Source organism: Myotis daubentonii, chromosome 6, assembly GCF_963259705.1.
Source record: "Myotis daubentonii chromosome 6, mMyoDau2.1, whole genome shotgun sequence".
Taxonomy (NCBI): Eukaryota; Metazoa; Chordata; class Mammalia; order Chiroptera; family Vespertilionidae; genus Myotis; species Myotis daubentonii.
The window spans coordinates 30,115,639-30,187,727 of NC_081845.1; the positions used below are offsets into that span (position 1 = coordinate 30,115,639).

Consider the following 72,089-nt stretch of genomic DNA (forward strand, 5'->3'; position numbering starts at 1 on the left):
ATCTCTAAGAATCAATGGAAAAATATCCTCGGGTGCAGATCAACAACAAAAAAGCAGATAACCTGCTTCCAAACGTTACTTTATTTTTATTTTACTTATTTATTTTAATGTAAATTCCTTTTTGTTTAAAATATTACATAAGTCTCCTTTTTCCCCCATTGACCTCTCCCCGGCCACCCCCACCCCCCAGCACATGCCCTCACCCCCGGTCTGTGTCCATTGGTTATGCTCATATGCATGCATACAAGTCCTTTGATTGATCTCTTACCCCCTCACCCCCACCTTCCCTCATAGGTTGGACAGTCTGTTCCATGCTTTTATGACTCTGGTTCTATTTTTGTTCATCAATTTATGTTGTTCATTACATTCCACAAATGGGTGTGATTATGTGATATTTATCTTTCTCTGACTGGCTTATTTCATTTAGCACAGTGGTTCTCAACCTTCTGGCCCTTTAAATACAGTTCCTCATGTTGTGACCCAACCATAAGATTATTTTCGTTACTACTTCATAACTGTAATGTTGCTACTGTTATGAATTGTAATGTAAATATCTGATATGCAGGATGGTCTTAGGCGACCCCTGTGAAAGGGTCGTTGGACCGCCAAAGGGGTCGCAACCCACAAGTTGAGAACCGCTGATTTAGCATAATGCTCTCCAGTTGCATCCATGTTGTTGCAAATGGTTAGAATTCCTTCTATTTTACAGCAGCATAGTATTCCATTGTGTAGATGTACTACAGTTTTCTAATCCACTCATCTGCTGATGGGCATTTAAGCTGTTTCCAAATCTTAGCTACTGTAAATTGTGCTGCAATGAACATAGGGGTGCATATACCCTTTCTGATTGGTGTTTCTGTTTTCTTGGGATATAGTCCTAGAAGTGGAATCACTGGGCCTAATGGTCAACCACTAAGCAACCCCAGCAAGGCACACTTTTCTACTTTTAGAACACACATTTTTTGTTTCACTTCATCAAAACAACATTAAATCAATGTTTATTTTAATATTATTAATTTTATACTTTTAATGTGTAGATTGGCTTGGATTTTATAGGCTGTAGCCATAGGTATTTATACCATATTTATGTAAGTAATATTGTATTTATATTATTTATATTCAGGTAACGTTAGAGTCGAAATAATTTGTCAACACTGGGTGTCATATGTTCCTTTTCCTTGAAGAGGGGTCTACTCATTATTTAAGTTGGAGAGATGAGGTACCAGGACCATGAAAGAAGTAAGGTGTGAATAGTATATGTCCCCCACTTACATTTGCGTTGTAATCAATTCCAATTTGCACGGGGGCATTTGTTTTGTAACTGTTTTTTTGCGACTAAGGGATGTAGAGTTGTGGCAAAAGTTCCTGTTTCATAAATCACTTTTGTCCATCAGCAACCTGTAGAAAATGGGGTTTAAAGAAATTAGCTGGAGTGGCCTGCTTTCAACACCCTGAGCTAGTGATGCAAGGTCATATCAGCTCCTACCAAAGATTCCTCCTCACACTCGGGTTGCACAGCAAGGTAAGGAGCTGTGGACTGAGAGGAACACCTGTCCGCTCCTCCAAGGTCTCCCCAAGATCATCACCCAGGGCAGGGATTCTCCAGGAAAGACTTCACCCCTTGAATTCTTTGAGTTAATTGTGAATTCGCTGCTCAGATTTCAATCTGTTCTCACTATTACTTTTGGTAAATTCATCTTAAAAAAATATTCATTTTTTGAAACATGTTTGTTTTTTGTGGTGCCAATATTGTACTTTTAAATTTTCTTTAGGGTCACGAAGGGATGCTGGCTACGGTCCATGCACTCACAGAAATTATAAACCATACTGAAGGAAGAAAGCAGTCCATCTGAAGAGTGTGTTAAAGGAAAAGGAAGACAGATAAAGATATGGAGCTGCAGCAAGAGGATGACATGGATGAAGAGGAGGAAAAAGAGAAGAAAACCACGGCTCACCCCCAAAGTAAGGCTTTTTGTGTAGAAATACACCGTTTCTAAACAGATAGCACAAATTCATGTCAATGAACAAAATATGAATGTAAAAATGTTTAGCCTATTTGTGAATTACATGTGTTGAAAATTAATTGAATGATTCAAATTCTAAAGCAACATTTAAAGGATCATGACTGAACAGTTATCTGTAAAAAGCATGGCTTATTTGTTGTTTTGTTATACTTTTGTTTCACTTTTATTAGTTCCGCAGGACAGGGCCATGGCGCAAAAGGGGTGTTTTACCAGAAATGACTATTGAGTAACAGTCTCACTTTAAAATACTTTTGCAACTTATTATGCAAAATCATAATTGCAGAAAAATTGGTTTCCTTTATGAGTTATTGAGCCAATCAGTTCTATCTCTAGACCAGAATTTTTAAGCGCATTCTCTTTCACAGAAAATATTCTATTTGTATGCATACAGCAGGCAGCCATACATGTAAATTTCAGGCCTTTTATAAATATGCCAGTATTTCAGAGGAAAGTTTTCACTAACTTGCAATTTGGGTTAAAATGAGAATACAACAGCCCTAGCTAATGTGGCTCAGTTGTTTGAGCATCGTCCCAAACCAAAAAGTCACTGGTCTGACTCCTGGTCAGGGCACATACCCAGGTTGCGGGTTTGATCCCCAGTCAGAGTATGTATAGAGATGTTTCTCTTTTCCTCTCTCTAAAAATCAATAAAGACATATATTTTTTAAAATATATTTTATTAATTTTTTACAGAGAGGAAGGGAGAGAGATAGAGAGTTAGAAACATTGATGAGAGAGAAACATCAATCAGCTGCCTCCTGCACACCTCCTACTGGGGATGTGCCCGCAACCAAGGTACATGCCCTTGACCGGAATCGAACCTGGGACCTTTCAGTCCGCAGGCCGACGCTCTATTCACTGAGCCAAACCGGTTACGGCAAGACATATTTTTTTTTAAAAAAGTATACAACAGTGTCATTTAACAAATGATAGGCAGGGAAAACATTTAATTAAAATCAAAATAATGCAATTTCCACCACTTGATTTCTACCCCTCCTTGTATACCAAGCACAGAAAAATAAGCTTACAGAACAACAAGAAATTTGCTTTTCTATGAGAGGAATCTATTGCATTGCCTTTTAAGTAATTCTTCTAAGCTTACTTTGCTATTTTAATGGATTCATAGATGTATTGAATTTTCAGGGAAATCCAGAATGAAAATGAAATGCTAGAGGAAGAATATCGGTGTTTAGATGAGTGGCAGTGGGCCTGCTTTGAAGGCCTCCCGCCCTTAGAGGTTCTCACATAGCCCATAACTTGGACCTGGATTTGAGTTTAGTAAAGGGATCGTGAGTAGGAACCTGCAGGTGACCTGGTGACTTAGTGGTGACGTACATACCAGTACCTACCCTTCTTCTTCTCAGAATTCTTTTCTCGTCTTTCGCCAATTTAAGAACCTCTGCACCTAGAGGCCAGATTCCCTCCATTTCTCCTCTGCAAATCTTAGCCATCTGACAAAACTTCATGATGTCTTTCCAACGGACTTTATTTTAACTCCTGTCATAAAGACAACATTGGGTCAGAAAATTTCAACTCAGGCAGTTCAGTCAGTTAATGCAGGTGCACCATTAATAACCAACACTAGTCCAACAACAGCAATCACTGCAAAGGTGGTTATTCAGACAGTCCCTACTATCGGATGCCAGCCTCTATCCTGTTTCCACAGCCCACCAGTAAGGAAACTATCAGTGCGTACTCACCAGGCATCTGGCCAGACTCCTCCCCGAGTTACCAGTGTGGTTATAAAAGGGCTAGAGGTTAAACCAGGGGCAGTGACAAAAAAGCAGAACAAGATGTGAAAACTTTGCAGCTGATACAAGAAGAAAAACAAGCAGATGGAAAGAAGACAGTGACCCAGGAGTAACCATTAGTTATGGTGCCTATTATGCATTTGAAATGTCACCAGTGAGACTGAAGAACTGCATTTAAAATTTTGTTTAATTAATCTGAATTTAAATATAACCGTATGTGGCTACATTAATGGACAGTGCAGATGTAGAACGGGGGGCAGGGAGGGGGGGCTTGTTGAGTACAAGTTGACTGATTTAACCTCAATTCCCTTTTAATGGGGTTAAAAACCAGCTATTCATTTACTCATACAAGAACAGCACGTGCCCAGAAAGGTGTCAAATAGAGAGTAAATTAAAGATAGATTATATGGAAATAACAAGTGTTGGCAAGGATGTGGAGAAATCGGAACCCTTGTGTGTTGCTGGTATGAATATAAAATGGTGCAGCCTCTGCAGAAAACAGTTTGATGATATCACAGAGAATTACACAAAGAATTGCAGTATAACCCAGCAATTCCACTGCTGGGTATATACCCCAGAAAAATAGAAGCAGATATGAAAGAGCAATATTATTTGGCCTTAAAAGGGAAGGAGATTCTGACACATGCTGTGTATAACGTGGGTAAACCTTGAAGCCATTATGCTGAGTGAAATAAGTCAGCTACAAAAAGACAAATATTGTATGATTCCACTTACATAAGGTATCTAGAGTAGTCAGATTCATAGAGAGAGAAAGTAGAACAGTGGTTGCCAGGAGCTGGGAGAAGGGGAAGTGGGAATTAGTGTTTAATGGGTACAGAGTTGTCATTTGGGGAGGATGAAAAAGTTCTGGAAATGGGTGGTGATGGTTGCAATATGAATGTACTTAACAAAAATGAACTTTATGCTATAAAGTGGTTACAGTGGTAAATTTTATGTTACAATAAACAATGATAAGTTAAACACATATCCTTAAGGAGTTTGCTAACTAGCATGGAAAAGAGAAATAGTGGTTGGTGATTACTACCTTGCGTGGGGGATATACAATGACTATTTAACTGAGAACTATGGATGAATTGCACGTGGGTGGGGCAGCTGGGCTAGATGACCTTCCAACCCTAAGATTCAATAGATTTATGAGCCCTTCAGCTTAGGGATGGCAGTGGTATATAAGATGATGTCTACAAGGGGACAGGCCTTTATGTGGCAGCTACGCTCATCTCCAAATGCTTGCCCTACTTTACCCGAGTTTTACCTTAAAGTCCTCTTTAGTCTTCATGGCTCAAAATATCCAGACTGGAAGTGAGAGCCAACTTCTCCAGAAAATGTATAAAACACAGAAGACCTACTTGGGATTCGAGCCGAAGGTGGGCCGATCAATTGCAGAGAACCAAGGTCAGGCCCAGCTGGTGTGGCTCAGTGAACCCATGAACCAAGAAGTCATTGGTTTGATTCCTGGTCAGGGCATATGGTGCGGTTTCAGGCTCGCTTGCTCGATGTTTCTCTCTATCCCTCTCCCTTCCTTTCTCTAAAATCAACTTTAAAAAAAAACAACCCAAAAATATTTTCAAAAAAGAGAGAGAACCGAGGTCAGTCTAGACCAGCCGTGGGCAAACTACGGCCCAAGGGCCGGATCCGGCCCGTTTGAAATGAATAAAACTATTGAAAAAAAAGACTGTACCCTTTTATGTAATGATGTTTACTTTGAATTTATATTAGTTCACACAAACACTCCATCCATGCTTTTGTTCTGGCCCTCTGGTCCAGTTTAAGAACCCATTGTGGCCCTCGAGTCAAAAAGTTTGCCCACCCCTGGTCTAGACCTTGTCATCATCAGTATCTGCATCCTTTTATAATCCAAATCTCAAAATCCCGTTCTCTGATAACCAACTTGTATTTTTTCAACGGAATCTCTCTACCCCTTAAATGCAACAATTTCTTGGTGTCCTGGAACCTCCAACCCATTTACCTAACACCTTGTACTTGGGCTCAACACCATTCATGTCCTCTTTTCTCTCCTTACTTGATTTAGATGCTATGCTCCTTTTTAAAAATAACTATTCCCTTGCATGGACGCTCAGTGCTCTTGTCCCTCTCCCTTCCAGCATATTCACCTGGCAACTCCAAAGTCTGGTTATCTCTGGACCTCTGCCTAGTTTTATTTGCATCCACACAGGCAAAGGCGACTGGTGAGAACCACAACTGTACTGACTGGCCTCCCTTTATATGCATGATCCTTGACTTCAAATAAACCCTTAGTACTAACCAACAATTTGAATATATTTTCAGTCCATTTAATCTCTCACTATCCCTAGATGCTATTTCATACTTTCCCCTCTCTTCTCAAACGTCCTCTCTACTCCTCACAGCTGATGGCCTTGCTTCTTTTTTTTTTTTTTGAAAATGTAATTTTATTTTATTTTTTTTCATTTTTTTTTATTGCTTAAAGTATTACAAAGGGTATTACATATGTATCCATTTTATCCCCCCGCCCTAGACAGTCCCCTAGCCTCCCCTATCACCCAGTGTCTTATGTCCATTGGTTATGCTTATATGCATGCATACAAGTCCTTTAGTTGATCTCTTACCCCCCTACCTCCTGCCCCCCAACCCTCCCCGGCCTTCCCGCTGCAGTTTGACAATCTGTTTGAGGCAGCTCTGATGGCCTTGCTTCTTCATTGATATATCAGGTTCATGGCTCCACATTCACCAGCCTCCGTGTTCATACATTCTGCCTCCCCTCCAGTTGTTACGAGGGAAGAAATCTATGTTCTACTTAACGCCAACTTTCCATTTGTGCATTGGATCCCATTACTGCTTATCTACTCAAGAACATTACTCCAGCCAGGATCCCTTTTCTCTCCTGCATCATCACTTCTTCCTTCCCTTTCTGTTCATTTCATAGCATAAAAATATGTATATTTTCTAATTTAAAAAATATCTCCCCTGACTACACATTTCCTTCTAGCTATAGTCACATTTCTCTGAACCTATTTACTCTCTTTTTGTTCTATTTGGGCCCACTCCTAAGAGGCTGTGTCCACCACATGCCACCAAAACTCTCCTTATCAAGTTCTCCATTAACCTCCATATGCCCAAGACCATCGCTCAATTTTTAGTCCTAATTTTACCCACTGTAGCAGCACTTGATAGTTGATCATTATTGAAACATGTTTCATTTGGCTTCTGGAACACCATTCTTTGTTAGTTCATGCATCTCACTGATTATTCCTTCTCATTTTCCTTTCTTGATGTTTCATCTTCCTCATCTCTGAACTTTGAAGTAACCCCAGAACTCAGACTTCAGATATCTAAATTCTATCGGCAAACGTTCTATGTGCTAAAGACTGTCAAATTGATATCTTCATCCCAGGCTCATCTATCCCACAGCTTGACAACTCCAAACTTAAAGGGTCCAAAAGGGAACTCTTAATCTCAAGCAATCCTCCCCTTCCCTCCCCTACTTTCTCTCCCTCCCCTACTTTCCCTCCATCCTCCCCAATTTGTTTCCCCATCTCAGCATAAGGAACCTCTTTTCTTGTAGTTGCTCTGAGTGAAAACCTTGACCTATCCTTGACTCCTCTTTCTCTCTACACCCTACATCCAATGAATCAGCCAGTCCTATCAGCTCCTCCTTGTGAACACAGAACCTGCCTACTTCCCACCAGCTCCACTACTATGTCTTTGTATCAGTCAGGCATCTCCTGAGAAACAGAGCCAATAGGAGATATTTCTATTGATCAGTCAGTAGATAAATATGAGGGGAGAGAGAAAGAGAGAGATTATAAGAGATTGGCTCACTCAACTGTCAAGGCTGAGAAGTCCCAAGATCTGCAGTTGGCAAGCTGGAGACCCAGGAAAGTTGGTGATCTAATTCCAGTCTGAGTCTGGAGGCCTGAGAAGCAGCGAGCAAATGGTCTAAGTTCCAGTTTGAAGGCAAGTTGAAGGCAGGAGAAAACTGATGTCCCAGTTTAAAGACAGTTGTCAAGAGGGAAAGAATTCTCCCCTACCTTGCCTTTTGTTCTATTCAGGCTTTCAATAGCTAGACAGGCCCACCCACATTGGGGAGGGCAATGTTTTACTCTCTACCCATTCAAATGTAATCTCATCCAGAAACACCTTTACAGACACACCCAGAATAATGTTGAATAAACGACCTGGGAACCCCAAGGCCCAGTCAAGTTGACACATGACATTAACCATCACAGTTTTCTAACTGGCTGGCTTGCTCCATCCCTCTTCTCTAATCTGTCCTCAACACAACAGTTGACCGAAAAAAAAAAAAAAGACACATCATATGACTCCTCAGCTAAAAACTCTTCAATATCTTTCCTTCTCAAGCCAAGTAAAATTAAAAACTATCATGACCACAAGGCCCTACATGATTTGGTGCCTACTCCTGTCACTCACTCTTCTCTGACTCATTGTCCCACCCACACTGATATTACCTCAAGAAGCCAGGCTTGCTCCTGACTCAGGGCCTTTACCTTCACATATTCTCCAGCTTAAATGGTCCTAACCTGAATAGCCACATTATTTCCTCCATCAAGTATTTTGCTTTATTTTTAAAATAAACTTTATTTTGAAATTTATATAAATATTACAAAGATACTACAGGGAGTTTCCATAAACCACATTCCCATTTCCCCCTATTATTACCATCTTACATTAGTATGACATATCATCACAGCTAAGAAACCAGTCTTGATACTTAGGTATTAACAAAAGTCCCTATTTTATTCAACTTTCCTTAGTTTTTACCTAATGTCCTTTTTCTGCCCCAAGACCCCGCCCTAGATACCACATTACATGTAATTGTCATGTCTCCTTAGGCTTCTCTAGGTCAGACTTCCCTTGTTTTTCATGATGCTGACAGCTTTGAGGAATATTGGTCTGATGTTTGTAGAATGTCTCACTATTAGAATTTGTCTGAAGGTTTTCTTTCTTTTAAAAAAAATATTTTTATTGATTTCAGAGAGGAAGGAAGAGGGAGAGATAGAAACATCATGATGAGAGACAATCATTGATCAGCTACCTTCTGCACACCCTTCACTGGGGATCAAATCCGCAACTCGGGCATGTGCCCTTGACTGGAATTGAATCTGAAATCCTTCAGTCTGCAGGCTGATGCTCTATCCACTGAGCCAAACCAGCCAGGGCTGTCTGAGGTTTTTTCATGATAAGACTAGGTTTATGGTTTTGGGGGAGGAAGACCACAGAGGAAAAGTGCCATTTTCATCACATCATATCAAGAGTACACACTATCAATATGATAATTCCTGACTGTTCATGTTGACCTTGATCACCCGACTGAGGTAGAGTTTTTCAGCGGTTTCCTTTGTAAAGTTACTGTTTTCCCCCCCTTTCATACTTTTGGGAAGAAAGGCACCGTGAGCAAACTATATATTTAAGGAGAGGGATCTTCTACTTCTCCTTGAGGGTAGAGTATCTGCATAAATTACTAGGAATTCTTCAGGGGAGATTTCTCGCTTCATCACTTATTTATTTATTCAATCACCTATTTATGTCATTATCGACTTATAGATTTCTTTATTTACTGTGGGATGTAATCCATTACTACTTTATTTATTTTGTAGCTCCAATTGTTTCAGCTTTGGCCATTGGGAGCTCCTGCATTTCCTTGTAGGGCTTTTTCTTTGAGCACTTATACTTTTAAGCATCAGCCTTATTTTTCAAGATACTGACCACATAACATACCTCACATATAATACCTCACATAATATACACTTTATCTGTTTCTCTTTCCCCACTGGAATGCCAGGTCCTTGGGGGCAGAATCTTGCGGTATTTTTTACCACATTCCACGGTTGTAGCCTCAGTGCTTGAGTGGTCGCTCAACTGGGGTGAGGCCCACTTGAGAGGGGGTGGGGCCAGGTGGGTTCTGGGAAGATGGTGCTCAGCCTTCTGGCTGCTACCAGCAGCCTCCCTGTCTGCTGAAGCGTCTGCCAGGTCCTTGCCTGTGTGCTCAGTGGTTGGAGTGTCAGCCCGGACAACTGGAGGCTCACGGGTTCGGTTCCCCGTCAAGGGCATATACCTGGGTTGCAGAATTCTGGCCCTGGTCAGAAGCAGCGGGGAGGGGGCAGGGGGGGCGGGGGGGGGGCGCGGGGGGGCGGGGGGACAAGCGGGTAGAGGTAGGGTGGGCAATGATGGATTTTTCTCTTTCAATCGATGTTTCTTCTTCTCCTTCTTCTTCTTCTTCTTCTTCTTCTTCTTCTTCTTCTTCTTCTTCTTCTTCTTCTTCTTCTTCTTCTTCTTCTTCTTCTTCTCTCTCTCTCTCTCTCTCTCTCTCCCCACCCCCCCTCTCTCTCTCCCTCCCTCCCTGCCTCCCTCCCTCCCTCCCTCCCTCCATCAATGGAGGGGGAAAAATCAATGGAGGGAAAAAGAGTTGAGGCAGGTGCAGGGCACTCACACCCACACGGAGACCCAGGGCAGGGATCCGCGCGGGAAGCCCACCCGCAGGCCAACGTCACCAGCGCAGCGGGGATTCCCACGGAAAGTCCGGCGCCTCCAGGCACCTTTCCGCGGGGCGGCGTGGAAAAGGGCGGTGGGGAGGGGGTACCCGGAGCGTCGGGCGGGCGGGCAGGGGTGGGGAGGCGGAAGGAGGGGGCCCGCCCAGCTCCCTTCGGATGGAGCTACCGACTCGGGGCGGGGCGGGGACGCGCGGGGACCGGCGCTGTCCTCCTGGGCGGGGCCTGGGCCCCGGTGGTGGGTGCTTCCGAGCCGAGGGGCTGGGCCGGCGGCGCCCAGAGGCGGCGGCGGAGGAGCCGCGGGCGGCGCGGGGAGTCGCGCAGCCGGTTTCCTGACTCCCACTGCGCCCGGCGCGGCACGGGCGTCCGCGCAGGACAGGGCGTCTCGGTTCCCACGCTCCGCCTGTTCCTGGTTCGTTTTTTTCTTCTTCTCTCCTTAACCTCCCGGGGCAGGGGGGTGGGGTGGGGGTCCTGGCTGGCTCCGGGACGCGAGGGATGCTCCCGGAGTCATTTGGGGTCAGACCCCAGTGCTCACGCCACCTCCCGGCCCCTCGGGGAGCGCGGCACTGGGTTTCCCCGATAGAACAGAGTAATTCCTAATCCTAGAAACTATTTCAGAGGTACCTGTTAGCAGGCTTCCCTTAAGTATTCGCCCAAGAGTACTTTTGCTTTAAGTCCATAGGCTGGAGTTTTTTGGTTTGTTTTTGTTTGTTTGTTTAATAGGGGGAGGGGGGGGACTTCGGTTTGATCACCTCTTCACTTCCTATGAGATTACACTTTCTCAAAAATACTAGAATGGTCATTTCTTGACTTCACGTATCTAAGTCAGGAGCCAGGAAATGCGGGGAAATAGATCTAGCTTTGCCACAGCTCCTTCTAGGCCCACAGGAGACATTTCTTTTAGAAGGCTGGAGACAAGAAGTAGTGACACACTGTCCGAGAGATTCTCCAGGCCACTCACCCCCGCTGAGCGCAGTACATTTCCTGTGGTTCTCTCACGCTTGTTGAAGCCGTTTCTCAGCAAAGGGAGGAGGTGCTATTTCCACACGGGCATCCAAAAATGAGTCACCAGGCTCCCGTGTTCATTGTGAGACTACGCGAACGAACGTCTGAAAAGTGAGGTTTGCTCTGGCTGTATATAAAGTAAGACTAAAAGGTAGGATGGCTGAACTGGGGCAGGTGGTATAAGAAGTAACAGTTCAAGTTTTCCATCTCCTCAAGCGCCTGCCTGATGGTACAACATACCAGCGAGGGTCACTGGGCTGATGGGAGATAACCATTTAAATCACATGCTTTGCCACAGAGGCCCAAGGGAACATGAATTTCGTAATTCAGTAACTGAGTTGCCATTGCGTTCACTGGTATGATATGGCAGAGAGGTGTCACTTTACGTAGTGATTGTGTGTCACTCTCAGAATCAAAATATTTCAGATGGTTTGTCTTTAGTAAATTAGTGCTAAACCACATGAAACTTTCTGAAGAAGGTAGGTACCAGCTGGGGCTGAGAAATTTAAACTGATGGGCCTTATTGCAGCGGGGTAGTAGCGCTTAGGAAGGGCTGTCCATTACCTCAAAAGACAGGAGAGGAGGCACAGCATCTCTATAGGAGCTGAACTGAGCGCAGGCAGCCCAGCCTACAGGTATTGGGTGCCCTGTGTGTGCCAGACTCTTCACTGAGCTCTGTTCAGTAAGACAGGCTCCTACCCACAAAGGCCCTAACGCAGCGGTTCTCAACCTGTGGGTCGCGACCCCGTTGGCAGTCGAACGACCCTTTCACAGGGGTCGCCTAAGACCATCCTGCATATCAGATATTTACATTATGATTCATAACAGTAGCAACATTACAGTTATGAAGTAGCAACAAAAATAATTTTATGGTTGGGTCACAACATGAGGAACTGTATTTAAAGGGCCAGAAGGCTGAGAACCACTGCAAAAGCCTCGTGTGGGAGGTCGGAAATCCACTGGGAAGTCAAGTAGAAGGAGATGAGCTCTATGACATATCTATGGGCCAAGCAGGGTTTCTGTTCCAATATGACCCCGTGTTTCTGCAGGTCTGGGAATTTGAATGAATTTGGTCGCCATTGCTGGAAAAATGAGGACAATTTCCAGCTTAATAATCTACTTGTTTTTGTAAGCAGCCTGTTGTGCTTATTCAGTAAGCATTTTACTCAATAAATGCTGTAAACGTATGTTAATTAGAAAGGCATGATTTTAAAGTTGTTTGAATTGACTACATTTTGTATTATTTCCTAACCATGTAGAAATAAACCCAGCCTGTTATTACCCCTAGATAATTGCAGAAACTTTCAGTTACTTAACTTTTAATGCCTTGCAACTTTATAATACTACTAGAAGTCTGGTGCACCAATTTGTGCACTGGTGGGGTCCCTCTGTCTGGCCTGCTCCCTCTCGCAACCCAGGACCCCTCAGGGGATGTCAGACTGCCTGTTTTGGCCTGATCCCCACAGGCCAGGCCGAGGGACCCCACCGATGCACAAATCCATGCACTGGGCCTCTAGTATGCATATAAGATCTTCGGTTAATCTCTTCCTATCCTCTTCCTTCTCTCTGAGATTCAGCAGTCTGTTCCATGTTTCCAGGCCTGTGTGTTCAGCATCTTCCCCCTGGTGGTCAGTGCTCATCATAGCTACCGGTTGAACGGTCCCTTAGGCTTTTATATATATATAGATATTGAAGCAACTTTCTGATCATTTTTTGTTGTGTTTTTTTTTTTTTAGATGAAGCAATACAATTTGTATTCAGTTGCTTGCAAAGTGTCTTCAATGAATAACATGGCACTTATTTAAAAGATTTTAACAGAGGTGAAACCATTGTATGTGTTTTTAAATCTTAAAAAATATTTGTATTGATTTCAGAGAGGTAGGGAGAGGGAGAGAGAGACAGAAACATCAATGATGATGGAGAATCACTGATCGGCTGCCTCCTGCGCATCACATAGTGGGGATTGAACCTCCAGCCCCAGGCATATGCCCTGACTGGGACTTGAAGCGTGACCTCCTGGTTCATAGGTCAATGCTCAACCACTGAGCCACGCCAGCTGGGCCTGATCATTGTTTTTATAGTTCAAATCAATCTTTTCAAATACATTATAGCTGTATGAGTTAAAATGAGTAAATCCACTGTCACAGTTTACTGTTGGGATTGAAATCTGCTGAAGTACCTTTGGACTTGATGCCAAAATCTATTCAATTTCTCTAATTCTGTAACATATCCAACAGATGAGGATAGCAGCGCTAAATTTGAGACAGCTTTACCTGAATTATACTTCATTTCCCCCTCGAGAGCCTCAAAGTCATCTCTTCTGTGAGAAAGAAAGGACTGAGTGTGTTCATCATCACACTCCTTGAACTTGGCACAGATTTTACTCCTGTTAAGTGTTAGGAAGTATTCACTGATTGAATAATGAACCTTAATGTAAGAGGAGGGGCTGTCAGGAGGGAGGGATAGGTGACTCAGCAGCAGGATCAGTGTCATCCGGTAGGGACTCCAGCCTGTTTAGCATGGGCACAGGGTGAGGGTTGGGGAGAGGGCTGGAGACACAGGCTGGGTCAGATCACCAAGACCTGTGGCCATGTAGGAGTTGTGAGTTTATCTCAAGCAAGTGCATGATTTTGTCAGATACGTGTATTCAGAAGACAATTTAGAATATAGACAGAGAATAGATTGGATGAGGGTGGCACTAGCCTTTGGGAGACACAGAGTCGATGACTGTCATGTTTGAGAAGAGAAATTAAAGAAGGTTTGAGTCAGACAGTGATAGTGAGGAATAGAAAAGAGAGAAGGAGGTGACGTATGTTTAATAGGCAGAACCTGGCCTCTTTAGAAGTGGGCACTAGTGAGGGAGAGGGAGGAGTTTAAGATGACCCCCACATTCCTAGTAAATGACTAAGGTAGGAATGCAAAAGTAGGATAATGAATGGAAGGATAATGAGGATAGTGCTTGACGCATAATCAGTATTCATTAAGCATTTTTGGATGAATGAAAAATAATAATAGCTACAGTTTATTGAGTGCTTATTAGTGACAGGCACTACGCTAGGCTCATAATGTGAATTCAGTCTTTTACTACGCACTGCAATCTTGTGAAGGAGGTACTATAACTGACTGCTTATGACAAGTGAAGAAAGTGCAGTTTTTGTAATAGATAAAGCCAGAAATCGATCCTGAGCACTGGGCTCACTCGGAGCTCCCATTCTGAACCATACTGCTATGATATGCCATTTTCATGAATGAATGAATGAATGAATGAATGAATGAATGAATGAATGAATAGATGGATGGATGGATGAATGGATGAATGAATGAAATCTCGGACACTGTGGTAAGCTAAAATTGGAGTCATTGTTCTGATCCCAACAATTCTTCCTCTTCCAGGAACAGCCCAATACATAAAATGGGCCCCCAGTGGCCCTATTGTGCTGCATAGCAACTCTGCCTCTACTTCCATCCCAAGATATACCTGGTAGGAATGATCCTAGAATAATTAGACATTTTCTCCTGGGAATTTTAAACATTTTAGTAAAGACTCACAGTGACTGAAGGTCCCTAGAGTTTCAACTGTGTCCTTCAAGCTGCGTTGGTTATCTCCCTTTTCAAGCACTGCAGTTGAGTGCTTTGTGTTTCTTAGATGCACTCAAAGTTTTGTTGCTATGACCTGTAATATCCCTCCTGAGGGGAAGCAGAAAGGCTGGCCTGGGGGTAATAAACTACAGAGCATGGTCCGATGGTGGAAGAATCATCAACAAATGCAGGCAGGTCCATAACTACTCCAATTCTTACGCTCCTGGTTTGTGATTTGCCTTCTGGGCCTATTTTGTTCTGGTTTTACCCTAAAGCAGGTGCTTACCTGCCCCTTCCTGCCTTTAACTTCCAGAATCTTATTAAGAGGGCTGCTGTGTCCCCTGGCCTCTTGATTTTGACTGTGCAAAATGGCCCAGGTTCTCTGGGTTCAGGCCCTGCTTTCTGTTTGCAGCTACAGGAAGATTCCTTTGGTATTTTTGACACACAACCCCACCCTCTTCTCTCCACCCCCCAAAGAAACTGGCCCCAACTCTTCACTGTTCTCATTGTCTCATGATTCAGCCTCCCTTGACTCTGATTTTTGTTCAGCAAGCAGGGTCTAATTATTTTTTCCTTAGAGACCTCTACTTTGGACCACTTCAGGATTATAAGTACTGAATTAATGTTGTACCTGAACTGATTCGGCAACCTTATTTTAAGTTTGACGTTTTAAATAGCACATGAAGAAAAGGTTTCTTTCAGCATTTCTTCAGCTTTATTAGGAAATCAAGATATTTATTTATAGTTTCCCGTTACTGGAGACTCACATGAAGCCTTGTGGGATGGATGATCCAGCCCACATGGTCTGAATTCCTATATCCCTGCCTGTAATTCATTCACTGCTCAGATAACAAGAGAGGGAAAGGTTTTGGTTAATATTTCATGTGGGTTTGTCCTGCCTCTTCGATTCGACTGTGGTTTCCCTGAGAGCAGAGAGCAGAGTTTGGGGTGGTAGGTCTCTAAGGGCCTCGTAGTTCTAACCATTTTGTGACTTTTACTGATAATGAAAACATCTGTCAGTGTAAGTCATTAGTTGGTCGGTCACTCCTTCTGAGTCTGTGGATGCCAGACTTTATTTGCATATCTCATTCAAGTTCTTTGTAAGGCTTAATATTTTGGTACTTTTAATATGGAACAGAGTTTTAAAATTGGTAATTTCCAAATACCTTTCTTGACCTAATCAAATGTTTTCAACTTATTTGTGTGCTTTTTTTCTTTTCTTTTCAGTGGATACAGTATCAGGGTAATCCAGAGAATACTAAATTGCCTAGAAAAGTAGTCCCCATTTTGTATACCCAACAGTTTTACTTGTTTCTCTGTTCAAAATGATATTCCATTACTCATTGCCTAACTTATTGGGTAATAATGTGAATTCCGACTGTACAGAGTAGTGGAAATTGCTCTGTTGCTATCTTCAGATGGAAATGGTGAACAAGTATTGTTTTGTCTTCTGTTTCAGTTTCAGCATTGTAGCAATGCACATCTCACCTCCCGATTTCATGTCTAATTTTCTATTATGTGTGTGTGCACCTTGGTTAGTGACACAAAGCTGTTAGCTTGAGGTAAACTAGAACACAATGTGTAAGCCAAATTTAATAATATCAGTAGATATCCCACTTCCTCCTCCCCTCGTCCCTGATTACTGCATGATAAACCAACATGTAGTGAGGTTAGCTGACAATATGATATAGCTCTTCATTATTTACAAAGAACTCATGATTATTTTCTCTTTTTAAATTTTGTAATTTAAAAAATATTTTTATTGATTTCAGAGAGAAAGGGAGAGGGAGAGAGAAATAGAAACATCAATGATGAGAAGAATCATTGATCAGCTGCCTCCTGCATGGCCCCTACTGGGGATTGAGCCCACAACCCGGGCATGTGCCCTTGAACGGAATCAAACCTAGGGTCCTTCAATCCACAGGCTGATGCTCTATCCACTGAGCCAAATTGGCTAGGGCAAATTTAAAATTTTTTTTTCAATTACAGTTTATATTCAATATTATTTTGTGTTAGTGTCAGGTGTACAGCATAGTGGTTAGAAAATCATATACTTCACAAAGTGTTTCACCTGATATTTCCAGCACCCACCTGGCACGATGCATAATTATTATAGTGTTATTGACTACATTACCTATGCTGTACTTTACATCCCCTGACTATTTTGTAACTACTGATCTGTACCTCTCAATCCCTTTACCTTTTTCACTCAGTCCTCCAAACTCCTCCCCTCTGGGAACCATCAATCTGTTCTCTCTCTCTCTCTCTCTCTCTCTCTCTTTTTATTGTTCTTTGGATTCCGCATATATGTGAAATTATATAGTATTTGTCTTTCTGTGGCTGACTTCACTTAACATAATACTCTCAAGCTTCATCCATATTTCATTCTTTTTTATGGCTGAGTAATATTCCACTGTCTATCTGTTCCACAGCTTTATTTTATTATTTTTTATTTTTAAAATATATTTTATTGATTCTTTACAGAGAGGAAGGGAGAAGAATAGAGAGTTAGAATCATCAATGAGAGAGAAACATCGATCAGCTGCCTCCTGCACACCCCTTACTGGGGATGTGCCCACAACCAAGGTACATGCCCTTGACTGGAATCACACCTGGGACCTTTCAGTCCGCAGGCCGACACTCTATCCACTGATCCAAACGTTAGGGCATGTTCCACAGCTTTATTATCCACTTAGCTATTGATGGGCACTTGAGTTATTTCTATAGCCTGGCTATTGTAAATAATACTGCAATGAACATAGAGGTGCATATATTCTTTCAAATTATTGTTTTAGGTTTTTTCAGAAACATACCCAGCAGTGGAATCACTGGGTTAGAAGGCAGTTCCATTTTTAATATTTTGAGGAACCTCCTTACTGTTTTCCATAGCGGCTGCACCAATATGCATTCCCACCAACAGTACACAAGGGTTCCCTTTTCTTCACATTCTCTCTAACAGTTATTTGTTGATTGATTGATCATAGCCATTCTTACCAGTGTGAGATGGTAGCTCATTGTGGTTTTAATTTGTATTTCTCTGATGATTAGTGATGTTGAGCATCTTTTCATACGTCTATTGGCCATTTGTATATACTTTTTGGAGAAGTGTCTATTCAGATCCTCTGCCCATTTTTAATTGGATTGTTTGTTGTGTTTTTGGTGTTGAGTAGTTATGAGTTCTTTATAAATTTTGGATATTAATCCCTTATCAGAAGTATCATTGCCAAATATGTTCTCCCATTCAGTGGGTTGTCTTTTCATTTTGTTAATGGTTTCTTTTGCAGTAAAAAAAACCTTTTTAGTTTGATGTAGTCCCATTTGTTTATTTTTTTCTCTTGTTTCCCTTGTCCAAGGAGATATATATCAGAAAAAATATTACTATGAGAAACGTTAGAGATTTTACTGCCATGTTTTCTTTTAGGAGTTTTATGGTTTTGAGTCTTACATTTAAGTCTTTAATCCATTTTGAGCTTGTTCTTGTATATGGTATAAGAAGGTGGTCTACTTTCATTTTTTTTTTCATGTATCTGTCTACTTTTCCCAACACTATTTATTGACTAGACTGTCTTTACCCAATTGTATGTTCTTGCCTCCTTTGTCAAATATTAATTGACCATACAGGCATGGGTTTAATTCTGTTCCATTGATTTATGTCTGTTTTTATGCAAGTACCATGCGGTTTTGATCATGGTGGCCTTAGGGCACAGTTTGATATCAGGTGACATGATTCTTCCAACTTTGTTCTTCTTTCTCTACATTTCTGTGGCTATTCAGGGTCTTTTTCAGTTTCATATACATTTTTGGATTATTTATTCTACTTCTGTAAAACATGTCATTGGTATTTTGATAGGAATTGCATGGAATCAATAGATTGCTTGGGTAGTATGGACATTTTAGCAATGTTAATTCTTCCTATTCATCAGCACATGATATGCTTCCATTTATTTGTATCTTCTTCAATTTCTTTATTCAGTGTCCTATAATTTTCCGAGTACAGGTCTTTTACCTGTTTGGTTAAATTTATTCCTAGGTTTGTGGTTTGTTTGTTTTTATGTAATTGTAAATGGAATTATTTTTCTTCATTTCCATTTGTGATAGTTCACTATTGGTGTATAAAAATGCAAACTAACTTCTCAATATTTATTTTGTATCCTGCTACTTTGAACTAATTTATCAGTTCTAGTAATGAATTTATTTATCAGTTTTGTGTGGAGTCTTTGGGGTTCTCTATATACAGTATCATGTCATCTATAAATAATGACAGTTTTTACTTCTTCATTTCCAATTCGGATGCCATTTATTTTTTCTTCTTGTCTGATTGTGGTGGCTAGAACTTCCAGCACTGTGTCAAATAAGAGTGGTGAAAGTGGACATCCTTGTATTATTCCTGATCTTAAGGAAAGTGCTTAGTTTTCCCATTGAGTATGATGTTAACTGTGGGTTTCTCATATGTGGCCTTTATCATGTTAAGCTATGTTCCTTCTATTCCTATTTTGCTGAGAGGTTTTATCATAAATGGGTGCTGGATTTCTTCAGATGCTTTTTCTGCACCTATTGATAAGATCATATCATTTTTATCCTTTATTTTGTTTATGTGGTGTATCACATTAATTGATTTGTGGATATTGTACCAACCTTGCAGCCCGAAGCAAAGCACAAGTTGTGGCTGCCTCTACTAGGCCTGGGTGTGCATGGGAAGGGCCAAGCTGCACACCAACGCTGGCTTCCACCCACACTGAGCCTGGGGCAGGTCAGCAAAAGGCCCAAAGCACCCTGAGATCCACCCCTGCCTGCCTCTGCATGCTGATTGCCTGTTAGGCTCAGTCATGGAAGAGCCTCTGGCGGTACATGAATTGTGTTCAGTAGGTTCTCAATGAGTCACCAGGTGGGAGCCAGTGGTATTCACCAGACAGATACAGATTCAAACTCAGAGCCAGTGCTGAGTGCCTGCAGACCTGTGTGGTGGCACAGGGTCTCAGGAAGTCATCATGGTGAGGCCAACAGAGTTCTTCAGGCCCAAACAGACCTGGATTCAGCATGTGAAGGGAGGGCTCTGCACAGGAACAGTGGTGCTGGTCAAGCATGCAAGGGAAAAATCGCCCTCGTTCTAGAGCCACACAGCTCAGTTTGTTTTGGTTCCTGCCAGGACCTCCTGGAGAGCCTGAATTCAGCACAGGATGGGGGCACCTGGAGTTGGATGGGTAGCCTAGTGGATCTCCGGTGTTAGGGAGGCAGAACTGGTCAGACTCCTGGGGAGTTGGGGAGAGTGGCCCCCTTTCCCAGAGGCACACAAATCAGTCACTGACAACCCCTGAGTCTGTCTGGTTCTCTATACCCTGGGCCCAGGCAGCTGACTTTTTCACAGGCATGATCTCCATGGGGGGGAGAGGGGGTACAGAAGGTTGAGAGGGTGGGGTTATTGCCTTCCCCTCTCAACTTTGGAAGAGGGTATTCCACCCAGGAAAGATGGCATCTATGGTGTGGGAGAGGGACTCAGCACAGGGACCCTGGCAGCGGTCCCTTCAGGTCTCTTCCCAGAGCCACACAACCCAGTCTCTCCTTACATGACACTGCTCTGCTCTGCTCCGAGCCACCCTCCTCTGCCAGAGCCCCAAGTAAGTAGCTGTAAATGAGATTTTGTGTGCTGGACCTTTAAGAGGGCGCCTGAGTTTCTAGCAGAAGCCTGTCTCTCCCTGGCGGACAGAATCCCTGCTGATTTTCACAGCCAGATGTTGCGTGGGTTCCTCTACCTGGCTCTGGTGTCCTGGGCTGGGGTGCCTGGAGTGGGGTTGAGACCCAGTGCTTCTCAGGTAGAACCTTTGCAGCTGAGGTATCCCTCCAGATTCTCAGCCATTGCACGTGGAAGCAGGGCCAGCCCTTTTTGCATCTCTACCCTTCCTACCCGTCTCAGTGTGGCTTCATCTGTACATCCTTGGTCAGAAGACTTCTGGTGGTTATTCAGGTTGATTGTTCTATATTTTAGCTGTAATTCCAGTTTAGTCCTGGAAGGAGGTGAGTGTAACTTTTCTACCTATTCCACCATCATCTAGGATCCCCTCATATTTTCTCTTTTCGTTCCCACAAAAGCCTCATAACTTAGAAATACTAAGTATTATTATTGTTGATGTTGTCTGTGTTAGAATTTTAAAGATGAAGAAGGAGTCACTTGGAGAGATTGAGTGACCACCCAATATTACCGAAGAAATAAGGTGCAGAGGCTGAATACGCTGTGTTGTCAGTACTTGACTGAAGGAGGCAAGTTTAATACCTTAGGTCAGTGACATTCCCTGGAAATAGCCTCTGAAATTTTATGTACAGGAAGTTTATTGGCAGGTGCTCAGGGAGTGTAGTCAGCAGGTGTACACAGAGGGAGAAATTGAACCATAGTGCACATACAAGGGTGGCCTCAGCAGAAGGGAACTTTGGAGCTGGGGTGGCCTTTCAGAATTGTTCTGCCACCTTGAAGCAAGTGAACTAGTCATTGTATCTCTCAACTAGGATGCAGCTGCATCCAGGCTGAAGGCGTAATCTTGGGTTAACAGCTTCCTTCAGTCAAGGGCAATTCCTGGAGCCAATATTTATGGCAACTGGGGAAATGAGGGTCTTGGTCCTATAGGGGATCTGAGATTCACATCATCCACAGTTGCGTTGAAGAGAGCATTCTCCGCTGCAAGAACTTGCTTGTGTGTTTCTGACCTAGACCATTACCCTGCTGAGTGGAGCAAAAAAGTTGGCATTTTTCTCTAAGCCCCTTAAGGATTTATAATAGCTGACCAGACAGCAAGAAGACAGTAAATCTTAATCCTAGGAAGATTAAGAGCAGAGGAAGAACCAGGAGAGAGTAGACCAGGACAAGTAGAGTAATGGTGCATAATAGACAAGACTAACAAAATCCCTTGGCTATCCAGATAACTAAAGTATAATTAATATTGGTCTTTGCTATACTTCTAGTCTTTAACATTATTAAATGGTAAACAGTTTTGTGATGTTAGGCTACATTTCTTCTCTCTTCTTTCTCTCCTTCTCTCTCATCTTTTTAAGCCTTTAAAAGACCCCAAACCAGCTTATTGAATCTCTGAAGCCTGTAGGTTTATAAGTATCAGAATTACCTGGGATATTTAAAAACACCATTCCTCTCCAAAGAACAACAACAAAGAAAACAAAAAGTCCAGGTCTACATTCAGGATCTATTGGAACAGAATCTTTAGGAGTGGAACCCATGAATTGAGATTTTTACAAATTTTCCCTAGATTATTTTGATACAGGCCAGAGTTCTAGAACCATTCCTCTAAACTATTATGCCCTGATGGTGACCAAGCCTGCTGGGATTTTCAAATTAGCAAGAAGTCATGAGAATCATGGGACAGCAGAGAAATACCTCAACCTTAATCCCAGCAGGCTCAATACAGTGACAGTCATCCCTTATCTTTCATAACACTTTCCTGGTGTGGCCAATAGAGAGACTAGCACAAATTCCTTGCCTGGCTTCTGACCAAGATTCCTGGACAGAGAGGGAGATGTCTTTGCACCTTTAATAACTTAGATACCTGGGTGAGAGACGCCAAATTCCTTGAATAGTTGTAGAGAGGGGGGAGTTAAGGGGATGGAGAATGAGAGAATTATAGGAATCAGTACATTTTCTAGGATTAAAAGAAGGTTCCAGGAAATCTGCCAGATGAAGCTCTGAGGTGTTGTCTTAAAACCTTAAATGACCATCCAATAAGATGAAAGAGAGGACTATGACTAGCAAATATATTCTCTGATTTGTTGAAATTAGGGAATAATTATTTTTCTTCAAAAGGAAAAGCACTTTTAAATTTTTACCAATTTTGAGTCAGGTCATTACATAAAATACTAGTCACCTAAAGATTATAATCTGATAGTCCTCGCCAGTTTGGCTCAGTGGATAGAGTGTTAGACTGAGGACCAAAGGGTCCCAGGTTCGATTCTGATCAAGGGCAAGTACCTTGGTTTCAGGCTCCTCCCTGGCCTGGGCCCTGGTCAGGGCTTGTGCAGGAGGCAACTAGTCAATGTATTTCTCTCACATTGATGTTCCTCTCTGTCTTTCCCTCTCTCTTCCACTCTCTCTAAAAATCAATGGAAAAATAACAACAAAAGAAGAATAATCTGATAAATTCCTAGGACAACTTGACATGTTTTGTTCACTCCTTCAACATCAGATTGCTACAGTTCCTACACCTTTAATACTTCGTGCCTTCACTCAGGTTCTCTCTGCTTGGGTTTCCTTCCTCTTCTCCTTGCTCATCTAACTCCTGTTAAGCTATTTATAATCAGCTCACATACTGTCTTCTTCAAGAAACCTTTCCTCCCCTCACCTAGATTGAATCCACCACCCTCCATTGAGCTCAGAAAGTACTCCCGTCTATCTCTCTATTATTACACTTACTATCATTATCCCTTCTACCAGCCTGTGAGCACCTTGAGGGACAGGACCATCGTTTCATCTTTGTGTAGAAGAGACCTAGACTCATCAAAAATGACTGAAAGAAACAACCATTCTGGTGAACATAGTTATTCAACAAATATTTATGGAGGCTCTCTTACATGCTGGATGCTCTGGTGTACAGATTCTAACCCCAGGGAGCTTATGGCAAACAGAGAAGATACTCAGTAAAGAAATTAATAGAATATGGTGAGTATTTGGAAAGAGAAAGAGCTGGAAATTGTGAGATCATAGAACCAGTAGCCAGGTTTAGTTACGAGGTCAGAGAAAGTTACCCATTCTCATGAAACATCTACACTAATAAAAGACAAAGATGCTAATTGACTGTACCTTTGCTACACCCTAAGCCATGCTAACCAGCCAATCAGAGCGACTATATGCAAATTAACCCAACCAAGATGGCGGCCAGCAGCCATGAAGCTGGAGCAAGCAGGAGGCTTGGTTGCCCGGGCAATAGAGGAAGCCAAGCTTCCCGCCAGCCCTGAGCCAGCTGTGGCCTCCACTAAAGGCAACAAAGTTTCAATTATAGAAGATAAACAAATCCCAGATACCTGCTTCCAGCCAGCCTCCACTGGGAGCTTGGGTGGCTGGGGTTGTGGCCAGCCTGTAAACAGCCATCAGACCCTCACCCAGGCTGGCCATACCCTCATGGGGTGAGGGTCCCCGCTGGGAGGCTTAGCCAGCCTGAAAACAGCCCTCAGCCCCTCACCCAGACTGGCCAGGCACCCCAGCAGGACCCCCCACCCTGAAGGGGCTGTAACCAGCCTGCAAACGGCTCTCAGCCCCTCACCCAGGATGGCCAGGCACCCCAGTGGGGACCCCCCACACTTAAGGGGCCGTGGCCAGCCTGCAAACAGCCATCAGCCCTTCACCAAGGCTGGCCAGGCACTCCTATATAACAAAAGGGTAATATGCAAATTGACTCTAACAGCAGAACGACTGGGAATGACTGGTCACTATGACACACACTGACCACCAGGGGGCAGATGTTCAATGCAGGAGCTGCCCCCTGGTGGTCAGTGCGCTCCCACAGGGGGAGCTCTGCTCAGCCACAAGCCAGGCTGATGGCTGCCAGTACAGCGGTGGTGGTGGGAGCCTCTCCTGCCTCCTCAGCAGCGCTAAGGATGTCCGACTGCAGCTTAGGCCTGCTCCCCGCTGGCAAGTGGACATCCCCCGAGGGCTCCCGGGCTGCCAGAGGGATGTCTGACTGCCAGCTTATGCCCAATCCTCCAAGGAGCGGGCCTAAGCCAGCAGGTGGTCATCCCCCGAGGGGTCCCAGTCTGTGAGAGGGCACAGGCTGGGCTTGGGGACCCCCCCCAAGTGCACATTTTTGTGCACTGGGCCTCTAGTAATATATATAAAAGTAGAAGCTAGAAGGCTGGCTGTGGTTATAAGACATGGAACCACTTTTTAACAAAGGAAAATTTTTGGTCTATCTAGTTCAAAACTAACAAATCCTGTGTGTGTGTGTGTGTGTGTGTGTGTGTGTGTGTGTGTGTCCAGTTTGTGAGCACATGCACTGGCAAAAACAAGACAAGAAAATTACTTCTTCATTTACTGAGTAAAATAAATAGTAAGGAGCAGAGAAGGAAGTTTCTGTGCATCTCATTCAATGTGCCATTGCTAGAAATTTATGTGTTCATTTTTCAATATGTAGTACACTCTAAAAGAGAATAACCTTAAAGCTTTGAAAATGATGAGACTACATTACAGCTTTTAAAAAGTGAATTGTAGGAATTTGATGATCCTGGCCTAGGAGGGGGTTGACAGATTTGCTTTTGCATTGGTATAGACCGATTTGAAACCCATTTGCTCAGAGGTCAGTGTCTGCACCTTCCACTGTCCCACTTCACTTTCTTGGCCCTGGTGTGAGAGGAGAGAGCACTGTGCTGTGGTTTGTAGCTTCCAGCCCACTAAGAAGCTCAAGCTAGGTCCTTTTTCTCCTTTTCTGGGCAGTTCTTACTCTTTCATTATTTCAATACCTGCTTATTTCTCCCCATACATTGTAAGCTTAGTTGAGGACAGGTATTGTGGCTTCTTGATTTTTAATATTCTCTCATACCAGGGACATCTCTGTTTGCAGGGAATGTCTAGAAGGAAGGCAGGATAAAATGGTCACAGTGGAGGGGTTGTTGTTGTTGTTTATTTGTTTTAGGGCAGTAAGTAAAAAATAAATAACTCAACTATCATCTATAGATTTTCTTGTTGATTTTCATGGAGAGTGCATATGTTTGCCACCGTGAGTAAAGTCATAAGGATTGCGTGGGTTGAGAATTCACTTACTCTGTGTCAGGCACCTGAGTACCCCTTGGGGCTGGTAGTGTTATTCCAGTTTACTCAGAGCTGGGAGTTCAGTGCAGGCTTATTCACCTTTGCAGCCTCTTTTAAACACTAACCTATTATATCTTTGTGTCATAGTTGGCACCAGTTACTAAAATTAAGAAAATTTTTGCAATTGCACAGAAAACCAATGTTGTATTTCCCTTATTCTCTTGATAGTTCTGTCTTTAAATGTGTTGATATCAGGAAGTTGCCTAAGTCAGTTTTGGTTTCAGCTATGTCTCTGTTTTAAATATTTCAGAAGTCTTTCACATTTCTGAAATTTTCATTTCTTTCTTTAGAAATGCTCTATATAAGCTTTTTTAAACCTAAAACTATTTTGAGGGACTGAGATCATGTCTGTTTTGCTCACTGAGCTAATTTCAACCTCTTATATTGCCTGTTACATAGTAGATACTTACTAAATACTTGTTGGACAAAGATGTCAAAATCAGAAAAATGCCAAGATTGGATATAGAAACAAATGACTCTTTTAATGATGAAACAATACCAGAGAGTAACAAAATGTCTCAAGAAAATGAAATTGGGAAGAAATGTGAGATCAAGAAAGAATTATTATGGTCAATTAAAGAAGAGCCACCTAACAACTGTTAATGTAAGAAACATCCAAACCTGCAAAGAATTTTTGTGAGTTTATTTGAGGCAAAATGTCAACAATTGCCAGGAAGCAGAATCTCAACATATTGAGATAATGCTCCAGAGAATGGCGGTGTTTCACCTTGTTTTATACATTACAATCAAAGGATGAGGTGTAAGTGGGTTACATGAAATCCATTAGTGATAGGTTAGGGAGGCGGAAGAAAGCAAAGTGGGGAAACCTCTGGGATTGGATAAACAGTAAAATAATAGACATATGCTTCTTTTACATAGGTGGGTACAGTATAGTTAACAGGAAAAATTAGCATGATAATAGTAACAATGAGGGAATTTGTGGTCACTGCCTTGGCACCCTGGTACACTGGTTGCGCCCTGAGAGGTCTGGAAAAAGGGAAGTTACAAGTTACCCTGACATTTCAAAGATATCTACACTAATAAAAGAGAAAACATGCAAATTAACTATCACTTCGCCACTCCGCTACACCCACCAGCCAATCAGGAGCGAGTATGCAAATTAACCCAACTAAGATGGTGGCGGCCACAGAGCTGGAGTGAGCAAGAGGCTTGGGTTGCCCCCAGCGATGGAGGAAGCCAAGTTTCCTGCCTGCCGTGGCCGGCCCTGGGCTCTGCTTAAGGCTACAAAGTTTCAATTATAGAAGATAAATAAATCCCAGATACCTGCTTCCAGCCCACCCTGGCCTCCACTCAAGGAGGTGCTGAAAAAAAAAAAAAGAGAGGCTAGGAGCATGGGTCACCAGGGGCCGTGGCCAGCCTGAAAACGGTCATCAGCCCCTCACCCAGGCTGACCAGGCACCCCAGCGGGACCACCCACCCTGATCTGGGACACCCTTCACGGCAAACCAGCAGGCCCCCACCCATGCACCAGGCCTCTATCTGTACTAATAAAAGGGTAATATGCTAATTAGACTGGGAGACCTTCCAGGAGACCTTCCAGATATTCTTCTGGACAAAGCCATGGTGGCGGAGCCAAGGTAGAGGCGGTTAGAGGCCAAGAGGGGAGGGCAGTTGTGGCTGATCAGGCCAGGATGGGACAGCAGTTGTGGGTGATCAGGCTGATGGGGAGTGGGGCCGTTGGGGGTAAGAAGACCAGCAGGGGGGCCAGTTGGGGGCGAGCAGGCCATCAGTGGGGGTCAGTTGGAGGTGATCAGGATGGGGGGGGCAATTTGGAGTGAGCAGTCCAGCAGGGGGGGCAGTTGGTGGCAAGCAGGCTGGCACAGGGGGCAATTGGGGTGATCAGGCTGGCGAGGGGCATTTGGGGGCAAGCAGGCTGGCAGCGGGGGGCAGTTGGGGGCAGGCAGAAGGTTAGGGGCAATCAGGCAGGCAGTCAGGTGAGTTGTTAGGAGCCAGCAGTCCTGGATTGTGAGAGGGTTGTCCGACTGCCAGTTTAGGCCTGATCCCTGTAAACTAGCAGTAGGACATCCTTCGAGGGGTCCCAGATTGGAGAGGGTGCAGGCCGGGCTGAGAGACAACCCTCCCCGCCCTGCACGGATTTCATGCACCGGGCCACTAGTGTTATCATAGTTGGGAAAGACAACAGACAGTCTTAGTTGCGGTAAAGATTGACTTTTGTCAGGAAAGAATCTAGCCTAGGACATGACGACCTGCCATAAACTGCTTTTAGTTTAAAAGTTTTCATTTCAGACCATCCTTTGTGGTTACTTTAGGTCTCTGAGTTTGCAAGGCTGCCAGGCAGGCCTTCCCTGAGCTAGTCAGGTTAGCATGTGGCCCCTTTTCGTCCACACAACCACAGTGTTCAGGATGATGGTGAGACGCCTCCAAGGAAGGTGTTACTGGCTGAATGTAGATTGCTAGTGGTTAGTAACTCTGCCTCCAGAAATGCACCCAGTGTAAAGGATGATTATGGTAAACTAAAGAATATCAACAAATTCAGAAAGGTCGCATCTCCTGGAGTGGGAAAACTTCCACAGATCATTGGAGGATCAGCTCTGATAGCTCATCATGCTCCAAGAATGCAGAATTAGAAGAGTGGTTAAGGCAGGAAATGGAGGTGCAAATTCAACACGCAAAAGAAAAGTCTCTTGCTGATGATCACTTTAGAACCCCAAAGTAAAAAAGAGAAGATAACTAAGGATTTTATAAAGAAGCCACGGAAAAACATTTCCTGTCAAGCATTGCATCCTGTTTCCTCTGGGATACATGCATGTAGTAGATACAAGGAATTTAAATTACAAATATCCTATGGCCTGAATTAGTTAAATAAAACGCACAAAATTCCCTTCTTCTCTCTCCCCCCGCCCCAAACAAAAAAGATTAGCTAGTGAATTTCCTTCTCATATGGTCGAGGTGCTTTTTAAACTGCAGCCACATTGTTTTTCAAATCCAGATGTTTTGAGGGCCCATCTCTTTGGGGGCAGGTCCCAATGGCTGGGGTGGCTGGTGTGGGACACGAATCCCTCACTCCTCAGGGAGATACTGTGTGAAATTTCTCCTCGTTGTGGGTCATCACATCTCTGCCTCACTGAGGCATCTCAATGCGGTCCTTTTATCTTTTGTTGTAGTGGGCTGTTCAGATAGCTTCCAGGCCTTTTTCAGATGGAAATGATTCATATGTAGTTGTTGATTTGGTGTGACCTCGGGAGGAGGTGAATTCAGGATCTTCCTGCACCACCATCTTGAACTGCCTTCGTGACATATTCACTTTGAAATAAAAATTTTCATTATGATATGTGAATTTGTTTTCTTGGACCTCTTTTATACAGTAAATGCAATGCATCCTAACAACTTATACTTTCCCGAGGTTCTGAGTGAATATAGGACATTAATATTCTGTCCATTGAGTTATCAGTAATATAAAAACTGATCATAGAATAGTTGTTTGGTTTTCAGGATAATTTAACATATTTTAAAATATATATACTTTTATTGATTTCAGAGAGGGAGAGAGAGATAGAAACATCAATGATGAGTGAGAATCATTGGTGGGCTGCCTCTTGCATGCCCCACACTGGGGATCCAGCCCTCATCCAGGCATGTGCCCTCACTGGGAATCCAATAGTGACCTCCTGGTTCGTAGGTCGAAGCTCAACCACTGAGCCATGCCGGCTGGGCTCAGGATCATTTTAGATCATATGATCTGCACGTGGTTCCTAAGGAGTAATAGCACCTTCTTCCACACCACATTTGCTTTCAGGAATCATGTCAGTTAACTGAGGAGCAAGATCTATTCCCTATAAAACGGAACAAACCCCACCAACACTAATAGCAAAACCTAACTAATGGAGTGGGGAATGGGGCTTACCTTCTTGAGACGTTGATGAGGGAAACGTTCGATGGGTGTTTATTGAATTAAAATTGTCGATCTGCTCCCAAGAGAAAACCTAGGCACTGACTCTAAACCCTGAACCTTGACGATAGCAGTCCTCAAGCTGGCCTAAGACTTCCAGACTCTTTCTCAGTCCCTGGGGCGGGTGCAATTGCGGAAACCACCTTGAGATTCTTAAACATAAAAGTAAAACATGAAGATTCCCTTCCAGCTTAAAATTCCCTCTCCCATTTCAGCTTGCCTTTGGCAATCCTTTTTACCTATTTTCTCCTGCACAAAAATGTTGGTGGTGGGATAGCACCATGGGACCTGCCCCAGGCCCCTGCATCCCTGAGAGATGCCCCAGCAGGAGAAATGCCAGAGAACTCCTGTGGTTTACCAGGGAGATGTTCTATATTTCATATTATCCTGGTCAGTTCTTCTGAATGCTTGTCTCTTAACTCTTCACAAACTTTAGGATAGAAGAGAGTTTGAAGAATATATAATATACTTGGTCATTGGTTAATATAGAGTAGTATTAGATGATGTGAAATTTTTACTTTTTATGTAAAACAGTTCTGTATCATTTGATTTCTTTTCCTGATCCTTTTTTCCCCCCACAGAGATCATGGCTTGCTATCATACGCAGAAAAAAAAGAGAGATTTTACAAGAACAGAATTAGAAAAAAAGTAATTTAAAATCCCAGATAATATAGTAATGCACAGGTGTTAGTGTTCACTTGTGATTGCAGATGAGACAGGTAATAAACTGTTGGTGGTACATTAATGAGAAAATGCACCAATTATACAGTAGTTACTGAATCTACATTAGTCTTTTGAGCAGAGTAAAATCCCAGAATAGACAGTAATCAGTAGCATATAGAGTGCTTACTCTGCCAGGCAGAGTTCTTGGAACTTTATGTGGACTCTCTCATTTAATTCTCTCCACCATCCTAAGTAGTAGGTATTATACACGGAGAAGATAAGGTGACTACAAAGAAATGTGACCAGCAGAGATCTGAACAGCACTCATCCATTAGGAATGGACCTCTTTCTGCTGGGAACACTGAAACAGCGAGGTCGCCCAGGCTGTCCCAGGGGTGGCAGAGCTGGATTAGACTATCTCCCCAGGCTCAACAGTTGGCCACTCTCTAAGTAGGTGTGGAATTCCAAGCAGATTCTACGACTCTGAATAGAAGTATTCTGCTTGCCTTTCACCTCCTGAACCATTCTAAGGGCCATACTCAACTTCTGAAGGTCTTATTAACTTAGTGCACATCCCACTAATTGATATTCTTTGTAGTATAATAGCAAGAAACAGGTGTGGTCCAGTCCTGGATGACAAAGGAAGGTGTAGAACATGGCAGTGGAGTTGTGTGAGAAGTTGCATTTCGCCGGCCCAGTGTTCTCTATTTTGGTGATCTGTTACACTTAGGGTGATCCACCTCCATTTCAAAACTGGCTCTTCAAGTTTTCAGAACCTCTTATCAGACTGAAACTCAGCCAAGGTTGAAGCTGCCCAGTGTCTCTGTGCCGGCCCACCCCCACTGCTAGAGGACTCCTATTTAGCACAGGCATTATCTGCAGAGCCTGCTTGTGGGTGAGGTCATCTTTTTCTTTTCTTTTCTTCTTTTCTTTTCTTTTCTTTTCTTTTCTTTTCTTTTCTTTTCTTTTCTTTTCTTTTCTTCTTTTCTTTTCTTTTTTTAGCATTGTTCTTTTTTCTTCTTACTGTGGTTATGACCACAATCTTCAAAAGGAAGGGAAGGCTGTCCTCACACATGTTAAGAAATGCAGGCTTCTTTTATGTGCATGCTTTATTGTAACGTTTATATACAACATGAGTAGGATGTTGTAAACATACACTGCATCAAAACCAAGGTATATAATAAGTAGGCCAGGATCATCAAGTGGGTGACGTGCATCAGCAGGACGGTAATTTGGTACGTGCTGCTTATATTTGTGTTTTAAAATGATAGCAATGGACTTTGGTCTTATTTACTTCTTTTAAAAAAAATATTTTTATTGACTTCAGAGAGGAAGGGAGAGATAGAAACATCAATGAATAGAGAGAATCTATTCATTGTCTCCTGCACACCCCCCACTGGGAATCAAGCCAGGTTGCCCTAACTGGGGACTCGAACCATGACCTTCTGGTTCATAGGTCAACCCTCAACCACTGTGCTAAACTGGCTAGACTGTAATTTTGTTTTAAATGCCCGAGAATTTACTTTCCAAAATGATGATTTATCTGTGATCCATGCCATTCTCTTAGGTTTTCCTTAAAGAACACCCATTGTGGGGAATACAGAAACAAAAGAGGGTTGTATCAGTGAGCTTTGTCAGTATAACAAACCACCCCCAAATCATATTGTTATTTCTCATGATCATGAAAATTAAATGAGATAATTCATATAAAGCTTCCACACAGTGCGTGGTAGAGAGTAAGTACTGGGTGGTTCTTTCACTCAGCTCACCTGGGCTCAGTCGCACAGCTGTAGCGGTGGGTCACCTGGCTGCTGGCCTCTCTTTCCTTGTGGTCTTCATCCTCCAGGAGGCTAGCCCTGGCTTCCCACATTGTGGTGTCAGTGTTCCCACTAGTAAGAGAGGGCAAGCCCAGATGTGCGAGTGCTACTCAAGCCTCTGCTGGCACCATGTTTGCTACTGTCCTCTTGGTCAAAGCAAGTTTCATGACCAAACCCAGATTCACAGGGTAGGGGAATTGATAGGAGGTACTGCTAAGAATTTGTGGCCATTTTCTTTGGTAATCAAATATAGTCTGCCTCTGGCAAAATTTCTTCACATTTCTTCTACAAGAAACATATGCTCACCTTTATCCTAGGGTTCCCAGAAGTTTCATCCTATTATGGCTTAGTCTCTTAGTCTGGAGGCTTATCCACGACTTGCATCATTTTGGATCCGGATGGGACACCTCAGACTCAGCTCTTCAGATGGGAGCCTCTTAATCCTGAGACAATGGACTAGAAATAAATGATCTCCTCATACACATCCAACATAAGTGGTGAGGTTGGGAAAGGATTACCAAAATATGTCATCCATTAAAAATAAAGGTGCATGGACAGGATACAAGTAGCAATCACTGGGCCACAGCAATTCTAACCCCCCAGGCAATGGGATTGGAAGGCAGGGTCTTTGGGAGGTGATTAGGTCATGAGGGTAGAGTTCTCACGAGTGGGATTAGTGTCCTTATAAAAGAGGCCCCAAGAGCTTGCTTGCCTCTCCTGCCATGTGAGGACACAGCAAGGAGATGGACATTTATGAATGAGGAAGCAGGTCCTCACTAGATGCAGGACATGAGCATGCTTGCACCCTGCTCTCAGACTTCCAGCTTCCAGAAATGTGAGAAATAACTTTCTGTTTTTATAAGCTATCCAATCTCTGGTATGTTGTTATAGCAGCTCAAATGGACTTAGATGGGAATAAGTTCTCTATAAAATTAAAGACTTCAGAAACCTTTTTTAAGGGAGGTTCAGGGAAAAAAAGCTAGTGTAGCTTTGTGGTTTACAGATGGGCTATCAAATTAGGGGATGGGGCTAATTCCCCATATGGGGGCTGCACAGCACTTAGCTGTAGAGAAGATGTATGGATCAAATAAAGGAACAGCTGCTTTGATTTATAGAGCATTTCTGCAGAATGCATCCAAAAGCATGCTGCTATAAGTAAAACCCAAGCTGCCTACTGCCTGTTTATTGACTGTGCATATTGAACTTCCTTCTCTCTCTCTCTCTTTTTTTTAAAAAAATATATTTTTTATTGGTTTTAGAGAGGAAGGGAGAGGGAGAGAGATAGAAACATCAATGATGAGAATCAGTGATCGCTGCCTCCCTCACACCCCCTACTGGGGACTGAGCCCGCAACCCGGGGCATACGCCCTTGACTGGAATCGAACCTGGGACCCTTCCTTCAGTCTGTAGGTCGATGCTCTATACACTGAGCCAAACCAGCTAGGGCCCTTCTTCTCTTGAGACATTGGCCAAAAATTCTGATTGAGGGGACTGAAAAGTGAAAGTGTCAGGGAGAAACAAATGAGTAGAAGTGATTGAAGAGTGGAGGCTGCTCCTTTTGATTAGACTTTCCCAAAATGCTTTGGAGAAACTCCTTCCTGCATTTTGCTTTAGAAGAGAAACAAGACATATTTTTCACTATTTCTTCTAGCCTTGCACTTTTATAATAATCCATCTCAATTAACACTCTTCAAATTCTCAAGTTGTGCTTTGAGTAAACCCCAAGAAATTAAACTATTAAGTGTATTCTTGCCAATACACTTTAGGATCCAGCACAAGTGTTTTGTTTTGTTTTGAAATTAACTTTGGAGCAGCAAGAAGATAAGACTTTTTTTTCCCCAGCCTGTATTTATTTTTAGAGATTCAAAGAATGATTTTTCCCTCTTAGATGTGTCATTTTTAAAAATAAAAAAATGGAGCAGAACAGTGGGTTTTACTCAGTTGAATGAAATTATTCATCCACTTATGGATCTGAATCAATCTGTTTGGGAAAGAACACTTGTTATCCTTGAAGGATTGTATTACTATGACGTGTCCTGTAAAGTACCACTAAATTATTGTGACACAGGACCTCTGGGATTCCCTGGCCCCTACCAGAGCTTGTGGCGATGGCTGGGCTGGAGGGACTGGATGAGGTGGTAGAGAGAGGTGTATTCAGGTTGACCACATGGGGCTGCACTTGTGCCCGGCACAAGGGTGTCTGGCCACATGGATAAGAGGGTCTGGAGAGCCACCAATGCCCAGTTCACCAGGCTCTGTGCCCTGGGGCAGGGGTGCATCCTCCTGGAGAAAGAGGCACTCTGCTAGCTTTCACAAAGATGTCATGTGGTCGCTACACAAAGGCTCATTAAGGCGCCATATGGAGCAGTGGTGAACCTAGGCATAAAGCCATTCTGATTTGTAAATCATCATTTTCTTTTAACAAGACTTTAAAAATTGGAATAAAATTAGGGGGCATAGGAGAAATAGATGGTAAAATCTGAAAATAAGAACATGGTAACTTCATTTGTGAAGTAGGGGAGACATTGGGAATCTACACTAATAAAAGAGAAAAATGGTAATTGGCGTACAGCGATACCCTTTTCATTGGCTAATCAGGGCTATATGCAAATTAACTGCCAACTAAGATTGGCAGTTAACTGCCAACAAGATGGCGGTTAATTTGCATATGTAGGCACAATGCAGGGAGGCGAAAGGGAAAGCAGGAAGAAGCCCCCTGCCACTGACAGTGATCGGAAACCCAGGGGGGAGCTAAGAGCTGGGGGGGCAGGGCAAAGGCGGCCCTGGGGCCGCCTTTGCCCTGCCCCCCAGCCATGATCGGAGAATCAGGCGCCTTTGCTGCCCTGGCCAGTGATAGCAGGAAGTAGGGGTGGAGCCAGCGATGGGAGCTGGACACGGTCGAAGCTGGCAGTCCCAGGAGCTAGGGGTCCCTTGCCTGGGCCTAAAGCGAAGCCCATGATCGCGGGGCCGCTGCAGCTGCGGGTCCCCGCTGCCTGGGCCGGACGCCTAGGCCAGAGGTGTTAGGCCTGGGCAGGGGCGGAGCCTGCAACCGCGAGGAGCTGGGGGTCCCCTGCCCAGGCCTGACTCCTCTGCCGGAGGCCTCAGGCCTGGTCAAGGGGCCGATCCGGTGATTGGTGATCGGAGGGTGATGAGGGTCAACTCCTCTGGCCGAGGCATCAGGCCTGGGTGGGGGGCGGAGCCGGGGATTGGGGGGATATGATGGTCCCCTTGCCCAGGCCTGAAGCCTGGGTCAGAGGCGTCAAGCTTGGGCGGGGGTTGGAGCAAGCGATCAGAGGGTGATGGGGGTCTATGCCTCTGGCTGAGGCATCAGGCCTGGGCAAGGGGCAGAGCCAGCAATCGGAGGGGTCTGGGGGCAGAACCAGTGATGGGGGGAAATGAGGGTCCCCTGCCCAGGCCTGACGCCTCTGTCAGAGGAGTCAGGCCTGGGCAAGGGGCCGATCCTGCGATTGGAGGGTGATGGGGGTCAATGCCTGAGGGCTCCCAGTATGTGAGAGGGGGCAGGCTGGGCTGAGGGACACTCCCCCCCCACACACACACCCAGTGCACGAATTTCATGCACCGGGCCCCTAGTATATATATAATCTTTTTAGTCACTAATAACTGAATGGTGTGTGTGTGTGTGTGTGTGTGTGTGTGTGTGTGTGTGTGTGTGAATGTGTACTTTAGTTCCTAAATGAAGCAAAAGTCTCTAATACAAAGAAATGTATTAGAGACTACTCACATGTCAGAGGAGTAGTCTTTAATACATTTCTTTGTCATAACTACAAAAAGAAGGCCCTTCCATGCTTTGGGATTTGTTTTCCTCTTGTAATCTACAAATTCCTCTCTATAATAAACCTCACATGACTTGCACCTTGCCCTGCTCTGCATTGTCTGAAGTTTCTCCACTTGTGAAAATATTTTAACTTATTTCTGTGAAACAAGGGAAAGGTTTGTTTCCTGATAGGAAAATTTTGCTTAATACATATATTGCTTAATGTATAATAATGCATGGATTACATAAATAATTCCTTTTAACTTAATTCTCTCTTCAAAGACCTTATCTCCAAATATGATTACATTCTATGTTACTGGGTTTAGGGCTTCAACATATGAATTTGGGGGGGGAGGGGAGTGTGTAATTTAGCTCATAACCATGTAGTAACATTTTTCCCTTATTCTCCTTAGAGTAAGTAGGCACAAAGTCTCTCTTCTCTATGATCAGAGATACGACTATGTGTTGTGTTTCTAACTGCTTTTCTTGGAAGCAAGTAGGGAACAATGACTTCCATGGTTGATCATTGTAGCACCCAGAATTTGGATTATTTATGTAGGTATCACCCCCATTCACTGGTCTTTTGAAGTAAGTACAAACCTGCTTTCTGAACCCCTCTTTCCCTATGTTTGTGAATCTTTCCCTATCAATTGCTTGCTCATCAAGTTGGCCCTAACCTGGGGACTATTATAAGTTGTCTAGAACTGTGTAGCGTTTGTGTATAAAAAGCTACCACAATAACTATCTATGGAATGGGTCATAAATTTCAGTGTGCGTTTGAATAACAGATCATCTTAGTCCTACAGAATCAGAAACTTGAAAAGGCCCAGACATCTGTAATGTTTGTAGTTGTCCCAAAGATGCTGTTGCTTCCTAAAGTCTGAGAGCCACTGTGCTAACCATTTGTCTGTTTCTTTATTTTCTCTTACATCCAATCTTATTGCCCAATGAGAAGGGTTGTGCAATTTCCCCTTCCTTCCCTGAGAGATCTAGTTCTCAGGACAGATGATATGCATGCCTGAAAAGAGAATTAGAAAGCAGAAGCAGATTTCTGGTAGTTGGTTATAATTTTTCTTTGGAATTCTTCATCTCTGTGTGAATCAAAGCAAGATTTATTTTAGCAACTCTATGAATATAACTAGTGTCCAGGTGGATGGATTCATGTACATTGAAAGGAAATTAATTAGTCCCTCCAGTGCAGGGAGCAATGTAGGTGGTCCCAAGTGGTGGCTAGCAGGGCGGGACTGGGCAAAATGGGCCGGACATGCCCTAGAGCCAACCTCCTGGGGTCCCTCCGCAGGCAGCCACACCTGGGCCGGTGCCACAGCTCGAAGGGCATCTGTGGAGTGAACGGGGTCCCTCCAGCAGGTGGGATCCCTCGGCCTGTCCTGCAGGGACCAGCCAAAACTGGCTCTCCGACATCCCCCAAGGGGTCCTGAAGTGCAAGTAGAATTGCAAGGAATGGGCTCCCTCCTCTCTGATTCCAGGGTGCATCACCTGTGAACTGCCGCTGCCAAGTGACCACAGCTCCGCAACTCCTGCGTTGAGCATCTGCCCCCTGGTGGTCAGTGTGCGTCATAGCTACCGGCCAGTCAGCTGGTCAGACGGTTGCTTAGCCTTTTATATATATATAGATTTACTAAAGTTTATTACATTATTCTTTATTACAATGAGACAGGGAGGTCAATGGAATTGTTTGATTTTTCTTTCTAATTTACCATAGTTCGTTCTTCCTCCCTCCCTCCCTCCCTTCCTTCCTTCCTTCCTTCCTTCCTTCCTTCCTTCCTTCCTTCCTTCCTTCCTTCCTACCTTCTTCCTTCCTTCCATCTTTATGTTAATCCTCACCCAAGGATATTTTTCCATTGATTTTTAGAGAGAGTGGAAGAGAGATGGAAAGACAGAGAGAAATATCAATGTGAGAGAAATATCGATTAGTTGCCTCATGCATGCGCCCAGACTAGGACCTGGGCCAGGGAGGGACCTGCAACCAAGGTACATGACCTTCACTGGAATTGAACCCGTGACCCATTCGTCTACAGGCTGATGTTCTATCCACTGAGCCAAACTGGCTAGAGCCCATAGTTCCCTTTTTAGAATCTCACAGTTCAGAATGAAGCTACTGGTTGTGTAGGTTAGTTTGATGTTCTTTCTGTGCCTAGTTCTATACTGTGATATAATTGCAGCAAGGAATATACCTGAACCTTTGGGGGACGTTCTTAGAAACAGCAGCCTCTTTGGTTGACTTTGTTGTAATTTTCCTAATGCTTGCACCTTGGCAACCAGGAGACTCTCTAGGTCAATGGGACCAAGTCATCTAGGGGCTGGACTGGGTTAGAAAGGCAAGGTGAAAGCCACCATCTTCTCTGCACCTCCATAGAGAATCTTTATTCCACATACTCTTCCTTTCTCTCTCCTTACCAGATTATGGAATGAGCCTTTGCATAAGCTTAGGCCAGTGATGGTGAACCTTTTGAGCTCGACGTGTCAGCATTTTGAAAAACCCTAACTTAACTCTGGTGCCGTGTCACATATAGAAATTTTTTGATATTTGCAACCATAGTAAAACAAAGACCTATATTTTTGATATTTATTTTAGATATTTAAATGCCACTTAACAAAGAAAAATCAACCAAAAGAATGAGTTTGCGTGTCACCTCTGACAGGCGTGTCATAGGTTCGCTGTCACTGGCTTAGGCCTTCACCTAATGTAGGACCCATGACTTTATGGTTGTTAGATCTTGAAAAAGAATGACCATCCCTAACATCATCCAAGACCATTTTCTGTATGATTGAAGTGTGCTTTGCTCTTTATTATGTATGAAGTGATTCTTGGTTTTAGGAGAGCAATATAGAGCATGGCCAAGATACAAGGAAGGCATTATCACCTATTCTTGCCTTGTTCATGAAAATGTATCCATTCTCTCTCCCATCTACCTCTTGCATAGTATAATAAATTGGATACTAACTACAACAGATGGATACAGCTCAACTCCATACTAGCTAACTAATGTACTTTCCCCAGATAAGATAGTAACTTGGCTGTAATGCATATGAGCCCCCCAGCCCAGAGGACTTGTGTTGGGAAGAGGAGTCCCCATAACATCTGGCTTTGAAAACCAGTGAGGATTACAGCTGAAAGAATTGAAGGGTTGTGGAAGACCAAGATATTATTCTTAAAGGACTCAACCACGAGCTTGCTCACGCTGAGCTCCAGTGCAGAAGCAGCAGTTGGAGAAGTGCCCAGGTCATACAGGGAGAAATTTAATTGACTAACCCTAGGGCAGGGATGGAGGGGCAGGGATGTCTGGTAAATCTCTCTGGGGATGGAAATTTTGGCAGATGCCACTGTTCCATTGTTATGCTCTCCTTCCACCTGGCTGGCCCAGATCTGTCACTCTCCAATAACCTGGCTAACACCGTTTGCCCTGGCATGGCATTCCTCAGAGATCCTCCCCTGCCCAACCTGCTTACCCTGGCAGAAGTTCATCCCAAGCATGCTCCTGACCCTCCAAATAGGTGGAGGCCGGCCTTGGCTCACAGTACAGTCTTTCCCAAGCACTCTCAAGCTGGCATAAGCAGCGACCAGCCTCGGCTCACATTGAAGCTGCTACCAGGCAGTGCCAAGGCCAGCACAAGTGGCAGCCAGCCTCAGCTTGAATCGTGGCCTTTCCCAAGAGGCCACAAGGCTGGCACCTGCAGTGGCTGGCCTTGGCTTGTTTACTAGCTCCCACCAAGCGGTTGCAGGCCAGTCTCAGCCTGCACTGGAGTCCCTCCCAAGAGGCTCCAGACCTGACATGTCCTTGGTTAACAGGGCAGTCTTTCATGACTCACTTTTGTACATTTGCTGAAGATAGTTGAGTATTGTGGTTAAGTGGAGTACTCTGGAGCCCAAATGTTTACTTATTGGTGACCTTGGATAAGTTCTTTAATCTTCCTATGCTCAACTTATGAACTCTGATCATGACAATGCCTACTTCATTAAGTCTGTATGAAGATTAAAGAGTGTATCACATGAAAAGTGCCTAGAAATTGGTTACTGGCCCTACATAATAGCTACTTTTATGGAAAATAATATGGACATAGAAAGCATTATTTTGCCTTGCTAAATGAGGAAATGATCACAACAACCTTTATAAAAATGGGAATTCTACTTGAGCTGCCAACTTGTTTCAAAAAGCAATTAAAAGTGGGCAAATATTGCTGCTGTGTGATGGATAAATGGGAGTGTGTGTTATCATTGCTACTTAGCTGGTGTAGGATTGAAATTTTCCATGTAATCTTTTGTTTTTAAAGCAGCTTTGTTAATGATGCTTCCCACTAGAGACCTTGGAGGAAACTGTGTGTCTTTCATTACTGATTCTTTATCTGGCTTGTGCTATGTGATTCCTGCCTAAATAGATATCGTATTTCTGCTCACCTCTCTTATTTATTAAAATTGCATTAAACACTTAACTATTTCCTTATCTCCTTTACTTTTAATATCTTCCATGAGTGTATATTTTGGTTTTCTTCCTTGAACAAGCACTTAACCTGAAGTATGTTAGTTATGCCCAAATTAATGATATTGGGCAGAGGAACAAGGGAATTTCAACTTCCAAATTTTATACTTCCTTATTAGATTTTTGTCTTTGTGTATTTTGTTGTTGTTTCACTTCAAGCATGTTTTACTTTTATAACATTTTTAAAAGAAAAAAATTTAAATCATGATTTATATAGTCACTATTTAAAGAATCATTATGATGAACAGGACTGAGACTGAAATAGACACAAAACAGACATTTAGACTTGGCCCCAAAGCCTTCTAAATTGACTCTCTTGATTTAAAATCACAATCTTTGCAAATATTTTTTTTTTCTGTGTCTGTTTTGATTTGCAATTATTGGAGAACTTAAAAGCAAGAAAAAGATTGGTTCCCAATGCAATCTACAATTTTACATTGCCGATGGAATCCTGGGCACCTGTAATATTGAACTGCAGAGACCTACAGGGTATAAAATACAACTGTGTTCATGACTCTTAGTCATAGTCGTCCTTTACTTGTAAGCAAAATGTCATAGAACTGTTAGCTCATTTTAGTGCATTTATTATACCCAGAAATAAAGAATTGGGAGTGCTGAGCAAAATGTTTCTTTATTTTTTAAAAGATTTTAAATTGATTTTTAAAGAGAGAGAACAGGAGAGGAAGAGAGAAACGTCAATGCAACTGGGCATGTGCCTTGACCAGAACGAACCTGGCAACCGTTCCCTGCACGGGATAATGCCCAACCAACTGGACCACACCAGCCAGGCTAGAATACTTTATTGCTCTCACTAGAAGAATTTAACTTTGGTATCTCTTCCTGCAGGCAACATGAAGGACCGGCTAGCAGAACTTCTGGAGTTAACCAAGCAGTATGACCAGCAGCTCTCCGACGACGGGGACGATGAATTGGACTCGCCCCACGAGGACTTCGTGTTCGAGACAGACCACATCCTGGAGTCCTTGTACCGAGACATCAAGGGCCTTCAGGATGAAAACCAGCAGTTGCTGATCGACGTGAAGCGGCTGGGAAAGCAGAACGCCCGCTTCCTCACGTCCATGCGGCGTCTCAGCAGCATCAAGCGCGACACCAACTCAATCGCCAAGGACATCAAGGCCCGCGGCGAGAGCATCCACCGCAAGCTGCGCGCCATGAAGGTGCTGAGCGAGGCGGCCGAGGCCCAGCACGGACCCAACTCGGCGGTGGCGCGCATCTCCCGCGCGCAGTACAGCGCGCTCACCCGCACCTTCCAGCGCGCCATGCACGAGTACAACCAGGCCGAGATGAAGCAGCGCGACAACTGCAAGATCCGCATCCAGCGCCAGCTGGAGATCATGGGCAAGGACGTGTCGGGCGAGCAGATCGAGGACATGTTCGAGCAGGGCAAGTGGGACGTGTTCTCAGAGAACCTGCTGGCCGACGTGAAGGGCGCGCGGGCGGCCCTCAACGAGATTGAGAGCCGCCACCGCGAGCTGCTGAAGCTGGAGAGCCGCATCCGTGATGTGCACGAGCTTTTCCTGCAGATGGCGGTGCTGGTGGAGGAGCAGGCCGACACCCTGAACGTCATCGAGCTCAACGTGGAGAAGACCGTGGACTACACTGGTCAGGCCAAGGCGCAGGTGCGCAAGACCTTGCAGTACAAGAAGAAGAACCCCTGCCGGACCATCTGCTGCTTCTGCTGCCCCTGCGTCAACTAGCAGGCTGGCCTGGGACTCCGCACCCCCTCTCAACGGGAATGGCCTGGGAAGCGCACTGGGAAAGATTTGGGGGCTCCCTTCACCTGGGCGAGTTGTCCCAACTCCTACGGACCTCCGTTTTTAGAGAAAGAAGAAACTCGAGATCCAAAAATTCCAACCCAGCCCATGCTTGGGACTATAGTGGATGCCTTCCGATGTTTCTGCAGTAAGGACAGAGATACCCTGAAGTTGTGTGAGGTCGTTATATGGCAAATTGCATCCTTGCCCTCTTAACAGAAGCCACATAAAGAACTGACTAGCGAACTGGAGGGTACATGTGCCAGGCATGTTTCCTAATGAAATTCTAGGAGGAAGTCAATTCCGCATTGGCTAATAGTATGAACTCATCAAAACAAATTCATACCCTCTCCTGAAAGTACCTTGGTTGGTTCTGTTCAATTTCACGTCTTTCATTTCCACTCCTCATCTGGTTTATGCTGTGTGATTCCTGTCTAGAAGTATACCTATTTCCTTCCTGCTCACCTCCATATTAAAATCACATTTAACACTCACTATTTTCTTATCTCTTTACTTTGAATATCTTCCATCAGAATATAGTTGGGATTTTTCCCCCCAAAATATTTTTAAGCACTGAGTATTGAACAAGCCCTGAAATTGATGTGTGTATCAGTCACATTTTATATATTTTTCATAAGTAAAAATAATTTAAAATTTATCTTTTTTTACTTGATTGTTACAAATGCACATATACATATGTAAATTGTGAAGTACTAATATTCACTAACATGTACATAATGACTAATTGTTTTTCATTTTACTTTTGTAAATATAAACTATAACTATCAGAAAAAACACTTTTACTGGTTATTGGTGTTGGTTGTCTTGTTTTGAGTTTATCTCATTCCCATCTGCATATCCAGTCCAATTTGGGCAGGAACTTTATTTTGAACAACTCTGTGTCAGTTATAGTGATAAAGACAGATGTCAACAGCTGAAAATAAATCCAGAACTAGATAATAAAATAAATTTCTTGGAAATATTACTTTTGTTTTACTGTGGACCATTCCTTTCATGCATTTAAATGGAGTAATTTAAATTAAAATATTTCTTTTTAAATTAGTTTAATAAACATTACATTATCATTTTCCCTTTTATGTATTTGTACCTTAGTTTACTTTCTCAATTATTGTGTTGAAAATTCTTGTAGCTTCTTAAAGTTGCAACATCTGGATGGAACTCTGAATAGCGGAAAAAGAAAAAATGAAAAAGCATTCATATGGGAGTGTGTCTTCCTTTCTCTCCTAAGTTACTTACAACAGTTTAGCAAAATCATCATGTTTTAAGGATTTGCTTTCATTTGCAAACTTTGGAATGTCCTTAAACCCACATTCACCGTGCTTCCGGTCTTCCTCCTGAGTCAACTCTGAACTCTTTCTACTCATTATTTAATAAATGAGAATTTATTCAGCTGCCATAATTCTCAGGTCCTTCAGACAGGGACATTTTAAAAGGAGTAGAACGAAGAATGTGTGAACTCTGTAACCCGCTGACTAAACTGCTTACGACCGTGAAAATCTACCCCTGCACCTAATTTTAATTTCATGCTTAAATATGAGAATTGTGGAAACCAAGTCCCACCAGGCTCTTCTCAGATTTCTCACAAATTCTTTCTCAGCTAACTCCAGGGATGTTTCACCTGTGGCCGAACTTGGTCTAATTCCCTTTCCCTAAAAAATAAGTCTTCTTCATACAGCTCCATTGTCTTTCGTGGAAGAGAAGAGATGTGGAGAATACAGACCACCAGCTAGTTTGCACAAGAGAGAATAATTCATGCATTTGACTTGTTTAAACCCATAAAGCATTTTCTTTGCTTAGAACCATTCATAAAAATAAAGGCGTTTGCAGGCTCCATGTACTTTTGAGTTCCCCATATTTCACATTGAAGAATTAGGTAAGAACTGCACTTTAATATACTAAGAGATTACTTACCCCTTGCCTAGGAAAAGGTAAGAATTTTTCTTTCTGCTTTTTAGTAACCATGTGGGTGTGACAGTGGCTAAGAGCCCAGATTCAGGACCCCACTCACTGTCTTTGCCTCATGTTAGCTGTATGACTTGGCATGCTACTTAACCTCTGTGCCTCAGTTTCCTCATCTGTAAAATTGACACACCCTACCTCGTAGAGTTGTTTGAAGAAATAAAATGATTAAATATGTAAAAGCACTTAGAAAGCACCTGGCATATGCTACATGCTATGTTTATTATTGTTATTAAATAATTTTCTCGAGGACTTGAGTAAATAAATAGTTATTAGCGTCTGAGGAAAAATAAACACTTACTCTTCTGTTAAGTCTTTTGAAAAATGGAATAAGGAAACCAAGACCCTATCTTCTTTGACTATGAGGCCTTTTTTTTTCTACAATGAAAAAACTATTTTTCACAGTGGCATTTCTATTCCTTCTTATATCCATACATGTCCTGGAAAAGAAATTCAATGTTCCATTCAAAAAAGTGGAGCAGAAAGCAGCTGTTCTGCTCAATTTGGCAAGTGCTTTCCCCCGATTCTTCCCAAGCTGTGAGTCCCAAAGCCCCAGAAGGAGCTCAGCTGTGGAGGCCCATCACAACAGACCGAGGGGAAGGGACCTGGTGGCTTTTCCCACATCCTGCCCTGTTTTCCCCAAAGCCGTTCTTGGCTCTGACTGCCACGCCACGCAGGGGGGAAAATGCTGGCTTTCTGTGCAGGAAAGGGTCCTCCAGCGCCACCCAGAGATGCTGTATGTTGATTTCCCCAATCTTATGATGCTCTGAAGAGTGACTTTGGTCAAAAAGACTTTGTGGTAAATCTGCAAAATTCATACACTAATGTCATTTCATGTACAAAATGAAGGAACCCACCACAAAGAACAGTAGCGCCTTCAGGGACTGAAGGTGGAAATCTTTTAAAGCTATTTTAACATAGGCCATGACTACTTCCAACTAACCAAATGCCGCACTTTCCAGCCACAACTATAGGTTATAGGTGGTGACAACTCCAGAAACATCAGGGATAGGAGTGGTGCTCCCCTAGGAATCAGTATCTAGCATAATCTGAAGGACAGTTTTGTTTTTTTAAATATGTTTTCATTGATTTTTAGAGAAAGAAGAGGGAGAGGGATAGATGGAAACATCGATGAGAGAGAAACATCACCAGTTCGCTGCTTCCTGCATGCTCCCTACTGAGGAGGACACCCGTAACTCCAGCCTGTGCCCTCACCAGGAAGTGAACTGGTAACTCTTGGTTCCTGGGTTGATGCTCAACCACTGAGCCATACAGGCTGGGCTGAATTACAGTTTTTTTAAAAAAATATTTTTTTTATTGATTTCAGAGAGGAAGGGAGAGGGAGAGAGAGATGGAAACATCAATGATGAGAGAGAATCATTGATTGGCTGCCTCCTGCACACCCCACACTGGGGACCGAACCTGCAACCCTGGCATCTTCCCTTGATTGGAATCGAACCTGGGACCCTTCAGTCAGCAGGCTGATGCTTATCCACTGAGCCATAGCAGCCAGGGCTGAATTACAGGTTTTTAAAAGCCGATCAATGATTTTAAAATGTTTGAACTATGACATCATGGGAGGAAGTTTCTGTCCTTTCAAGATAATGACTTGGAGAAAGAGTAGTGTTCCTGTACTAATGCTTTATGTTTATTTAAAAACAGTCCCAATGCTTTATGGTTAACAGTTAGTTAAATGTCATATGCAAATATTTTTCAGGCTCTACAATATAAAGTTCTGATCTTGATGGGAAACTATTAAAGACTGTGGATAGATTAAAAATAATAAAATAGGGCGTGTGTAGTCTTAGACTTTACGTATTAATCCTGTCATTCTATTTACTATCATCAGACATAATTTCTACTCCTCTCTTTGAAATATGCCAAGTCTCTCTATCTGCAGGATGCAATTCCCTCATTTATAATCAAGAGGATAGTTTGAAACATCCAGTAGTAATCAGAGTAACAGTGGACTTAACTTTTGATAGCAAAATTGAAAATCATTGCAATTAATGAAATGGGACTATTAGAAATGGAAAGTGAATAAGATCTAGAATGTAACTTCACCAACACATAACTATTGAGCATCTTTATTATCAACACGTGTTAAGAATAGACAAGGTATTCTTTTGTTGTAAAGATTTTACATTTGCTAGCGAGAAAGAAGGCTTTCTGAACTGCTAATCTGGGTGATACTACACAGGATGCTTTAAAACCAGTGATATCCTGACAGATGAGGAGTGAGAGACAAGTCCCATCATAATTTTTTTTAATTCCTGGTGTTTATTTTAAAAGTATTCTTTAGGGACTCTTTCCCGCTCCCCATGTGGGAGTCTGTACTTGTTCTTCAATAAATTTCCATCTTTGCAAAAAAAAAAAGTATTCTTTATACCCTTTTTAATTGTAAGCATCCTTAGCTACTCGGACTATATATATATATATATATATATATATATATATATATATATATAAACATTTTCATAGTTCTATAGCCATTTCTTTAGACATATTCCTCCCTCTATACCCTAGTATCCCATAATATTTTATAGTGGGTAAAAATAACAGAGCATGATATATATATATATATATATATATATATATATATATATATATATATCTCCTTATTTCTATTTTCGAATAGGCTCAGTTACTAATATTTGCACATGACCAGTTTAGCTATCCCAAACAGAAAAGCACTTGAAGCTGTGTAATAGGAACATACATGTAATGCATGTGTTCCTTGTTGGCATTTTTTGAAGAGATGAAAACCAAGAACCCAGTCCTCTAATATCTGACAATAGTTATGTACTTCTATGTGTCTGTTTCTTACTCTCACATTACTAAGCTTCCTCGCTAGGAATGTTCACGTCAACATCAATCTAGAAGCATAAATTGCATGAAGAGACAGAGAATGTACATTTTCTTTGACTAATCTCTGTAACGTTAATAAAACATGTTCTTTTCTTGAACTTCTGACTCTACATTCCTCACCTCCGCCTACCTTTAGCTCTTCCTCCTCAGTCTTCTTTGCATATTCCTCTCCCTCTTCCCAGTCCTCACTGCTGAGTTTGTATTCAAGGCCTTTTCTCAGCCTACCTGATTTCCCCAGGCTATTCCTCTCACTCCCAGAGTTTCAAATACCGTTTATGCTGATGGCTTCCAGATCGGTATCTCAAGCCCTGATTTCTCAGCTGAGACTTGGATCTGTACCTCCCACTGTCTATCAAACAACTGCAACTAAATGTCCCACCAGCACTTTTAATGCTACAGAACCCACCTTTTCCCCCACCCACAGCTCCTGTTCACACTATCTTGCAAATGGCACCACCCACTGCTCTCTAACCCCTCTGCCCGACCAGCACTGCTCCTGAGGTGCATTCTCCTGGCCAGCATCATCCCTCTCTTCACTGAGCAACCTGTGCTTCCTCTGCTATACTGCTTTTTTATTAAATTTATTGGGGTGACCTTAGTTATTAAAACTATATAGATTTCAAATACATAATTCTCTGATTCATTATCTGCATATTGCATTGTGTGCCCACCGCCCAAGGTCAAATCTTGTTTCCCCACCATATATTTGGCCCCCTTTACTCTTTACGCCCTACCCCCTTCCCACTGGTAACCATCACATTGTCTGTGTCTATGAGGTTTTTTTTGTTTGTTTGTCTTGTTTGTTCATTTCTTTCAGTTTTTTTTGAAAGGTATGATCTAAACATTTATTATCTGAAAACCTTGGTTTTAAAATGAGTCAGAGTTCTTTTCATAGATGTTTGTTGAAGATGAAACATACTTGCAAAAGCATCAGAGTAAAACAATGACTGTCTGTAGATGACAAAATATAAAATGACATGGTTATAGATCTGATTATAATCTGACCAAGAACTTTGCTTTTCTCTAACATAGAACATTTTAAGATAGAAATAATTACAAATGAATATTGTACCAGGACTTGGTAGACTCTTGGAGTTTTTATGTAACCTCCAATCTATATATATATAAAAGCCTAATATGCAGTGTCCCTCTCGAAAGTTTGACCGGGAGACCAGGAGTTCGATCGCTCACTGTGACATGTGCTGACCACCAGGGGGCGGCACAGAATGAAGGAAGGCTCCAACCGGCAGCCAGAAGGCCCCAATCGGCCCTGATCGCTGGCCGGGCTTAGGGACCCTGCCAGTGCATGAATTTTGTGCGCTGGGCCTCTAGTATATAATATCCATTTAGTAATAAGAATATAGATGTACACAAATATAGCACTACTATTTTCTTTTTAAAATATATTTTATTGATTTTTTTACAGAGAGAAAGGTAGAGGGATAGTTAGAAACATCAATGAGAGAGAAACATCGATCAGCTGCCTCCTGCACACTCCCCACTGGGTATGTGCCCGCAACCAAGGTACATGCCCTTGGCCGGAATCAAACCTGGGACCGGTAAGTCTGCAGGCTGATGCTCTATCTACTGAGCCAAACCGGTTAGGGCAGCACTACTATTTTCTTAGTTGACAAAGCTTCCTGTGCAATTCAAGCATATCAAGTAGGCCTAATTAGTTCAAAACCTCTTCCTTACAGTGAAAAAACAAATCCTTTTGTCACCAGAAAGGGACCAGGCCTCTGGCTGGCCGGTAGCATGTGGGTTCTTGAGTTTGTGCAGGAAAGACTTCACAATATGGGTCCAGGTGATTCTGAGAGGACATTTCTTAAAGCTGGGACAGTGAAATAAAGAACTGCCTTAGGGTAGAAAAAGCTTAGGAGAGAGCCTAGGGCCTAGTCAGTGCTCTGCTTTGGCTCCCGAGAAATGTTATAGGAAAGAAGTGAGCCAAGGCGGAGCTGCTGTTGGCTCACTGAAACGTCAGATAAAAGGGGGCTGTGGAGACAGGTTCGGCGTGGGACGAGCTGCCTCTGCTCATTGTTCCCCTGGTTGCAAGCCTCCTGGGGACCCTTAGAGTTCAGGGGAGAAAAGTAAAGATGCACGCCTGAGAGGGAAGAAAGGTGTAGGCGTGCTCCAGAGAGAGCCCACTGTTGCTTTCAGTTGTATATTCCACATGTGAGTGAAAACATATGGTTCTTGACTTTTCCTGTCTTATTTCACTTAGCATGGTATTCTCAAGATCCACTCATGTTACAAATGGCAGTATTTCATCTTTACTTATGGCTGAGTAGTATTCCATTGTCTCTGTGTACCACCTCTTCTTTATTCAATCCTCTTTGGTTGTTTCCACGTTGCTTTTTTATTTTTAAGGGCAACCAATAGCATCTTATTTGTGTGTTTTTTTTATCTTAGCATTTTGCATAGTATTTTTTTTTGCATAGTATCTTTTATTTAAAAGTTATTCAAATGTTGGTGGTTTAAATGCAGAATTAGAGATATGCAGAACTTGTTTACTGTGATGTCTACCTTTTAAAAAGTGTTTATTTTACAGTAAAAAGCCCAATATCTAGTCTTCCCTCCTAGTAGAGGTGTGTGTTGGGCCCAGTGTGGGGGGGCAATGTCTCAAAAGCATGACCCAGGGGGTGGAACTTGGTGAGGGGAAGAGAGATGTGATTGGAGAAGAAGCTACTTGGACTGAAGCAGACCATCCAAGAGAATGGTCAATCTGAAAAGGCTAAGCAGTGAGACAACGAAGGCTTGAGTCACAGGACCTGAAGCCAGCATGACTGGCCTGGAACACTACTTTGTACCTTATTAAAGGTATAGGCTCAGGTTGGATGCAAAGACAATTGTAAAACTAAGTTTTATCTGGAAAGGATTTTCTTCCTTTTTTCTTTTTTCTTCCAGCAAAGATTATTTAAAAATTTTTTGGACAAAATGTATTGGCTTTGGTTTCATGGAGATCTATATCTATATCTATATCTATATCTATATCTATATCTATCTATATCTATATCTATATCATCTATATCTATATCTATATCTATATCTATATCTATATCTATATCTATGTCTATATCTATATGTCTATATCTATATGTCTATATCTATCTATCTATATTATATATATATATATATATATATATATATATATATATATATATATATATCTCCTATATAATAAAAGCCTAATATGTAAGTACTGGTCATCCAGTTGGCCGTTCAACCAATCGAAATGTAATATGCTGCCCTGACTGGTTTGGCTCAGTGAATAGAGCATCGGCCTGCAGACTCAAGGGTCCCGGGTTTGATTCCAGTCAAGGGCATGTACCTTGGTTGCGGGCACATCTCCAGTGAGGAGTGTGCAGGAGGCAGCTGATCAATGTTTCTCTCTCATCGATGTTTATAACTCCCTCTCCCTCTCCCTTCCTCTCTGTAAAAAAATCAATAAAATATATATTTTTTTAAAAATGTAATATGCTAATGATATGCTAAGGCCACTCAACTGCTCAGTATGACATGTACTGACTACCAGGGGGCAGATGCTCTGACCAGTAGGTTAGCTTGCTGCTGGGGTCTGGCCAGTCAGGACTGATCAAGATGGGCTGGACACACCCAGGAGCCCTCCCGTGGCCCCTCCCAAGCTGGCTAACCTTCCATGTCCCTCCCCAGCCCCAGTCATGCACCGGTGGGGTCCCTCAACCTGGCCTGCTCCCTCTTGCAATGTGGGATCCCTCGGGGGATGTTGGAGAGCTGGTTTGGGCCCAATGGTGGAACGACTGGTCGCTATGACGTGCACTGACCACCAGGGAGCATACACTCAATGCAGGAGCTGCCCCCTGGTGGTCAGTGTGCTCCCACGGGGGTAGTGCTGCTCATCCAGAAGCTGGGCTCATGGCTGGATGTCAGACTGCCGGCTTAGGCCCACTACATGGGAGTGGGCCTAAGCCGGCAGTCAGACATCCCCCAGGGGCTCTTGGACTGTGAGAGGGCGCAGTCAGGGTTGAGGGACCCTCCCCAAAGTGCACAAATTTCATGCACTGGGCCTCTAGTGTATCCCATCTAATAAATGAGTGATATGCAAATTAACCATCACTCTGTCACTCCATCACAAAGATGGCGGTGGCCACGGAGCTGGAGCGAGCAGGAGGCTTGGGTTACCCTGGCGATGGAGGAAGCCAAGCTTCCTACCTACCCTGGGTGGCATTGGGCTCTGCTCAAGGCTACAAAGTTTAAATTATAGAAGGTAAAGAAATCCCAGATACCTGCTTCTAGCCTGCGGCCGTGGCCAGCCTGAAAACGGCCATCAGACCCTCACCCAGGCTGGCCAGGCACCCCAATAGGGATCCCCACCCTGAAGGAGGTGTGGCCAGCCTGAAAACAGCCCTCAGACCCTCACCCAGGCTGGCCACACTCCCATGGGGTGAAGGTCCCCACTGGGGGCCTTGACCAGCCTGCAAACAGCCATCAGCCCCTCACCCAGGCTGGCCAGGCACCCCAGTGGGACCCCCACCCTGATCCAGGACACCCTTCAGGGCAAACCAGCCGGCCCCCACCTGTGCACCAGCCTCTATCCTATATAATAAAAGGGTAATATGCAAATTGACCCTAACAGTAGAACGACTGGGAATGACTGGTCACTATGACACACACTGACCACCAGGGGGCAGACGCTCAATGCAGGAGCTTCCCCCTGGTGGTCAGTGCACTCCCACAGGGGGAGCTCTGCTCAGCCACAAGCCAGGCTGATGGCTGCCAGCACAGAGGTGGTGGCGGAAGCCTCTAAGCAGCGCTAAGGATGTCCGACTGCAGCTTAGGCCCATTCCCTGCTGGTAAGTGGACATCCCCCGAGGGCTGCCGGGCTGCCAGAGGGATGTCTGACTGCCAGCTTGGGCCCAATCCCCCAGGGAGCGGGCCTAAGCCAGCAGGTGGACATCCCCCGATGGGTCCCAGACTGCGAGAGGGCACAGGCCGGGCTGAGGGACCACCCGAGTGCACAAATTTTTGTGCACCAGGCCTCTAGTGTGTGTGTATGTGTGTGTGTGTGTATATATATATATATATATATATATATATATATATATATATATATATATATATATTGACATCTAGTAGAGTCATTTGTGTGAAGTACTTAGCTCTTTGTTCATGAAAGGCTGTGATTCAAGACAGTGGCTCTGGGCATCAGTCCTAAACTGTTCTCAATCACTGAGGTCTCTATATCTGAGGGTACCCTGAGATGCCTCAATCCATTCTCCTAAGTATGTAGGGGAATGCCTCTCTCCACTCCACATACACACATACATACAGACTCCTTAGGGATCATAATGCTTATTCAATACAAAACTGTTGATTTGCAGGTGTATTGTGCAGAGAAATAAGTGAAAAACCATGCCTTCCCCTGAAGGAGTTGAAGACCAAGGAGAGATTGGAAGACCCTACACTGCCCTTCCATTGAGCTGTGAGCTCAGCTGGGCTACAAGGCTCTCTCCCTGCTGAGGCTGACCTGGCAGAGCTACTGGTGCATGGCCCTGTGGGCCTCCCAGCTGCCAGCAGCTGAGCTGGTGCTCCAACTCTTTCAAAACAGGTTGTGCACAAAATCAAGAAGAGGATCTGCGGGTAAAGAGGCTATATGAGGAATGTTACCCCTAGATAAAAAGAAATTATTTAGCTTCCATGTGACGAAGACAGGAATTTCTCTTGCAGCTAGGAATGTTTAACTAGTTTATTCTTTTGCCCTGCCCTGTGGTTTACCCTGGTCTAATGCTCCCTTAAAAGGGCATAAAATGAGGTAACATGGATTCTCTTCATAACCTTCATCTGTTCATGGAAGAAACCTGTCAAACTAGAAATGTTACCAAGTGGCAAGATGTTAAAACATGCACTCACAGAGGAGAAAGTAAAACTGGGAAGTGAAAGAAAGTGCCCGTTCTTCTTTTTTAAAAAGTTATCTTTATTGTTGCGAGTATTACAGATATCCCCCATTTTTCCCTCCTTGTCCCCCACAACCCAGCTCCCACCCCCCCCCCAGTCCTCTACTACACTATTGTCTGTGTGCATGGGTTATGCATATATGCATACAAGTTCTTTGTGTGATCTCTTCCAGCCCCCACCCACACCCCACCCATTCCACTTCCCTCTGAGAATCTTTAGTCTGTTCCATGATTCCATGTCTCTGGACCTGTTTTGTTCATCCAAGATACACCTGAATACACCTGAATACTCAGAAGGGCAGAATAGGATTAGGGAACATGACTGAAGTGGACCAAAAATTAGAAGGGGAAAGCTGAAAATACTAAAAGTAGATGAAGTTGGTAGGTTCCCCCCTAACCCCCCCCCCCCCCCCCGCCCGTGTGTGTCCTCTGAATATAATTTGGTAAAATTATATATTATGGTATTCTATGGCATAATTTTGTTTGGGCTTAAATTCAATGTTTAAGTGGAATGAAAATTTTGGAAATTTCTTCTAACACCTAAAGGCCTTTATAGATTTTGAATAACTCAAAAAACCTTTATATTCACTAGCATATTAATTTATTTTTCTTTTACTCTTTGGTTAAAAAAATGACAAAGAACTGCCTGTTCTTACAGTTTGATAAAATATAATTTCAAACTCCTCTCTCCATCCTACTATTGCATTATTTGTTAATAAATAAATTGAAGAGCATGATGCTATTAATTCCATTCAACCTACTATTTCTTTGCTTGGTCTGCTTTTTTATTCAGAAGAATATATATACATTACATTTTCAAAATTTTCACAGGGTCTTAAAAATAGTAAATACTACTATTTACTATTTTTATTTGTACACCACAAATAAAAACTCCTGGGATTATAGTAGGTACACCATGTTGTAACTGGCCAACTGGATCACCTCGTTCAACAAAATAAACCAAAACAAAAGGAAACCTTCATAATTTATATTACCAACTCCTCTGATTTGTTTAACAGAAGAAAGAGGCTGTAATTTTCCAAAGACCACATACCTAGTGTGGGCTTGGTGGACAGTATTTGCCTTCTCCATAGCTGCACCTGTGCACCCCATAGTAGCTATAATAAATCACCAGGTGTGGTAAAGGCAGCTAAGAAAAAAGAGGAGAAAAAGCAGAAAAATTACTGCTTTCCAGTGTTTGGTAGCATCAAAAGACAGAGTTACCTCACATATTTTTCAGGTTATTGGGTCAAATAAATTAGCCCACACACTGACACGTGAAATGGCCAAGGATTCTGCCCTTGACACTTGCTTTTCTGTACATTCTTTGTGGGTGATCTCATCAGTCCCATGGCTTTGCTACCGTAAGGTGGTAATTTCCAAACCTTTGTGGAGGGGAGACTGGCCACGGATGACCCCAGTAGCTCTCTTTACTTTGTCTGACAAGAAGCAAATACACAGTCTCAACTCTATCCAAGGTACCCAGGTGCTGCCTGCATGCATGGACAACCTCCTTGAGCCACTGGCACCCAAGCTTGACTCCTTTTTCTTCTGCTTGCTCTAGTCTCACCTTTGAAAAACACTGTTTTTTGAGTCGTGGGTCCCAGGTCATAATGTACCCAGCTGGGTCCTGCCTGAGCATCCCAGGGGACAGTGAGAGACTGATTACACAGGCATTGTGCTGGGCGGCCCCTCTGCCTGTGGTTCTGGCCTGCAGGGAAATTTGCCTGAGTCAGTTATTCAACAGTTTCTATCTTTTGCTTAGATTTGTCACCTGAGCTCCAGATGTTTATATCCTGTCTACTTGACCTCTCCTTGTGAATGCCCCATAGGTTCCTCAAATGCAGGTTCTGTTCTTCCGCTATGGACCTCCTTCAGTTGACGGGACGTTTTTTACGGGATCGTTATCCTCCCAGATGTAGAGGCAAACCATGAGAATGACCTTCATTCAGTTCTATACTTTCTGTCTACAACCAAATGAGATTAAAGGATTGCTGCTGATACCTACGAAAAAGAAAAAGATGAATATGTGTGTAATGTTATCCAGAATGCACATCAAGTGCTTTACCGGTGAAGGCAGCTACAATTTCCTATCTGGATTTTCCTAATTGGCCCAATAAGAAAAGTGTTTCTTACATCAGGAATTACGTTTTGATTTCCACTTACTGTTATATAATTTTTAATATGATTTTTATTCAATAAGTGTTTATTAAGTTCAGAACTGATATTAATTCATGTGAGCCTAAACTTGCATGCTCATTTCTTTCACATATGTAAATTTCCTGGGACCAGATTCCTGCAGGCTTGTCCCTGCATGATTTTTAATAGTTCCTTCTTTCACTTTCACAAGTGTCTGGGTTTGGATGATAAATGACAAGTATGGTCACCCGACACATCTGATATATAATCTGAGTGTGCCCTTGTTCGACATTTTCTAAGCTCACCCTGCCCTTTAATACTGAACTAATTTAGTCTGAGCCCCCATCCTGAGAGGCTGCAGGAAAACCCTGCCTTTTAGGTTGTCCCTGTCTCCTTGGTGCGGAGCCTGCGGGGACAGAGGCCTGGCCTTTCTCTCTTTACTGCCACTTCCCGAGAGGCCATATTTCTGATTCACCAAAAACACAAAGTAAAATAAATATTTCTAAGAAAAATTTAAAGTAAAATAACATAAGGAAGAGAGAAAATTAAGAAAAACTAAAATGTTGAAATTAAAATATAGTGGCTAAAATAAAAATACAATGAAAAGTGAACCATTACAAAATAAGATAATTATATTTAATTATAAAATAAAAATAACAAGCTACAATATGTAAAAAGAAAACCATGAACATAGATTAAGAAAAATTCTAAGTTAAACTAGGAATAAGTATAATTTCAATAAGATAGGAGTGATGTTTTAAAGAAAAATACAAATAAAGACAAAGTAAGGTGTTAATATAAGAAACATCCAAACCTGTAAGAATTTTTATGATTTTATGATTTTGTTTGAGTCAAACTGACAACAATTGCCGGGAAGCAAACTATCAAAGGACTGAGAGAATGCTCTGGAAAATGGCAGTTTTATCACTTATTTTATACATCAGATTCAAAGGGGGAAGATGTACATGAAATTCATTGGTGATAGATTAGGGAGGTGGAAGAAAGCAAAGTGGAGAAATCTCTGGGATTGGGTAAAAAGTTAAAAAACGAATAGACACATCCTTCTTTTATATCTGTGGGTAAAGGATAATTAGCAGTTAACAATTAACATGATAACAATAACAATAGGGGTTTTGTGATCTCTGCTCTGTGCAGTAATGGGTCAGGAAAAAAGAAAATTACCCTGATATTCCGAGGTATGTTATTACAGATGCAAAAAGACAATAGGCTCAGTTAGGTAAAGATTGACCTTTGTCAGGGCAGATAACAGCCTAAGACATGACTACCCTCCATGACTTGCTTTTAGTTAGAAAGTTTTAAGTTCAGACCATCCATATGTGGTTACTTTAGGTTTCTGAGTTTGTAAGGCCACTATGCAAGGCCTTCCCTGAGCTTGTCAAGGCTCAGCATGTGGCCCCTTTTTTGTCCACAAAGGCAAACAAGAGAGGCAGAACATTAAAAGTGAACTAAAATAGAAATGGGAAAATTAGATTAAACGAATTAAAGGAGATAAAACATGTAAAGTGATACTGAGACACTGCTCCATAAAACAAAATCTGTCTTTAATAAAGTTGGAAAGCAATATTGTCATTTTCTCTTTAATATTGTCACTTATAACGACGGTCAGTATGCAGTGCTTTTCACATTTTGTTCCAACACTCGTGTGCTTATTTGTCATGTTTGTAGTTGCCAGCATCTTTTGAACACCCTTCCTATGTTTGGAAAATTTCCTCCATTTTGGGGGTTGCTTCCTAAAGCAGAAGCCAGAGCTTTGCTTCCTAGCCTCCCTTGCAGCTAGCACCTAGGAATGGAACTTGCATTCTTTCTCGCTCAGGCAGTCCCATGTATGACGTGAATTTGGAAAATGGCAGCATGACCCAGAATCCAGTAAAAATGGAGGAAAGGAGTCCAACCAATGGTGGGGCCAGATCTTATTAGACTCTTCACCACAGGACTCTGCTTTCCCCATGTTCGTTTTATTTTCTGGTAGCCTGTCTCTATGCAGCACTCCCAGGGTTCCCTTACAATATCCCAGCTTATCAGTCTCAGAATTCTCATTTATTGCTTCATTTAAAAAAAAACACACCCAGCATCACAAAACAATAGCAATTTCATTCTGCCCATTGGTTCTGTGAGTCAGGAATTGGAAAAATATACAGTGGGGACAGCTTGTTCCTACTTCATGATATCTGGGTGCTTAGCTGGGAAGACTTAATGGCAGTATCACTTGATGGCTAGAAACCAGAATCAGCTGAAGCCTATTAACTTATACCTGTAGCAGTTGGTTCTGACTGTCAACTGGGGCTGTCAGCTGGAACTAGTACATGCAGTTCCTTGGGCTTCCTCAGACTACGGAGGCTGGGTTCCTAGGCCAAGCATCCCAAGAGAACAAGGCAAAGTATATGGCACCTTTGCCGCCCTGGACTTGGAAGTCACACAGCATTATTTTGCCACAGAGACAAGCCTCCCCATGTTCAATGAGGGAGAACACAAGCCCTCCCCCACCCCTATGGATGGTAGAGGTGTCAAGTCACAGTGGAAGAAGAGCAGTTGGGAAGAGAGATACTATTATGGTTTCCTCTTCGGCAAAATACAATCAGCCACACAGCAGACCAACGTCTTCTGGTCTCCACTAGTTCAGAAGCACCTGTAGCTCTGATTAGACTAACATGTGTTACAGACCCATCCTTAACAGCAGCCAGAGACACTTAATATAATCTCGAGGCTTCGGAAGTCACTACTGAGGGATGCCCTACGATAAGGCTGTGTTGTTCAGAACTGTCTTGTACTAGGGGCTTGTTGGAAGCTAAGTCTGAGGTTAAATAAAAATGTTATCCAAATAGTGCAATGCCCCCACCCCCCAGGTGGGGAGTGGGGCACACATCTTGTATTTGAGTGAGTTTGTAACTGGGCTTCTGTTACCTAAAATTCAAAATGGAGATTGGAACACTCACTTCACAGTGTTGTTAAGAACGTTAAATTACATCATATATGTAAAGGCTTGGAACAATGATCATCACAGAGGTAGCACGCAATACATATTTTTATTATAACCATTATAAGTGCCTTGAAAGCCCAGTTCTTTGAAATCTGAGGCCTCTGACAATTTGGTGCAATAAGATGGAGATGCTGGGTATCGGGTGGCGATCCTTATGTTGTCACCCCATGGGTCTTCTAGATTCCAGCAGAGTCCAAGTTCCCCCTCTTCTCTCAGCAGGACAGGGCATGGCCACAGGAACCGGCTCTACGTTCTTGTCTGTGTGCTCTGGAGGGCCAGGGCTGACACTCAGTAGGAGGGCTACTGTTGAGGATAGCACACAGGTGCAGGCCACTGAGGCCTCACAATGTTACGTGGCAAAGTGAGTCAGGAGCAGTTCCACCAGTTACTATCCTGAGGGCAGTCAATGTTCTTGACTGGAGCTCAGAGAACCAGGGCGGCAGGCTGTGTGGCAGGTTCCCCGGGTGGTGGCTATGTTCCCAGGGATCCAGGACTTCCAGGAAGTGGCAGGGCAATGGGTTTCTTACCGTGAGACCCAGTGGGTGAGGAGCCAGCGGGCGCGGTCCCAGCAGAATGAGGTGAATGTGCGTAGTGTCCAGGATGATAGACGTTCTTAGTCAAAGACAGCGCCTGCCCGGTAGGTAGGAGCAAGGGCATGGCTGCCAGGTCCTGCCTCGACCTCCAGGCCCCATGGTGCTCCAGAACACATAAGCCTTGGTAGACTGGAGGCCCTGGTGGTGAGGAACGAAGCAGAAATCCTGGAAAAGGAGTTGATAGAGCAAAATGAAACTCCTGCGCACAGAAAGGAAGGAAAGGATTGAAGAACAGTTAAGAAATGAGAACACAAACATGTATGCACGGCTGGGTCAAGGGAACAGAGAGGAGGCCATGGCACTGCCAGTGAAGTGGTGCAGTGAGTGGGTGCCGGGAGCCAGCAGGGAGGACCAATTGGGCCACACCACCCTGCATTGGCCGTGGCACAGCCAGTGGTTCTCAACCTTCCTAATGCCGCGACCCTTTAATACAGTTCCTCATGTTGTGGTGACCCCCAACCATAAAATTATTTTTGTTGCTACTTCATAACTGTAATTTTGCTACTGTTATGAATCGTCATGTAAATATCTGATAGGCAGGATGTATTTTCATTGTTACAAACTGAACATAATTAAAGCATAGTGATTAATCACAAAAACAATATGTAATTATATATGTGCTTTCCGATGGTCTTAGGCGACCCCTGTGAAAGGATCGTTTGACCCCCAAAGGGGTCGCAACCCACTGGTTGGCGACCCACACATGTCACTATACTGTATATAGACACACATTTCTACAAAGCGTTCTTCCCGTGTGACTTGTGACTTATGCTAAGAAGAAAACGACCCGCCCGTAGGGGTTCCAGACCTCTCCTCCTGCCCATTTCCTCGAGTTTATCCCATTCCGGGGAAAAGAAACCCCACACGGAGCCCTGGGCTCCATCCCCGCACCACCTGTCCCGGGAGCCTCCAGAACGCGCTCCTGGGAATCCAGAAGTTGATTAGTTTGTTTCCTGCGCCCGCGCACCTGGAAACCGGAAGCATAACCGGCTGGGCCTGCGCGCGGCCCAGCGCCGCCACCGCCGCAAGCGCCCCGGCAGTGGCCCTCGCGGCGGCGGGCAGGGGGCACCGTGAGCCGGACGGCGGGAAGCCGAAGCTCCGGCGGGAAGGCCGTCCCTGCTGCCGCTGCGAGGACCACAAAAGCGGCATTCCCGCAGGAGGGAGCGGAGGACGGTGGAATAAAGCTTGTAGGACGAGAGAGAGGGGTTACGTGCGTCTGCACCAGGATGGCCGAGTGGTTAAGGCGTTGGACTTAAGATCCAATGGACGTATGTCCGCGTGGGTTCGAACCCCACTCCTGGTACATGTGTTTTCGCTTTCTTTTAAATACTTTATTATTATATATATTTTTTAAAATACAAATTTCACCAAGCACAACACTTCCCGGACTCAGGAATTCCAGTTCTGGCTGGGGAAGGCGTTGCTCCCACAATGCGCGACTCAGCTTCCCGCTGGCCGGGCTGGCGCAGCGAGCGGGCTGGGCGTGGCCGCGGGCGGCGGGGTTCGTGGCCGCCTCCCCAGGCCCAGGCGGGCTCGCGGGCCGGGCCGGGGCCGGAATTCGGGCGGCGGCCGGCGCAGCCCGCTGGGCTCTCTCGCTGCGGGACCGGAACCGCAGACCCGGCCGGGAGGGCGCTTGTGACATGGCGGCGTAGTTAGAAAACTGCAACTGCAGAAAAGTCAAAGATAATCTCTACCATTTTCTTTTCTTTTTTTTTCCGCCAAAATTAATATGCTCACATTTTTTTCGTGAATTCGAAGGCCGAAACAGTATATATCATAGTTCTAAAATGGACTTGCATTTGGCTTATACTTTTAAAACACTAATGGCATGGTCTAGTTTTGGGGAGGGGGGGGGTGGCGGGGGTTCAACTTTTTAAAAAATGAAAGTAATCTAAAATCTAGAGAGGAAAAAAGTTGCAAGTACAGTAGGAATAACCCTTTATTTAGCACATTAGATGCTGTACTACAACCATTAAAATCAGGAAATTCACTTTGATAATATACTACTAGCTAACTCCAAACCCCATTTAATCACCAGTTATTCTTTATAGGAAAAGGCTCCTGTTCTGAATAATACATTGCATTTACGTGTCACATCGCCTAAGGCTTCTTCAACTTGGAATGGTTCCTCAGTCTCCCCTGACTTTCTCCATCTTGGATGACAGGTCAATCATATGTAGAAGGTCCCCTTGCCAATTTGGGTTTGGCTGAAGTTTCCTTGCCATTAGATTCAGGTTAGGCTACTTACGCAGGACTATGGCAGACTTCTGTGTTCACATTGCATCTTCTCAGTGGCATGGTGTTAAAGTGGCCTGTTACTGTCTGTCTTAGCTTCATACACTTGATTAAGCTGCTCCGTCAGGTTTCTCCACTATAAAATTACTTTTTCCCTTTGCGATTAATTCATATTTTGAGGGGAAGTGCTTTGAAGCTTTGCAAATATCCCATTACTCATTAAACTTTCCATTTTATTCAAGTACTAACAGAATCATAAGTAATGTAAGTATGCTCTCATTTTGTCCTATTTTAATTCATGGTTACAATCCATCCTATCTAATAAAAGAGAAACATGGTAATTGGCGTAGGACCGCTACCCTTCCCATTGGCTAATCAGCGAGATATGCAAATTAACTGCCAGCCAAGATGGCGGCAGGCAGCCAGGCAGCTTGAAACTAACATGAGGCTTGCTTGCTTCAGTGACGGAGGACTCCAACGTTCCCTGCCTGCCTTGCCGGCCTCTGAGCCTGCAGTTTAAGAAACATTGTAACGAATATAGAAGCTAAACAAAACCCCAGAAACCTGCTTTCAGTTAGCCGGGATCTCAGAGCTGGAGTTGATACAGAGTTTTGAGAACCGAAACAAACCAGATACCTGCTTTCAGGAGCGGAGGCCTAAGAGCTGGAGCCTCAGAGCTAAAGCTGGCCCAGAATAAAAAAGAAAAAGAAAAAAAGGAGCAGTTGGGAGCTTCAGTCCCAGCCTGAAAACAGCCCTCAGCCCCTCACCCAGACTGGCCAGGCACCCCAGTGGGGACCCCCACCCTGATCCAGGACACCCTTCAGGGCAAACCAGCCAGCCCCCACCCATGCACCAGGCCTCTATTCTATATAGTAAAAGGGTAATATGCCTCACAGCACCGGGATCAGCGGAGCCCCGAGGCCTCCCGGCACCGGGATCAGCGTGACAGGGGGCAGCGCCCAAACCCCCTGATCGCCCTGAGGCTGTGTGTGACAGGGGGCGGGGCCACAACCTCCCTATCGGCCCTGCTCTGTTCCTGACAGGGGAAGGTGCCCCAACCCCCTGATCAGCCCTGCTCTGTGCCTGATAGGGGGAGCTCCCCAACCCCCTGATCACCCTGCGGCTCTGTGTGTGACAGGGTGCGGCACCCCAACCCCTTCACCAGCCCTGCTCTGTGTGACAGGGTGCGGCGCCCCAACCCCCCCCCCCCCACCCCCACTCCACGGGCCCTGCTCTGTGACGGGGTAGAGCCATAACCTCCCCATCGGCCCTGCCCTGGGTGTGACAGGGGGCAGTGCCCCAACTCACCTATCGACCCTACTCTGTGAGTGACATGGGGGAGCTCCTCAACCCCCTGATGGGCCCTGCTCTGTGCATGACAGGGGGCAGTGCCCCAACCCCCGGATTGGCCCTGCTCTGTGTGTGACAGGGGGTGGCGCCACAACCTCCCCATCGACCCTGCCTTGAGTGTGACAGGGGGCAGTACCCCAACCCCCCAATCGGCCCTACCCTGAGCATGACTGAGGGTGGCATCACAACCTCCCGATCCGCCCTGCTCTGTGCATGACAGGGGCCGGCGCCCCAACTCCCCAATCGGCCTTGCTCTGAGCCCAACCAGGGGCTGCACCTAGGGATTAGGCCTGCCCTCTGCCACCCGGGAGCAGGCCTAAGCCAGCAGGTCGTTATCTCCCGAGGGGTCCCAGACTGGGAGAGGGCACAGGCCGGGCTGAGGGACCCCCTCCCCTCCCCCCCGAGTGCACAAATTTTTGTGCACCAGGCCTCTAGTTCTATAATATTTGATGCTCAAAGTGTTCCACATGTGGCCAGTGGGCATCCATTCAAGCTGACTTTTGACATCTTCATCATTTTTTAGCACTTCCTTACTTTCTAATCTAAGATACTCCATGCTTACCTTGTATTTTCCTGGACCCAGCCCTAGAATCAGTCATTTTCAAAAGAACTCTAGTTCCCTTTTAGTGGAAGGTGGTATTTAGAAACCAAGATTTCAGTGCTAGCTGTGCTCATTGCTTTTGCTGTATTATTGGTCCCGGCTATCTCAAGGGACAGAATTTGGGCCTCCCTCCCTTTCTCCCTCCCTCCCTCCAGGAGTTCATAGCAATGCCTCCAATTCTGATTTAACACTACAGATTTTATTTATTTTTTTCTGTCATATTTATAATTGTCTACCCCACCTCCAAGTGTAACATCTACGTTACTTGGGCCAAATGACTTTAGCATTGAATTATTCATAAGAGAAGGGAAGAGGAAAGAGGATCTGAATAGTTTGGAAATAGGCATTCCGCCTGCACTGAGAAATGACTATGAGCCAGTCCTTGGGATGTGCAGACAGGTAACCCAGCCTCTGCCTCCAGAAGCTTAATCGTGAGTGAGACAGAGAGATTTAATGAATCATATATAGTACAATGAGAAAATATGAGTAATAAAGGAGCAGTACGGGAAGCCCTAGTTCTTTCCGGAGAGTCAGCTTTAGTTGAGAATTGATAGAACAGCAGGGCTCCTGGAGGGGCAGGGAGAAGAAGCAGAGAAATACAGATGGGGGAAGCCACCTTGAAACCATGCTAAGAATGGTGCCTGGAGTGCACTGAAGGATCTGAAACAAGAAGCAACCTGATTAGTGTTTCATTTGAAAGGAGCTTATCTATCTATCAGTGTAGAAACTCTCAATCTGTGTATATAACAGGCTTGAGAGAAGGAGACATTGAATTGGCAGGAAATATTTTTTAGGGAAAGTTGTTTAGCTCAGTCAATGGCCAGGTGGACTGAGCTCAGTCTTTCTCTCTTTTCCTCTTTAGAAGCTGAGCCAGGGGAGAAATGATATTGATGTGAACCCTTTCCAGCCTGAATGTGGGGCTTGTGCTAATTTAAGAGTTTGCATTAACTTGTTGAAGTGCAGAAATGGAACAATACTACCAAGAATAGGCAAAGTAGTGTGGATTTTTACTTTGTTCCTTTAAAACTATATTGTAGATCAAGTTTCTCTGTAGTAACTAGTTACTACATTTTAGCACAGATGGTGGAAGACCAGCTAGGATTGTTCTTGAGCTTGCTGAAATTCTGACAAACATCTCTGAGATGCCACAAAGAGGGATGAAATGATGTCTGAAAGCTGCTGGTCCAGAAACAAGAGAATCTATCAGGTGGATCCCAGGGCACTGACCCACACATTTTCTATTGATCAGTATATGTGGCCTACTTAACTACATATTTTTTTTTTAATCTTTATTGTTGAGATTATTACAGATGTCCCTCTTTTTTCCCCTCATTGCCCCCCTTTACCCAATTCCCACCCCGCCCCAGGCCTTCACCACCCTATTGTCTGTGTCCATAGATAATGCATATATGCATATAAGATCTTTATTTAATGTCTTCCCCCCCCCCAACCCCCCTTCCCTCTGGGCATCGTCAGTCTGTTCCATTTCCATGCCTCTGATTCTATTTTATTCACCAGTTTATTCTGTTCATTAGATTTTGTATTCATTTATTTTGATTTTTAGATTCAATTGTTGATAGGTATGTATTTGTTGCCATTTTGTTGTTCATATTTGTGATCTTTCTCTTTTTCTTCTTCTTCCTCTTCTTAAAGAATACCCTTCAACAGTTCATATAATATTGCTTTGGTGGTGATGAACTCCTTTAGCTTTTTTCTTGTCTGTGAATCTCTTTATATGACCTTCAGTTCTAAATGATTGGTTTGCTGGGTGGAGTAACCTTGGTTGTAGGTTCTTGCTATTCATCACTTTGAGTATTTATTGCCACACCCTTCTGGGCTGCATAGTTTCTATTGGGAAATCAGCTGACAGTCATATGGGTACTCCCTTGTAGGTAACTAACTGCTTTCTCTTGCTGCTTTTAAGATTCTCTCTTTGTCTTTAGCCTTTGGCATTTGATTGATTGATTGATTGATTAAAAAATGTTTCTATTACTGATTTGAGAGAGAGAGAGAAATTTATTGTTCCTCTTATTGATGCATTCATTGATTGATTCTTGGTATGTGCCCTAACCGGGGATTGAACCCACAACCTTGGTGTATTGGGACAATGTTCTAACCAACTGAGCTACCAGGCCAGGGAAGCCCTTGACATTTTAATTGTGACGTGTCTTGGTGTGGTTCTCTTTTGATTCCTCTTGTCTGGGACTTTCTGTGCTTCCTGGGCTTGTAAGTCTATTTCTTTGACCAGGTAGGGGAAGTTTTCTGTCATTATTTCTTCAAATAGGTTTTCAATATCTTGTTCTCTCTCTTCTTCTGGCACCTCCATAATGTGAATGTTGGTACACTTGAAGTTGTCCTGCCCAGAGGAGCAAGGGGTCCCAGCCCCACACTAGACCCTCAGCCCAGGGTCCCAGATCTGGGAAAAGAAGTAAGAACTACAGGCTATAAAAACCAGTGCAGATTGGGGCTCACACTATATTCATATTTTTTTATTCTTTTTTCTTTTTGCTCTTCTGGTTGGGTGTTTTTTGTTTCCTCATATTTCAAATTGTTGATTTGATTCTCAGAATCCTCTACTCTACTATTGAATCCCTATATATTATTCTTTATTTTAGTCAATGTATGCTTAATTTCTGACTGGTCCTTTTCCACTTTTTTGGAAGTTTCTAGAAGATTCTTGAGTAATCTTATAACCATGGTTTCGAACTCTGTATCCAGTAGTTTGCTTTCTTCCCTATCTTTCATTTGTGACCTGTTCCTTTGTCTCCACATTTTGGCTGCTTTCCTGTGTTTGTGTCTATGTATTGGATAGAGTTGCTATGTCTCCTTGAGTTGGTAGAATGGCCTTGTGTAGTAGGTGTTCTATAGGGCCCAGTGGCTCAGCCTCCCCAGTGACCTGAGCTGGGCATTCTAGGTGTACCACTTTGTGGGCTGTGAGCACAGTGTTGTTGTAGTTGAGAGTTGATTGCTTTTGGTGTCACTGGGAAGAATTGACCTGTAGGCCAATTGGCTGTGAGGACCAGCTGCAACACAGTGGGAGAGCTGCTGTGCAGGAGACACCCCTATGGAGCAGGCCTTTCTTCAGTGGGGCTTTGGTGCTCACTGAGTCTGCCCCTTGAGTGTGTTACTTATGGATGTGTAGAGTTGTAATCTGGTATGATCTGGCACTGACCACTGGGTACACTTTTGGGTATCCAGGGAGTTGCAGAGTCAGCCACTGCCTAGGGCCACCCAGCAGGAGCTACAGAGAGATCTGTAGATTCCTCCTCTATGTATTGGGTTTGGAAGTGCCCAGTTGAGACCCAGCTATGAAGCAAGGCAAGCTGGTGCTGGTGCTGGGTCTTGGGCCTTTTATTGATAGGTTTGGAGTTCCCTGACCCAGCTGAAGCTTGTTTGAGATATTTTAGCCTGAGCAAGGACAGGCCATTCATATGCAAAAGCTGCTGCAAGCAGCTTGGGTGAGGTTGTAAATTGGATGAGGTGGAGTCTTAGGGAATCACCATGGCAGAGTGGAGCAAACAGAAATGGCTGCTAGTCAGCCCTGCCACTGGGGAGGTCCCAGCATGGGAACAACCATCCCTGTGAGCACCTCCATCTGGGAGAAAGCCACGCCAAGTTCCTGACCTGATGCCAAACAATCCAGTTCCTCCTCATATGTGTCTGTGTTCCCCAGAGCCTCGTCCTGGTGCTGGAGCTCAGAGGAAGCGGGATCATGTAAGTTCAATTCATGGTGCTGGCCTTTAAAGAGGAACAGCTGGGTCTCCAGCAACCTCTGTGTCACTGAGCCCCAATTCGCACTGGTTTTATAGCCCATAGTTCTTCCTGCCCGTAGGGACTTCTTTTCTGAGCTCTGGGACCCTGGGCTGGGGATCTGGTGTGGGGTTGGGACCCCTTGCTGCTCCGGGTGGTTCTGCAGAGATGGTCTCCCTCCCAGTTAAAAAAGCAGCACACATGGGTGCCAGACCAGCTTGTTCCCAGTCTCCGCACATCCTACCAGTCTCAGTGTGCTTTCTTCTTTACGTGTCTAGTTGTAGGACTTCCATTCAGCCAGCTGGATGATGCTTGTTCTGTATTTTAGTTGTAATTTTGATGTGGTTGTGGGAGGCAGAGAGTACAGGCGTTTACCTACACTGCCATCTCTCTTTCTCTTAAACTACATTCTTAACAAGCTAATTTAGATGGTATCTTTTGCTTTATTATATCCTTCTCTACAAAAGGTTTTATCAATGATTTTCTCTGATCGTCAGGATACTTGATGTGAATTTATTTTAACGCAGCAAAATCTAAGAATCTGATTTGTTTATATAAGTTCAAATCACAAGGCAACTCAGTAGAAAAACTCAGGCTTTGTTGCAGATAGACTTACCAGCTTTCCCAGGTTACCAGTCTCTTGGAAGTAGGAAAATAATATTTACCTCCACAGAGGGCTTATGAGGCTGTAACACTCTTCTCATAAAAGTAGGTGTTTCATAACTGAGTTCCCTTCTCTAGAGCCATTCTCGGTGGGAAGTAGAACAACACTGTGCAAGTAGAAAGAAATCTTACCTGTCATGTGTAGACCAATTGGCAGTTTTCAAAATACTTTTACATTCACAATCTCCTTTGACAGATGAGAGCATACACCCAGCCCCATTGATTGGTACAATTAGACATAATTTTCCTTAATCAATTTTTAAAAGTTATGTTTTCTTTCACTCCAAATGACAGTATACAGAGCTAGAGGATATCAGTTCTTAAAAATTGAAATATAGCAGAACCTTTACTTTTCCTTGAAAAATAGGCCTATTATTTTAGTCTTTATTTTTCAAAATGTTTAAAATATTTTGTATTTACACATTTGTAATACCTTAACTAATAATAAAAAAAAATAAAAAAGTTCACAGAAAAGAAAAAAAAAATTTTGTATTTAAATTTGAAACACTTGACTGTTTATCACCACTAACCTTAGAACGAGTTTGCAATGATTATTCTAACAAGCAATTAAGTCACTACTTTGAATTATAAATTAAGTGCTTGGGTTTATAAGCATTTTTATTATGGGTTTGAATGAGGTGTAGGTTATTCAAACTTGTTTGATAATTTTCTGTTGGATTTATTTACGCAGAACTCTGTAGGAAGTGTTGCCTGTACATTTCAACAGTGACATCTACTGGTTGATTAGAGGCAAATTTATTTGTTAAATTTGGTCTGCTTTATTCTCACTATAAAAATCCAGATAAAGTGTTGTTTCACAGTTTCTGTGTTTAAGATCACATTAAGACTCTGTTAAATCCAGCCAGTAAATTGACTTACTTTTTTCTCTTTCAATCATTAGTGATAAGTCTGCCACTGAAAAGAATTCCAAATCACCAGTACAACTTGTGTGAGCTATTATTTTAATTGCATAAATAGGGCCTTCATTTCATTATATCCATTATCTTTGTTTGTTTCGATATAATATATTTTTTCAAGCTCTAAAGCTGACTATGAAGTTGAATCAGAATAGAGATTTGGATTAGCCACCAGCCGTAAAACACAGAAGTCATGTACAGTGTGAGAAGTCCTGAACAAGCTTTCTTTTGTCCTTAGTAACAAGTTAGAATTTGGAAATCTTAATTATTCCTTTTGTTTTACATTTTGTTTTTAGAAGTGCAGCCAGTTAATGAACAACTTGAATGCATGTCACACATCTGCTAATTGTTCAAATGAGATCAATGATAACATCCTAAGTTTTAATAAGTGTGTTCAGTTACAAAGATGCCATGTAAGAGTCAGGGAGCATGGTTCCAGGCTCCTCGCATATGCTCTCTTGCTGGATAGGGGGCTAGTGTGTACCACCTGGTACTGGGAACTACCTGGTTTCACTTTCATCTAAATCAGTGGTTCTCAACCTTCCTAATGCCGCGACCCTGTAATACAGTTCCTCATTTTGTGGTGACCCCCAACCATAAAACTGTAATTTTGCTACTGTTATGAATCATAATGTAAATATCTGATATGCAGGATGTATTTTCATTTACAAGTTGAACATAATTAAAGCATAGTGATTAATCACAAAAACAAAATGTAATTATATATGTGTTTTCCGATGGTCTTCGGTGACCCCTGTGAAAAGGTTGTTCGACCCCCAAAGGGGTCTCGACCCACAGGTTGAGAACCGCTCGCTGATCTAAATAGATTTTGATGTCTCTGAGCCACTTATCAGAGAAGCAATAATTACACTGGGTCCTCACTGAAGTGAAATGGAAACTGTGCCCGAGTTGTCTGGTATCTCTAGAAATTATCTAACCCTGGGATGGGCTGTCCCTTCTGGGTCAGCAAGGACCCAGATGCCAGAGCATCAAGAATACAGTAAATGCCCTAGTCAGTGGATAGTGCATCAGCCTGCAGACTGAAGGGTCCAGGGTTTGATTCTGATAAAGGGCACATGCCCAGGTTGAGGGCTCGATCCCCAGTTGGGGGTGTGCAAGAGGCAGCTGATCAGTGATTCTCTCTCATCATTGATGTTTCTATCTCTCTCTCCCTCTCCCTTCCTCTGAAATAAAGAAAAATATATTAAAACAAAAGGATACAGTAAATAAGAAAATATAGTTAATACAAGCATTCTCACACTTCTTTTTCTTCTCCTCCTCCTTCTCTTTCTTCTTCAACTAAGCTTGTCCTTATCTAATTATGAGAATCAAGATTCAGGAGCCCAAAGAAGCAAACATGGAAGTAGTTTTGGGGTCATTTCTATCTGGTTATTCATTCAAGTCTCAAATTTCTCTTTAGGTTTAGGTTGTATTTCCAGCCATTTTATTCCTTGCTATAGTGGTGAGGCTAGCTGTCACTGCATACAGTAATTTTTTAATTGTATTGAAAATATGGGCCATTAAGAAGTGTTGAGTATTGGTCTCAGTTATACAATCTCCTTTATATGCTGTGAAACACACGGCATAGGGCCCAAGAGGCAGCACAGAACTGTGATTAGGAGCCAGCAAGCCCAAGTTTTAATCCCACCTCCAACCCTTATTAGCTATGACTGGTTATTTCGCTTATCTAAGTCTTTGTTTTTTTCATCAATAAAATGGGTGTGGTAAAAGTACCTATCAAATGATTTGTTGTGAGAATTAAATGCAATGTTGATAAAGTGCTTACAAGGTGCCTGGTATATAGAATGATCAATAGATTAATCTATTGTTATGCTTTAGTGATTCTTATAAAGTATACCTATGGATTGGCTATGAGACAGGTTTTGCTACAAAGGTAAAATGAATAGGGCCTTTATTCTGCTGTTGGATATCCATTTGTACTTGCATTAGTAATTGCAATAAAGTGAGAAAAGGAACAGTTTTGTAAAGACATGATATTTGTGAGAGGGCATGGATTGCATTCTTCTGATTTGTTCATTAAATTTTTTTTCCATTTAAAAGTCTTAAGATGCCTAATTTTCCATCATAAAAAATCTTTTCTTAAACAAGATTCTGAGTAATTTCCAGAACAGTTTTTGTTAAAAAAAAAATAGCACAGAAAAATATAACACAGAGTTCTAAAGTCTAACTTTTCAAATTCATGATAAGTGAACTTACTGTTTTCCCCTGAGTATCACACCCACTGGGTTAGTCACAAGTTACTATATTAAGGATGTTGTTCACATTTTTTAAACTCTAGCATTTCTGACCCACCCAGTTCAACTTCAATTTTTGGTGCAATCAGACTTAAATTTTTTTTAAATTTCACATAAGAAAAATAAGAAACCCCCATCATTTGGAAGATGTTCAAAATAGTACATAATGCCATGCTTTTAAGTGTGGCAAAGTGCTTCACGGAGTATACAGACTGGCACTGAAGTCTGTTATTGTGCAGGGGAGCTCTTTCTTTAGCTGTGATTCCATGTAATGCCTAATTCTATTAGTGCATTACAAAGAACAACATGTAAAAGTGTACATGGAACCACAATGAATTTAAGCGAATTGAAATGACCTCAATAATGAACTAATGGAATCAATCAGTCCATTTCTTTAATGTTGACTCTAGTCTGCTCTGAATAGTCCTCAGACCAAAATGAGATGGGGATGAACTTGCTAACTCTGGGTTGAGAAGACCCTGGGTGGATCTGCAGTGAGAGGATTCTCTGGATTTCTCTGTTTTGCTTCCACATCTCAGAACCGTAAGTCAGCCTAAGGCCTGCTTATAGAACATACAGATACTGCTGCCTTGTGGCCATGCTTTAAAAAATGTCTAGGAAAATCTTATAGAGAAATACCAACACTGAAAGCCGAACAACCTTTAGTTCCAACAGAGCAATTTATTCATGCAGTAAGTATTTTTTAAACGACTAGAATGTGTAGTGTTATGCTGGTTATTGAGACATAGCAATGAGTAGGAAGGACAAGATCCCATTCCCATAGGTCTTACATTTTATTAGGGAATACAGGCATTAAACAGCTAATTGTGACTTTAACTTTTTCATAGTTGTAGTTTCATCCTATAGCTGCAGGACACAGTTCAGAGAGGAGAAAAGAAGCCGAGAGTTGGTACAGAGTGGATAGGATGTGAATGTAGGATGGTCATAGCCATCTGCCCATCACCAGGAGAGAGCCTGAATTCATCCCACAGAGAGAGAGGAAGGGAGAGAGGGAGGGAGGGAGGGGGAAAGGAAGGAAAAGAGAGAGGGAAGAAAAAGAAGAGGTAGGGGGAGAGAGAGAAAAGGAAGGTAGAAAGAAAGAAAGGAAGGGAGGGAGAGGGAGGGGTCTTTAACACCTGACTTGAATTCTTGGATCCAGTTGTTTTGGAATCAGCTCCATACTTGTGTTTCCAAGTTAAGACAGTAAATTCCTCTATTGTGTATGAATGAACACAAGTTTGTGTTGGCTTCTTATTATTTGAAGCTACAAGTGCTCTGGCTAACATGGCTTTTATTTTATTTATTTATTTTTTTAATTTTGCTTTATTGCTTAAAGTATTACAAAGAGTATTACATATGTCTCCTTCCCCCCCACTTGACATTCCCCCAGCCTCCCCTACCCCCAAGTGTCTTATGTCCATTGGTTATGCTTATATGCATGCATATAAGTCCTTCAGTTGATCTCTTACCCGCCCCCTTCCCGCCCCCCAACCCTCCCCAGCCTTTAAATATTGGTATAAAGTTGAACATCTTGAATATCAATGGAGAAAGAATAGCAATGTTTCAAAAGAGAATAAGCAATGGCCATGAGATTTAATCATGGGCTTGTTGAATGTTAGAGTTGGGAGGTATTTACATGGACAAAACTTCCAATAAGGCAACCCACTGACCACTCCTGGCAGAAGTAAAC

General features: G+C 43.3%; 1 protein-coding gene, 1 long non-coding RNA gene and 1 other non-coding gene across 10 annotated transcripts; 2 read left to right on the forward strand and 1 right to left on the reverse strand.

The window, feature by feature from the left end:
- Window positions 1–1,790: 1,790 nt before the first annotated feature.
- Window positions 1,791–43,381, forward strand: STX11 (syntaxin 11). 8 transcript variants are annotated; one of them, XR_009453421.1, is made up of 3 exons: window positions 10,478–10,693; window positions 21,006–21,138; window positions 26,060–27,314. XR_009453421.1 is itself a non-coding variant. In XM_059700580.1 (3 exons), exon 3 carries the CDS (start codon window positions 41,197–41,199, stop codon window positions 42,061–42,063), a length of 867 nt encoding a protein of 288 aa, XP_059556563.1. In that variant the 5' UTR covers window positions 10,509–10,693; window positions 21,006–21,124; window positions 41,016–41,196; the 3' UTR covers window positions 42,064–43,381. The 8 variants fall into 8 exon arrangements, 5 of the variants coding, with proteins under 5 accessions (XP_059556560.1, XP_059556563.1, XP_059556562.1 ...); XR_009453423.1 differs by having other exon boundaries at window positions 21,006–21,074; XM_059700580.1 differs by lacking the exon at window positions 26,060–27,314 and adding an exon at window positions 41,016–43,381 and having other exon boundaries at window positions 10,509–10,693; window positions 21,006–21,124.
- A 9,966-nt stretch (window positions 43,382–53,347) lies between these two features.
- Window positions 53,348–57,389, reverse strand: LOC132236453 (uncharacterized). The gene is made up of 3 exons (XR_009453314.1): window positions 57,310–57,389; window positions 54,673–54,865; window positions 53,348–54,048 (listed from the first exon to the last, which is right to left on the reverse strand). It is a non-coding gene; the product is annotated as an uncharacterized LOC132236453 (long non-coding RNA).
- A 2,459-nt stretch (window positions 57,390–59,848) lies between these two features.
- On the forward strand, window positions 59,849–59,931 carry TRNAL-UAA (transfer RNA leucine (anticodon UAA)). Its single transcript has one exon. It is a non-coding gene; the product is annotated as a tRNA-Leu (tRNA).
- The last annotated feature ends 12,158 nt before the right edge of the window (window positions 59,932–72,089 follow it).

Excerpts from the sequence above, each read along its gene's own strand:
- STX11 (XM_059700577.1), top strand. The coding sequence starts at position 1,890 with ATGGAGCTGCAGCAAGAGGATGACATGGATGAAGAGGAGGAAAAAGAG. Across the intron at positions 1,963-41,191 it reads AACCACGGCTCACCCCCAAA|GCAACATGAAGGACCGGCTA; the intron begins GTAAGGCTTTTT and ends CTCTTCCTGCAG.